General features: G+C 34.7%; 3 protein-coding genes across 5 annotated transcripts; 1 reads left to right on the forward strand and 2 right to left on the reverse strand.

The window, feature by feature from the left end:
- Window positions 1-1,497: 1,497 nt before the first annotated feature.
- On the reverse strand, window positions 1,498-4,260 carry LOC140877775 (uncharacterized). Its single transcript, XM_073281351.1, has 5 exons — window positions 3,735-4,260; window positions 3,511-3,656; window positions 2,680-3,311; window positions 2,295-2,576; window positions 1,498-2,206 (listed from the first exon to the last, which is right to left on the reverse strand). Exons 1-5 carry the CDS (start codon window positions 4,258-4,260, stop codon window positions 1,498-1,500), a joined length of 2,295 nt encoding a protein of 764 aa, XP_073137452.1.
- A 10,774-nt stretch (window positions 4,261-15,034) lies between these two features.
- Window positions 15,035-24,009, forward strand: LOC140882339 (phenylalanine--tRNA ligase beta subunit, cytoplasmic-like). 3 transcript variants are annotated; one of them, XM_073288285.1, is made up of 19 exons: window positions 15,035-15,201; window positions 15,310-15,365; window positions 15,623-15,723; window positions 15,911-16,040; window positions 16,140-16,255; window positions 16,891-16,957; window positions 17,305-17,346; window positions 17,625-17,666; window positions 17,853-17,929; window positions 18,127-18,253; window positions 18,336-18,503; window positions 19,779-19,907; window positions 20,002-20,103; window positions 20,187-20,321; window positions 22,222-22,296; window positions 22,752-22,859; window positions 23,105-23,200; window positions 23,308-23,391; window positions 23,619-24,009. In XM_073288285.1, the coding sequence occupies exons 1-19, from the start codon at window positions 15,144-15,146 to the stop codon at window positions 23,685-23,687; spliced, it is 1,782 nt and encodes a 593-aa protein (XP_073144386.1). In that variant the 5' UTR covers window positions 15,035-15,143; the 3' UTR covers window positions 23,688-24,009. The 3 variants fall into 3 exon arrangements, with proteins under 3 accessions (XP_073144386.1, XP_073144387.1, XP_073144388.1); XM_073288286.1 differs by lacking the exon at window positions 20,187-20,321; XM_073288287.1 differs by lacking the exons at window positions 16,140-16,255; window positions 16,891-16,957.
- Window positions 24,010-33,277: 9,268 nt separating this feature from the next.
- On the reverse strand, window positions 33,278-45,490 carry LOC140880423 (AMSH-like ubiquitin thioesterase 1). The gene is made up of 14 exons (XM_073284849.1): window positions 45,202-45,490; window positions 43,768-43,832; window positions 43,583-43,658; window positions 43,252-43,446; window positions 42,980-43,068; window positions 42,290-42,392; window positions 42,164-42,210; window positions 41,624-41,966; window positions 41,319-41,408; window positions 41,130-41,192; window positions 40,965-41,039; window positions 33,886-33,948; window positions 33,736-33,788; window positions 33,278-33,648 (listed from the first exon to the last, which is right to left on the reverse strand). The coding sequence occupies exons 1-14, from the start codon at window positions 45,319-45,321 to the stop codon at window positions 33,477-33,479; spliced, it is 1,554 nt and encodes a 517-aa protein (XP_073140950.1). The 5' UTR covers window positions 45,322-45,490; the 3' UTR covers window positions 33,278-33,476.
- Window positions 45,491-72,089: the final 26,599 nt, after the last annotated feature.

Genomic DNA, 72,089 nt, shown 5'->3' on the forward strand with positions numbered 1-72,089 from the left:
AGCATGCTGCTAAAGTAGATGCAAAACTATTTATTCTTGAACTCTATAATCATAATACCAAACATTTAATTCATGTTTGTTGCATTTCTCAAAGATGGTGGCTGAAATTCCAGAAAAAGAAGCAAAGATGGAGGCTGAAATTCTTAAAAAAAAAAAATTGAGATGGAGGTTGAGAATCCAGAAAAAGGGGACTTGAATTTTGAATCACCAGATGTGCCTGAAACTAAAGTTTTGACAATTGAGGAACTGACTTGTGTAGAGAAGAAGTCCACTGCTCAAAAAACTGATTAAATATAAACTGAAATTTATACCATTCACACCACTAGGATAATATGGACAAGACCATATAACTCCTCAAAAAAGCCCAAAACTTTCCTGCTAAAACAACCATAATACCGTCACAATTCAAGTTTTTAAATGCATGAGTAGAAAACAAATAATATTATATTTTTTCTCATTTACAACACTATACATTCATTCTCATTTATCTATAAACTAAAAAAATCCAGCAGCAGGCAGAATCCGAAAAAAAAAACAAGACAATCCATCTAGTTCTTTTTATAAAAAATAAATGCTTACTTGAAAGGTAGGTGACAGTGTCTTCTTTACAAATAATTCCCACTGACTTTGGTCCATATGTTCAGGCTTCAAAAGATTTAGATCTCTTGAAGCCCCTCGACCAGCATCAACCTCTCGTACAAGTATTTGAAGTTTAGACTTTCTATCACGCAACAATTTGGCTAACTTTCGAAATATTAATTTTTTTCCCAATCCTCAACTTTAAAATGCATCTGTACATAAAAAAAAAATTATATATCAAGATTTGCTCATAGAATTAAAAGTGGAAAATTCAGTTATTCAAGATATTACCTGAAGACAACTCCACATCTTGTCCTTCACTTCTTCTTCTATGTCATCCCATCTATCTAATGTGTAAGGCACAAATTCTTTTATCATGCAACCTAGAAAAGAAGCGTACTTAACTGAATTATCTCCAACCGGTTGTTCAAACTCATTACGCTCCAGCTCTTTGCATTTTTGTTGGCCACTAATCACTTTCAACTTTGATGGACCCCGTCCTTTTTTCTTTAATGTTTCCTCAATTGGTTCTTTTCCATTCAAATCTTGTGATAAATTAGGTGACGTGTGAGAGTTCCTTCTTGATAAACTATCAGCTATATTTTCCTGTAAAATAGCAAAAGAAGATGTTGAAATGTACAAGTTTACTTCATTAAAATAAACCAAGATTTAAAATAAAATAAAATGTCACCTGAATTTCATCTACAGATGCTTTGTTGCGTTTTTTTCCCATTTTTCTAATCTTTTGGCTGCTATGTAATGACCAGATCAAACAAGTAATATGACAAGATGCATCACTGAAAATAAAACATGCAGAAAAATATATTGCAAAAAGCATAACTTGAGAAGAACATTTATCAATCCAAATAATTATCAATCCAAATAAATAACTAAAATTTCAAAAAATAAAAATTCCAATCATGTCTCAGTCACATCAATTCCCTCGCACTCATTCCTTGAATATGGTTCTTTCTCTGTAATGTTAATCTCAAGTTGGGACACATCAAGAGGTATTGATGGCGTATATGCAACCTCTTCCAACTCATTCACGTTAGTACCTCGAGGCGGCGCTTTTAGCAACACATACCAATTTGATTCATCATTGTCCCTAGAATAGAATACTTGCTTTGCTTGTGATGCTAAAATGAAAGGATCGCTTTCAAAAGTTTTTATTCCTTGGTGTAAGTTGACCAATGTAAAACAATCCTCCATTTTTATACCAGTTCCAGGATTGGCCCAATCACACCTAAAAAAAGGCACTTGAAAAGAATAGTAGTCCAGTAAAATAATCTCTCTTATAACCCCATAGTAGGATAGTCTTCCTACTGTGTGAGAATAATCATTACCACTAGATTGACAAATAGTATCGGCTTCAATTGAGACACCACTGTCTTGTGTCGACCTTTCAATATCAATCGTATGGAAACGATGCCCATTTATAATATAACCAGTATAAGATGTAACATGCTTTCTTGGACCATGTGCTAGCCATTGAATTCGGCCTGAAGAGTTGCCACGTGCATGTTTTGAAAACCACTGAGAAAATGTTTCCATATGTTGCTTTTGTAACAATGTTTCATTGTTTAAGAAACGATGATCTTCTTTTTTAAGCTCCTCAATGTGCATCCTATTTAAATATTTAAAAAAGAGATGTTAGAGTATGCAAATTATGTAATAGACCAAGTGTAATAGAGTATGAAATTAACTATACTCACTGCAAGTAAGATTCAACTTCTGCGGTATTAAACAACACATATCTATGTGCAGCTTGCAACACATGGTCTTCTAAAATCTTTTCTTTTCCTTGGGAAATTGGGCGACCTTCCACTAATCCATTTTCCAAATCCTTATTTCGATTAGAACGGACACCAATACTAGCTGCTTTTTTTATATAAGCACTACAAAATCGCATTCGTTCATCTGCAAGGTAACCCTCAGCTATGCAACCCTCTGGCCTTGCTCTGTTCTTCACATACCCTTTAAGTGTTTTCATAAATCTAAATCACAAAAAAAAAATTACCATGAAAGAAGTGCTGATATAAAAATCTAATTCGTTTTATACTATAAAGTTTGTCAAAAATATAAATTAATATTTATTACCTTTCAAATGGATACATCCAACGGAAGTGGACTGGCCCACACAAGCGAGCCTCTCTTGCTAAATGAATTGTCAAATGAACCGAGATGGTAAAGAAAGCTGGGGGAAAATACCTTTCCAACATGCATAGAGTTTCAGCAATACTCTCCTCGAGTTGTTCTAAACGGTTCCTGTTTAATACTCTTTGACACAATTCATTGTAAAATGCACTCAGCCTAAATAGAGCATTACGTGGACCTTTCGGTAGAAGATTTATCAATGCTACTGATAGCAATTGTTGCATTAGAACATGACAATCATGAGATTTCAGCCCAATAAGCTTATGGTCTGCTATAGAAACACAATTACCAATATTTGAGCTATACCCATCAGGTAACTTTATTTTCTTCAGCCTAGAGCAAAATACATCCATTTCTTTTTTTGACAATGTGTACGGTGCAGCAGGCAAGTGATATGTATTTTCTCCTTTTTCTTGAGGATGTAATTCCTTTTTAATTTGTAAGTCCATCAAGTCTTTGCGAGCATTAATACCATCTTTTGATTTTTTCTTCACGTTTAACAATGTTCCTATGATATTCTCGCAAACATTCTTTTCGACATGCATGACATCTAAGTTATGACGTAGCATCAGCCCCTACAAGTAACCATAAACACATTTCATCCTCTTAGTTCATGATAAATAACAATTTGTGGACAATAAACGTAGAATCAACTGGATGTCGCATCATATGATCTTGACTTTTGTGGTCGGCGTGCCAAATCAGGTCTTCAGCCATTTCTTCAGATTTAAATATCCTTTTCAATCTTGGTATCACTGGAAAATATCGTAGCACCTTTTCAGGAACTCCTTTATGAATTTTGGCAGTGAATTTGTCCACCTTCCATCTAGAAGAACCACACTTTGGACATGAGTTCAAATCCATAAACTCATTTCTGAATAAACAACAATCGTTTGGACAAGCATGAATTTTCTCATATCCTAGATCAAATGGTTTTAACAGCTTTTTCATTGAGTAAATAGAGTCTGGAAGAGTGTGTTTTTCTGGAAGCATCTAACCTAAGATCTTAAGGAGCTCATTGAAACTATGGTCAGTGTGGCCATTAGTAGACTTGTAGTTGTATAATGAGACTGTTGCTGACAACTTTGTGTAAGTCGTACAACCAGGGAATAAAGGACTTTCTGCATCTTCTAATAAATCAGCAAACTCATTATCTCTTGCCTCAGTCATTGTGTGTCCAATCTCTTCATTTGGCACAAAAGAGTCCCTGTATAAGTTATATGCATCTCTATTTTTATTTTCTTCTACCTGAACTCCTCTTGAACTACCTTCACCTTGAAGTTGTGGGTTATATATTTCACCATGAAAGACCCATGTTGTGTAAGAAGGATCGATCCCCTTAATGATCAGATGATCATACACTTCATCAAATTTCAAATACTTCTTATTTTTACATTTCTTGCAAGGACATAAGATTACTTCACGTGTTTTGGCATAAAGTCTATCTTGTGCAATAAATTTTTGAACTCCTTCTTCATATTCGGGTACAAGCCTTGAAGGCAGATGCATCCATTCCTTATCCATTTCGTAAATGACTCAAACTCACTAAATATGGACGACAAGAAAAATAATAAATAATCAAATAAAATTTTAAAACAATCGAACAATTGAAATTTACATTCTCAGTTGTAAATTTTTTAATCAATACACCCAAAAATTGTTATTTACAAAAAATATTTGAAAGATTTCAAGATATTATATGGTTACGAAATTTGGCTATTGAGTGGTCCGATTCATAATTTTACTTATTAAAAAAGTGTAGGACAGTAAAAAAATAAAATGCAACAAGTTTTTAGAAAAATAGTTTCATTACTCTAAAAGTTTCAACAAAAATTTTAGCAATTTAATTATTTAAATCGCTCCATAATTTTTCACTTAAAAATATTTAAATAATATAAAATCACTTCACAGAAAGCAAGAACAATTAATCAACAACCACAAAACAATACAATTTCACAAATGAATCCTCAAAAACAATAAAATCTAAAAATTAAATGAAAAAGTAATTCACTTACCTAGAAAGTTCTTGATTCTTCTTTCCCAGAGCTTTGTAGAAAATTTAGTGTCATTAATAACGTCAAATTAAAGAAGATGAATAACTTGATCAAAGTTTTATTTGATAAAAATTCACATATTCAGACTTACTACTTCAATTAAAATAATAAAAATACTACCAAAAAATGGAAAAAAACTAATAATTGTAAAGACGGGGAAATAACTGTATTTTTCCTAATGTAAACTGATTTATAAAAAAAATACAAAAAATACTGAACATACAATTGAGCATCGAATTTCAATTCAATGTTTAAGGCAGAAAAATAATCAGGAAAGTACACATTATTACAAACTAGAGACTGACTAAATCATTCATTTACTTACAAAAAAAGCTAGCATGTATTCACATATGTGACACATATATTCACTTAGAACTATCAATACCACTTCTTTATCACCAAGAAATGTTTCGAAGAGAAGGTCCTCACCTGATCTGTTCTAAAATCTCTAGGAATCCTCAAGCCCCTGCATCCAATAAATTATCAAAAAAAGTTATCATAATATTAATCAGGATATTAGTGTCAATTATCAATAATGAATAAATACACACACGGTGATATATTGCATCAATGGGGGCAAATAGATAGAATAAATATAATAATTCACATTAGGTTTTCATGACAATATATATACACTGATTTCTCCATATGAAAGGCCAATAATATACAAAAAAACATAATAATAAATGGAAAAAAATAATATATTACGGGAAAAGGTTGAAAGAATAATATATAGTATTTGACAAATGACTTTAAATGGTTGTAAAGATTTAAAGAATCGTACCACCACAAATAATTTTTAAATAAATAAACAAGCAATAAAAACAACCGACCCAAACAGGCTGTGAATTGCCTTTATTTGTTCTCTTGGGTTCATTTTCACTTTCTCACGCTTCAGCCATATATATTGATGAAACTATCAATAATTACTATTTATTATTAAACAAACAAATTTTAGTGGATGGTCTATCACCATTATATTTAATTTAATGCAGGCTTATTAAAAAAATACATTTAATTTCTAAGTGACAGATTAATTAATACTCGTGGCAATGCATGTTTATAAGATACAAAAAATTAAAGTGGAAGAAACTAAGCTTTTTGTCCATCTAGAAATTTTAGTGAAACGGGACCGATGATTTTTTTCGTTCTCTTTTTCTTTTCTTTTTTTTAAAAAAACATTTCATATGATCGGATGTTTGACCAGTTACATGATCTAAATTTGAGCTACATTTTTTATAGTCCTCAAAAGTCTTGAAAAATTCTGTTATTGTCAAAACTAAAAAAAAAAAAAAAACTCTAGATGCTTACTGTCCAGATCTAATTCAATTATCAATAGTAGATAGGCATTATCTTTATCTATTGTGGTGAGAAATCAAATGATAAATCAGTGGCATTGTTTATAAAAGTTGACTCCCATAATCTTGAGGAAAAAATGATATTTAAGTCAATATTTCAAGGCAAAAGTCTGGAGAAGATTGAGACTAAATCAATAATCACGTACAATCACATATCCTCAAACTGAAACCAAAAAAGTCCTCAAAATCATACACTTAACAGTAGATTAAATCTTTGTTTTTTGGCTGCTAAAATTTGATATTTTTTCCACTTTGTGATTTTTATGGTTGTGGAAGATATCGTAATCATACATGTTTTTAACAAAATTTGCTTCAAGACAATCCAGCGACCAAAAAAACGTTGAATAACCATCTGAGATTTTGAACTCAGAACCGAGAATAGCACATCCAAAGAAACCAAAAAAAAACCAAGAACAAGACTACAGATTCTGTAATAAAATATATCCAAAATTCCTAACAGACGTTTTAATCCTGGACAACTCTCTCTATCCTTATGCGACGGACAGAAATATACCTGGACACGACCTTCGATTTTTGAGAGCATAAGGATTCCACCGCGCTGCATAACCTGTACGAAACATCAAATACTTGCTATGAAATAAGATTTTGGAGAACAGACTACGCACAGAACCTCATCTCGAAAAAAAAAAATAGGTACGAACCTTTGGGAGTAAACGATCGAAGGAATATAGAGAGCACACCGATGTAATTAAATTGTTGAATGATATTTGGAGATTGAGGGCACGGTAGATAGAAAGGAGATTTGGGATTTGAGGGAGAGTGTTGAACGAGATTTGGGGATTTGTGGGAGATAGAAAGGGTGCGGCGCCAAAAATTGTAGGCGGAAAGATTTGGGGAATTTGGCGCTTAATAATTTTACTGCTCTTGATAGATTTGGGGAATTTGGCGCTTAATAATTTTACTCCTCAATATCAAGAGCTTACTTATGGAATGCTATTGATAATATTTTAATAGCGTACTGCTTTTTGAAAGCTGCTGAAAATATTATTTGCAGCCTGCAATTATTGGCAAGCTGCAATTATTATATATATTGAATTATTAACAGCACACATAAATGTGTGTGCTGTTATTAATAACATCAACAGTGTGCTTTTATTGGGTGCTGTTGATGACGTGCTACGAATAGCTATATTTGTTGTAGTGCTTATTTATAATTTGAGTTTAATTCCGGTTCACTACATTGATTGTGTTTGTAGATTGATTGTGTTTGTAAGTCATTATATATTATCAGATTCAATCTTATGAGAGTTCATTGAATCTTTTGTAGGAGAGTTGAAAACAGAGATTCTTAATATTTCAAAATTGTGTGTTTTAATTTATTTTATGATATTGTATGTATAGTTCTAATATTTTATATATTCAAGATTATAAAATTGTTTGTGATTAATTTTTCATTCCAGGGAAGAACATACGTTATATTCGTTGGACATGAGCCAGGTGTTTATGACACATGGGCAGAAGCAAGCGACCAAGTTCTTGGATAAAGGTATGCTGTCCACAACTCCTTCGACAGTAGAGAGGAAGCAGAAAAAGTTTATCATGCATATATGGTGAGAAAATCTGCATCGACTACATTCCGGAATACAAGAAACCAAAGTTCACATGCAATTCCGAGTTCAAGGACTGGAGGACCGTTCCGGACTACAGGGACCAAACTTCACATGCATCTTCAAGTTCAGGGACTCAAGCATCCTTCCGGACTACTGGAAACCAAAGTTCACATGCAATTCCGAGTTCAAGGACTGGAGCACCGTTCCGGACTACAGGGAACCAAAGTTCACATGCATCTTCAAGTTCAGGGACTCAAGCATCCTTTCGGACTACTGGAAACCAAAGTTCACACTCAACTTCTACTGTAAGGACTGAAGTGAATATGACTAAGTTGGAGGAAATACAACAGAACCTAGATGAAATCAAGAGGATTGTCGCTAAGGTAGAAGTGAATTTGAAAGCACTAAGAACTAGCAAAGATAATTAGAAATATTATTCTAAGTTGTTTCCTAGTTTGAATTTTATTATATAACTTGTTATGTTGGAAAAATTGATGCATTTCCGAAAATTTTATGGCATTGTATGACTAAATTGTTCCCCTGTTCTATCTATTAATTAATCTGAGAGATGGTCAATGTTATTTATATCTTGTTTGGTTTATGTGCGCTTGTGTCTTTAGCACATTTGTACTTGTTATCGATGACAGTTTTTTTTTTCAATTTAAGGAATTTGCAAATGGATTCACTATCTTGTACTTATACAACTGATTTGTGAATATATACTTGTATTGTCTGTTGTATAAATATTTTTTTGATTTAAGTCTTTTTGGTTTCTTTTTTCTTGGCCTCCTCTATTCTCCTATCCCGTATCACTTGTATGAAAAATTGGGTGGTTTGGCCATTTGGCCGCCTCCTACTTATCTTTTTTAATGTGATTTCTGTTACTTCGTGCAGAGGCAGTTTCAATGCAAGTGAATTCAATATTTTTCATTGAAGTATTATGATCCTTCGAGTTGTTTGTATTTATTTATTACTTACGTTATCTTTTGATCGAGCTTTACTTGCACTATGAAATTCAGAAAATAAATGTATCTTGCATGCTCGAAATAATCGCAAGTGCACGATGCAAATTATAATATAGTATGTGAATACGAATATCGTCCACATGGACTAATTGCACAATATTCATGAGTCGACAACCGGGGTCGGATCCCCTAAATCTCAACAAAAGAGGTTTAGCTACGCAAAGAATTCATAACTAAAATCCACAAATTGAATTCAAAACAAAAATACAAAAGAAAAAGTTTGGAAGAAGAGAAAAATTGATTCACGATCGTTCTCCGCTCTTGAAGTTTTTTAGCCGCCAACGTGTGTTTTTTTCGCCTCCCTTGACCTAAAAAAAATGATCCTTATATATCTCCAAGAGTCCTTACTTTGCAACTTTCCTTCCCAGTTCACGCCTAGGCGCAAGAAAAACTGTCTCGATTCTCAACTTTTTCCCAGTTCACGCCTAGACGCAAGAAACATCACGCCATAGCATGAAAAGTTCTGTTTTCACTTCTTCATAATCCTCGGTTTACGCCATGGCGCAGAAAATGTCAAGCCATAGCGTGAAAAGTTCTGCCTCCAGCTTCTGAAAATATACTATTTCACGCCTAGGCGTGAAGAAAGTCGAGCCATAGCGTGAAAACTTCTGCCTCCAGTTTTACCATAGCACTTTCCGAGCTCCGTTTTCCGTCTTTTTCCTACAAAACATCTTAAACGCATGAGTAGATACTATAAAGCTCCAGAACTCGAATTTTAGACAGAAACACGGAAAAATCACAAATAACATGCTCAATAGAACCCAAAATAATCTAACTTAACATTAGAGCCGTCAATTTGGGTTAGGACCGCCGGGTTGGCCCGACACGCCACACAATTTAAGTGGGTTGGGTTGAAATTTTTTCAACCCAACAAAAGGTGGGCCTAGATGGGCCAACCCGCCTAGGCCCACGACCCGCGCGGGTTGGCCCGTCCTGGCCCGCGAGCCTGGAAAATTAATAATTTATTTTTATTTTTATTGTTATATATGTATTTTTTAATAAAAGTTGTGATTTTTTTTGTATTAATTACTTTATATAAAATTTACACACATGAAATCAATAATTAAAATTTTTATTAATATGTTTCTATTAATATTTATTTATGAAATGATATTTATAATTAATTATAATATTTTTTATTTATTTTTATTTGTCGTGATCCAACCCGCGGGCCGGCCCGCCCAACCCGAAACCCACCTTGGGTTGGGTTGGGTTGAGGATTTTCAGCCCACCAGGATGGTGGGTCGGTCCGTCATCGACCCGCCAAGAGGTTGGTTTTTGGTGGGCCGGCCCGCCCCGCAATGGTTGGCCCGTTTGACAGCTCTACTTAGCATGCATTTTTGGGTTCTATCATCTTTAGCCCAGAAATAGCACAAAATGCCCAATTCCCATAGTAGTACTGCATATGACATTCATTTGCACATCAAGTCACCGAAAAAGAACAATAAAACAATAAATCTTGGTTTACCCACATCGCGATCATGAACTCCACTTAAAAAACATGAGAATAAATAATATCTTCGATCCAACACAACAAATAACAGGAAAATAAGTTTCGAAAAGTGCTAAGCAGCCCCTGTTATGTTGCATTAGCTTTAAATCAGCAACTCAATGACATCTAACAATTAAAGGGTCATAGGGGTGGCTAACCATTTCTGAGACCGTTTTAAAATGGGAATGAAATGCAATTGAGCAAAATAGTTCCAGAAATAGTTCCATCAAAATACAAGCAATGCATATTGAGCATTCATGTTCCAGAAATAGTTTTAACATAACAACAGTAGGGAATGGAAATAGTCAAACTAATTTTTTCTAGAAATAGTTTAAACATAAAAACAGTAGGAAACCCAAATCATCAAGTTCATGCCATGCTTTTCATTCATGCCATCCTTTTCGATTCAGATTGACAATATATTTCTCCACAGAAACTTGGCATATACGGTACAAATCCAAATATGTAAACATTACTAGTTACCTTGGACAGCTTCAGATCACTCGTTGTATTTTCATCCATCGTCAACTTAATACACTAACTTAAAATAATGTGAACGAGTAACTTAATTTCACATAAAATACTAAACCATTTAAAATACCATCTATCGATTCAAAATCTTCTTCATCTGAACTGTCATCTTCGTTATAATTGTTTGCACTTGACCTAGTAAACCAAAAATGAAAAAATATGATTAATGGAATTTATAGATTTACAAATACAAATAAATAAAATTAATCAAGTAATACTTGTCTAGCAAATTTAGGCAATTGCGCTTGTCATGCGACACACCACGACGTCCACATCCACGACACGGTCTACCCTTCGAGGTTGCCTTCTCCTTCGATGACTTCAATCTCTTCACACACCCCTTTGTTCTTATTACACAATGATCAATGATAACAATGGCCCCATCCATGGATCTCCTGTTTTCACTTGCATTGCTTGATGGTATGCAAATATTCAACTCCTTCATTTTGCAGTCAATATGATCAAATTGTTCATGCAAGAATTTTGATCCCTCTTCAGTCATAGATGCTGCATCTATTAAAGCAGAAGATCTAAAAGATAAATTCCAATGCCTTGACAGCAAACACCTCTCTGGATCGTCTATCACATTTTGCTCAGACAGAGAAAATAATGCTCTTACTTTTGCGCTTTGGGTCCACCATTTGAGAATATACTTATCAGGCAAGTGGAAAACTTGCTTGACACGAAAAAATGCTAGCATATGCCTACATGGAATGTCGTCAAACTGAAATTTCATAAAACTACAATATACATCATTTCTCTGCACGTCATGTGTAAGCACCCTTGGTTTCGATGAAGAAGAACCTTGAAAATTAATTACATGATAAACCCAAAACTCAATTCCAGTAGATACTTGTTCCACATAATAGTGATGACTCTCACCTACTTCCTTTTGAAACTCCAACCATTTCGTTTTTGTTTAAACTTTCATCATTTGAGTTTCCATTGGCCAATTTAACATTACTTTTGAGCGCTCATTCATATCAATATGATCTGCGACTAACTCATTGTGTCTTTGGTTCCGGAGTGCCTTATTAAAACGAACAATAAAATCCATCAATGCATTCTTGTTAGAGATGTACCGTTTGAAAAAAGCATGGGAACTTTTTGATCTTTGACTGTTTGAAATCCCTGCAGAGAATACATTTAGGAAATAAGCTGGCACCCACCTATATCGCAAATCATACATCAAATTCAGCCAATCATTTTGGACCAAAGCAGCAGACTAGACTCCATAACCCATTTCCATGACTCCTCAAATTCATCACTTGTTGTTGAATGTACAATGACACTCCTAATGCTTTGGTAATGGTCACGGAAAATCACAGGACTCAATTTGTCTGGAAATTTGTTTAAAATGTGTCACAGACAATATCGATGCACTGTTTGGGGAAAAACTTGGGCTATGGCTTTGGTCATGGCAGGATCCTCATCAGTGATTATCAATTTTGGTGCACCACTAGGCATTGATTCTAGGAACTTACCTAGCAACCAAACAAAAGATTCTGTTCTTTCGTCACTCAGAAATCCACAACCAAAGAGGATGGTCTGACTGTGATGATTAACAATTAAAAAAGGTGCAAAAATCAGCTCATATTTGTTGGTGTTATATGTTGTATCAAACACCACTACATCGCCAAAGACAATGTTTGCCCTCTTTGACACAGAATCTGCCCAAAAACACCTGTTAAATCTGTTGTCTGAGTCAGTCTCATAATCAAAGAAAAAAGTTGAACACTTGTCTTACTCAGATTGCAAGAAATCAACAAATGTTTCAACATCCATCCCCATGTGCTCCTCCCTTAAACTTCTCTGATAGTTTCTCAAATCTCTTTTTGTACAACCTACGTTCTCTGGCCCTCCATGTTCTATCTCAAATAATCGCATTTGTTGACAAGTTGGGATATTGGCTTCTGCAAATTGTTGACTTAAGTGATCTCTTTGATACAGAAACACTGCGATGTGAATGTAACAAATGGACTTTTGAAGGAGTAGCAAGTGGATGGTTATGGTTTTCTACGAAAGTACTGATCATCCATCCCGGACCAGTTTGTTCCTTCACAACTAAAATCTTTGCCTTACATCCAGATCGAATGTCTCGACGAGCTCTGTTTTGTCTTGGTTTATCACTATTTGCCTCTTTACTCCATCGAACTTCATCTGTCTGCCCTTCTTTAAAGCATACAATTTTTTTCCAAACAACTTCACTCGTCTTCTTACTTCTCTTGCTATTGCTAATTCTCGCACTAAATCCAGATTCTTGTGCGTATTGGTTATAGTACGAATATGAATCCTCCAATGATTCAAAGCTCATTCCAATATTTGGCTTTCGATCGTCTCCAACTTGAGGGATGTATGACTGATCATCCCCACTGCTTTCTTCCATCTCTGTAAAATATGACGATCATACATTTTAATATAATAATTTTTAATAAATTCAGAAAACAAATAATTAACAATATTACTAATAATTGATAGATACCTGACATCGTTCAATGTAAGATACCACAATTTCTGGAACGCAAACGACCCACTGCTTTTAATTATTCTGAATTTTCTTATATTTGAAAAATACAAAATATAACAAATGTGATTATCATCAAAGATAAAACAATATAATAATAATAACAGTTAATATGAACTTATCTACAAATTATGAAAACGGGTAAACAACAATTTATCGAACAAACTATAAAAAACAAACAAGAATCGACCTGGGTTGGCCTCCTCGATTTCTTCTTCTTCTCGTGACGAAGAATGACGTAGAAGTAGAAGGAGTTTCTCTATTGCTTCCAATTTTGACTATGAAAGACCCCAAAATGTACGTGAATCACCTTTGAATTACTATCAAAAAAATGGGATCGTGGAAGAGGCAGCAGAGAGTATATTATTTGGGCGTGATTGGGCGGCAACGAAGAGTATATTATTATCAAAACAATGGGATCGTGAAAATTGCAAACTTTGTAAACGTGATAAGAGAAAAATGGGCTTGCTTAAATAATTTCCTATCTGAGAGGAAGAAGAACCTTAGCGACGGCGGAGATGTGGTCGTTCCATGGCGGAGATGGGTGTCATCGGGGATTCCATTTGCAGACGTGAGATGAGGAGAAAATGGGATCGCCTATGTGAGAGGAAGAAGAACCTTAGCGATGGCGGAGATGTGGTTGTTCCACGGCGGAGATGGGCGGCATCGGGGATTCCATTTGCAGACGTGAGAAGAGGAGAAAATGGGATCGCGATGTATTTAGGGATCTGAGAAGAGGAAGCCTGTTAGGAGAAATGAAAAAAGGCAGCCCACGTGGCAATTTAAAAAAAAAATAATACACACTTGGGCGCCACATAGGCTGGCGCCCAAGTTTCCCAGGGGAACACAACTATATATATATATATATATATATATATATATATATATATATATAATATATATATATATATATATATATATATATACAATTTTGCTATCCTGCCCACTCACCGTGCCCATCTAATGTGCCCACCATGAGGTGTCACTCAACTATTGGACGCACAATTCATCACATCCAATAGTTTAGTGTCACCTCATGGTGGGCACATTAGGTGGGCACGGTGAGTGGGCAGGATAGCAAAATTGTATATATATATATATATATATATATATATATATATATATATATATAGAGTTTTGCTATGCTGCCCACCTTCGGTGCCCACCTCCATGCCCACCTATGAGGTGACATTCATCCATTGGATGAACCATTTGTATATGATTCATCTCATCCATTGGATGATTGACACCTCATAGGTGGGCATGGAGGTGGGCATCGAAGGTGGGCAGCATAGCAAAACTCTATATATATATATACAATTTTGCTATCCTGCCCACTCACCGTGCCCACCTAATGTGCCCACCATGAGGTGACACTCAACTATTGGATGTGATGAATTGTGCGTCCAATAGTTGAGTGACACCTCATGGTGGGCACATTAGGTGGGCACGGTGAGTGGGCAGAATAGCAAAATTGTATATATATATATATATATATATATATATATATATATTAACGTGGTTTATTTCTCATTTTTAAAAAAGAGGTGGTTAAAAAAAAAACATGGGGAAGAATGTGAGAAAGTGGGGTAATGATATGCTATTTTTAGTGAATAATAGTAGGGGTAATTTGGTCTAACCATTATAATATTGTATAGATAATATTGTATAGATAATCCAAATGACTTGGGCTGGGTTAGTAAGTAACTCAAACCCATTAATTTAGATCCATTGGGTCCATTATCAGGCCCATTACTTTTAAACCCGCAAGCAATAATCTGTTCCCCATCAACACCGCCGCCGCACAGCCGCCGCACGTTGTCCCCCATCAACAACACCGCCGCAATCCACCATGCCTACGGTTAGCGTAGGCAGAGATCGTCTCTTCCAAGCCCTTGGACGAACTTACAGTAAGTAACTACGTCGGTCTCTCTGTATATGCGTGTGAATTGACTGATATATGTGTGCGGACACTTGGTTTAGCTGATTATTGTGTATTTTCGCTTTGATGCTCGCAGCTGAGGAAGAGTTTGAGGATTTATGTTTCAAATTCGGGATTGAGCTCGATGACGTGGTACGTATAGTTCATGAAGCGTTGCTTCATTTTGTAAGATATTGATCGGCAGTTAGTGAAATGTAGGAAATTTGAGGTTGGCGTTGACTGCTGATGAACAGCATTGTCACGTAAAATTTGTACTTTTAAGATTGGTTCTTGTTAACGTTTTATATACTATTTATTTGCATACAGTACATGACAACATTTTGGTTGAAGTGTTTTTTTGCCGATGGGGTAGTGGCTTTTGTGATTTTGATTTGTATTTGTCTAAACAGACAACGGAGAAAGCAATTATACGGAAAGAGAAGCATTTGGCAGAAGAAGTCTCTTCTGAAGATGAAGAAGTGATTTACAAAATCGAAGTTCCGGCCAATAGGTACGATTGTCAATTAAATTTATCAGCGAGCTGCTGGATAAGCAATCATTAAAGTGATATATGATAGTTTTCAGAATTTGAATGAAATTTTTTGGCCATTGAAATGTTTTATGCGAAATCTAATTGTTTACTCTCTGGATGAAAAGGTTCATACTTGTGCCATTTTTTCTCCTGAATTGAATGGCAGATATGATTTGCTTTGTCTTGAAGGGTTGGCACAAGCCCTCCGCATATTCAATGGGCTTGATCCAATACCTACATATAATGTCGCAAACATCAGTTCAGAATCTATGCTCAAAATGCATGTGAAAACAGAGGTATGCAAATTGCCAAAACAAATATAGTATAATAGTATTACTAGTTAGTCTGCAGTTATTTTTTGCCATTGCTCCAGTTGTGATTTTCTTTTGTTGCAGACATCTCAGGTTCGACCATATGTTGTATGTGCTGTTTTAAGAGGTGTTATATTTGATGAAGCTAGATATAATAGTTTTATAGATCTTCAAGATAGACTTCATCAAAATATCTGCCGGTAATGTTGTCAGATCTCTGATTAACTTTCAATATATCTTTGACTGAATTTTTTATTGAGAAAATGATTCCTACATGGTGATACCTAACCTTTAATGAATAATATATGCTAGTGGTTATTATTTCGTGTAGTAGTTCTGTTTATATTCGGAGATTCTATCAACACCATTCTTTTTGTCAAAATGCATTGTTACGAGGATTAAGCTTATCTGCAGTTGAAAATATTCCTTTGTTTCATGTGTTTGACGTTCTTGTTTAGATTATCCCACCTAGACTTGAAAATGGAATTGCATTTGCTATAAATCATGCAATAATGTTTTTGATTGAGACCATTAGTAGTCACTATTCAATAGTCTTTGTGCTTGAGGAGCATTATTGAGGTTTAAGCTCCCTGTGACATGATTGAATTATCTATTTCATAATATGCTTAATGTTATCAATGTTTAATTCAAGGATGAGTGTTATTGAACTGATGAATTTTTACTTTGTTCATTTACCTCTATTTTAAAGTGAACGTCACTATTGCCATAGTAGAACCAACGATTGCTTGAACATAATTTTCAGTAATTTTTTTAGATATGGGTATTTTTGGTATTCACCTTTTATTTTCTCTGTTTTGTCCCTGTATCTGTTTAGGAAAAGAACTTTGGTTGCAATTGGTACGCACGATTTGGATACAATAAAAGGGCCCTTCACGTATGAAGTATGCCCCAATCCCGTTTTGCATCATTCACAGCCCTATGAATTGTCTGATTGGCGAAAATACTATTGCTCGATTGTCTGCTCTTTGTTTAAACTTAATTTATGTATGAAACTTCTTGAATGAGTTTAGTCTATGCCTGATCTATTTTCATTACAATTCCAAATCATAGACCTAAATTTCTGTTTTTGTTCCTATTATTATCATCTCCTCATTTGAATGCCCTGCAAATTTGCTGCCTAAACTAACACCAATTTATGTCTCTTACAAGCTCATACTCTATTTTCTTAGAGCTGAATTATTCTTTATGAGAAATAATTGTTGATGCATTGAGTCTGAATAATTTTCAGGCTTTGCCGCCTCCAGAAATAAACTTCATACCACTGAAACAGGTAATAAGTTTTGTTGAGCCTGTTTTGCTATAATTTAATGGAGCGGCTGATATAAAAAATTATCTACTTTACATCACACATCTTAATAACATATTACATTTCAAATACACAATGTGGTTAGAACTAACCAATAAAAATTCTAGAAAAGGTTGCATATACGCCAATGCGTCAAATGGTGCATAGGCTGTGAATTTATTTAAAAGTTAACTTCAGTAACAATTTCTTCTTTCTCACAATGATCACGTGATGCTAACTTTTTGTAACATGCAATGGCTTAGACGAAGAACTTCAGAGCTGATGAGCTAATGGAATTTTACAAGGTAACTCTCTTGGTTGTGTTTTGCACGGTCTTTTTGTTTTCTTTTTCACCTAGTTCCTGTCAAGAGTCTCCGGTGCTCATTGCTTGTCAGCGTAATGGTTATCAAATGAATTTGGTATTTTACTTTCTGCAATGACTGGCCACTCCAAAGGGGTTGTAACTAATTGTTTGCCTCATCTTTCGGCAGTCAGATATGAAACTGAAGAAATTCTTGCATATAATTGAGAATTCACCAGTATTTCCGGTTATATATGATCATAGCAGGTAATTTTGATGCTCAGATGATCTGAGTCATTGTATTCAAACAATAAAATCTGGAGTCAGCTTTATAATTTGAACTTTACCTCCTCGTCAGAAGAGACTTAGCTGTGCAATTACATCATGAACTTGTTTGCAAATTGGAATACCTGATAATTAATTTCATTTTATGTCCTAGTGAGACCTCTATTTCTTTTCTGCAGAACTGTTTTATCTTTGCCTCCAATTATTAATGGTGCGCAATCTGCCATTAGTTTGGAGACAAAGAATGTATTTATTGAATGTACGGCCACAGACCTGACTAAAGCAAATATTGTTCTGAACACAATGGTATTCATCTCAATGTACTTTGTGCACTAGGTTTCTGTATCCTTCTTTTCAGTGTTCGTGCTGTTAACATTTTGTTGTCCAGGTTACCATGTTTTCGGTCTATTGTGAAAGGAAGTTTGAGGTTGAGCCAGTTGAAGTAATTTACCCTGATGGAAAATCATACACATGCCCAGATCTGTCACTGTACCAGATGGTTGTACCTTTATCATACATCACTAGCGCTGTTGGAGTTTCATTGCCAGCTGAAAAGGTTTTGCTTCACGCTGACCATCAATACTCTATACTTGCTGTTTACTTATTGGCAGCCATCCAGCTTTTTCAAGTTAATTTTTTCTATTAATTTGTTCTTTAAAATTAATTTTGTGACCTTTAGTAAAGTGGGCGTTTGCTGCATAACTAGAAAATAAATGCGGGAAAACATACATGAGGTAGCAAAATAACAGTAGACATTGTAATCTTAGTGCGTTCTCTATGGTTGATTCACTAAACACGATGAATGCTTATGGAAGAAGTTCTTCAATAAATGCCCAAAGTATTTTGCAGCATGGACTCGACACAGTATACTCTGTTCTATAAATTGGCGCCTAGGTGGTGGCCCCTGACCCATCGCCTCGATTTTTAATCGGTGGCTCTGGGCAGTGCTGGAAAAATCGGCCGCCTAGGTGGTCTGGGCCGTGCCTAGGCGCCTCAAAACCCGCCTAGGCGGATTGATAAATTTTTTTTAAAAAAATAGTTGAACGAAGTTATGTATATTCTTGTTGAAATATATCCATTTAAAAATTTTATGCACATTAATAAGCATGATTGAAAAAATATTAATGAAAAAGTTGAACATATTTATGCATATTTTGACTCATTTTAGATATTATAAAATATTTATATATTTTTTAAAAAAACTGCCTAGGCACCGTCTAGGCGGCCGATTAGGCACCTAGGCTCTAGGCGGTGGGTGGCTGCCCGCCTAGGGGTGCAAACGAGCTGAGCTACTCGTGAGCAGCTCACGAGTAGCTCGGTCAAAACTCGACTCGAGCTCGGTTTGACCGAGCTCGACAAACCGAGCTCGAGTACCTCGAACACACATCGAGCTCGAGCTTTCAATGTATGTGATCGAGCAGCTCGCGAGCTACTCGATCACATATATCATGTATATATATATATAATATAATATAAATATATAAATATAATATAATATAAATATATAAATATAATATATATAATATTATATTTATTTATTTATTTATTCATATATTATTTATTTATATATATTTATTTATTTATTTTTCGAGCTCGAGCTCGAGTACAAAAATAATTACTCGATCGAGCTCGAGCTCGAGTTCGAGTAGTCAAATACGAGTCGAGCTCGAGCTCGAGTAGTATGATACTCGGCTCGACTCGACTCGATTGCACCCCTATGCCCGCCTATTGACTAGCGTTTTTTACTTTTTAGAACCTTGCATGTATACTTTAGGAACCTCTGAATGGAATAAAATATTGCCTACTAATATATTCTCGAATTGAACGTCAGGTGGCAGGTTTGTTGAATAAAATGCAACTACATGCTGAGCACTCTGTATCGAAAGAGAAACAAACCATCTTCACTATATCTGTACCTCCGACCAGAAGTGATATTCTTCATCCTTGTGATGTGGCTGAGGTATTGGCTCTGATGTTATTTGTCTCTTACAGAAGTTCATTTTCCTTGCCTGGGTTCTTAATTATGTGTGATGTTACCCTCTTCCCTCTTTAAGGATGTTGCAATTGCTTATGGTTACAATGAAATTCCAAAGATGAAGCTGCCATCTTTGAAGCCACAGTCATTGAATCAGTTCAGTGATCTTATTCGAACAGAGGTAGGCCTGCTGCATTGCACGATCTTATTGTTTTTCATTTGGAGTTACTTGCTTTGATCCAAACTGGTGATATTCCCTTTTAGATTGCAATGGTTGGTTATACAGAGGTGTTAACATGGATATTATGCTCGTATAAAGAAAATTTTTCCATGCTTAACCGTAAAGACGACAAGGCAACAGCAGCAATAAATGGAAATCCCCGTTCCGCTGATTTTGAGGTTTGTTTCTTCTGCCATGCATATGGTCTTAGCTGATCATTTAAATTAGATGGATATTGTTTATTAACATCTACTCATTCACCACATGATTATTTGTCACTTAATATGTAATTACTTCTGCATTTCTTATTTATCCAATCTTAATATTATATGCTTTCTGTTAAAAAGTTTCAAAATATCAGTTATATTTTAATTTGAGCTGCATGCACACTGTATGCTTGATCAGTGTCAACTCTTTCTAATTATTAAGAGCATATTCTGCCCCATCCTGTTTTCTGTAGATGTCATAAACATTCCACTGACGTCGTTTGGTGTTTTAAATTTTCAATAGCAATTGTCCTTGATGGCCTTGTGTGTTTTTTTGTGAGAAAATCGTCATCTGACTCCTAGTTGTGAAAGGCAAGCATCTCTCGCATTAAGGCGAGACGTTGCGCCTGGGTGCAGGCTTTACTGAGTGGAGCCCAGGCGCACACCTAGGTTCTCTTGGGAAGCTTTTTTCTGTCGCCCTTAAACACGCATGAGGAAAGGTGTATATTTTCCCTTGTTTTTAAAATTTTAATTGAGGGTTTATTTCCTAAAATATTCGAAAATTACATATATAGATAAATAGCAGCCATTAACTAGGATCTAAACCCGGTCAAACAGGTTGCGGGGCGGGTTTAGACCCAGTCAACAGGTTTAGAGGCGGATCCGGGCGGGTATTGGGTTTCAATAAACCCGCCATGTATCTATAATAATAATAATAATAATAATAATAATATATTTTTTTATATATTATATTAATAACAAATATTAAATGGTGAGATGCCTGTATGCCCCAAATCCCCATTTACCAAGGACCCAAACCCATTTTACGCCGTCCCTCTCCCCAAGTCCTCGAGCACAAATTATTTACTGTTGCTTTTTCATCCCATTTCATGTTGTCTCTCCCTCAGTCCCTCAAACAAAAATTATACTGTTGATTTTTCATCTTCTTGAATTTTCGCTTTGAGGTAGTACTGACAGTCATATTTTCATTTTCTTGAATACTTGTCAATGTCCCCGCAGTAACTAAACTACCACTAAAAAGAACAAGCTTGTGAATCACTGAATCCCATTTTGTTTTTATTTACCATCACTAAATTTGAATGCCATTTTTTGTTGGTCAAGTTGCCTGTTATTTTCCCCCCACCCTTGGGCCTTGATGTAATTGTTACCGTAAAATATTTAATATTTCCTTCAAGATTTTATTTTCACCTTTTTGTCAGTTTGCGGGTCCAACCCGGATTGGACCCGACGGGTTTTGGAGTGGGGTGAGGCTAAAGACGAGGTGGGGCGGGTCTCGGGTCCGGTTTCTTCTTGGTGGGGCGGGTCCTGGGTTTGGCCAAACCCGTGCTGCTACCATCCCTACAATAGCATATCCTTTAATGCAACCTACTAAAAATAAAATCTCAACAATCTAGATCAGAAAAATAAAAGTAACTCAGAAATCTGTCAACAATGAAAGATTCCCTTGATTACTACCGTACTAAAAATCTATTTTTTGCCATAAAATTACTGTAAGTTATATATTTTTCTAAAACATTAATAATAACATTTTTGCCATATAAAAGTAGTGGACAGATATATTTATGTTTAGCTTAGTTATCATGTAATAGTATTTTGTCGTGTAAAAGTAGTAAATAAATATATTTTCTAAAAAATTAATTGTGTGCCTTGCTCGATAAGGCGTGCGCTTCAGGCTCCGGACACCTTGGCGCCTTAGTGCGCCTTGCGCCTTTTACAATTTGTTCTGTGTCTGATTTATTGTATTGGGGATGATATACCGCCAGGCCTCGTGTGAATTTGTCCATGATGGATCATCCTCCCAAGGATCAATTTGCATCTTAGTTGATTTACACATGTTTCCTAAATTTTGCAGGTTGTCCGTACCAGCCTTATGCCTGGCATATTGAAAACAGTTGGGCACAATAAAGACCATCCAAAACCAATAAAGGTCATTGAATCACATACCATATTCATTATCATGTCTATAATTCGCTGACAAATTTGCTTTATCACAACATAATTATGAGACTTCTTGCTTTTTTATAATGGGATAAGCACAGACATAAAAAGGCTGTTTGCATTTGTATCTTGCTAATACAATGCATATGGAGTTTGGAGAGCATTTTCAGCACAGAAGTTTTGGAATTTTAAGAACTAGGATAGATTTGATATGATGACTCCATAATATCTTGTTACTCTAGACGCTTGCATTAAGCTTGTTGAGACGGGATCTTTTTAAATCTGACTCATCTAAGCATTTTATTTTTGCTATTGTGCATGTTTGAGGTTATTATTGTTATCTTTCATGTGTTATGGAGTTTTGGGTCATATTGCTTTCTCTTTTCATTTTACAACATTGCATTTTCTGTTTTTAAACTATATCCACGTTTCCTTTCAATTTAGATTTTTGAAGTGGGTGACGTGGTGCTGCTTAATGAAACAAAAGATGTCGGTGCATCAAATCGCCGTTATCTTGCAGCTTTATATTGCGGATCTACATCCGGATTTGAGGTACCTACTCCACAACATTCTGTTTTATTTAATACCTGTCTTTGGAGCTGGGATGTTTTGGAAAGAACGTTATTTTGCTTTCATCTGAGCTCCATGGGTTTTTTGTGAATATTATGAAAATGGTCCAAGTTTTGTCAATCTTTGTCTTTGTTAATTGTTCAGATAACTATCTGTTTCCATCGATCAGTCTAGGTTTGAGGATCCACCAATGCTTGACTAAATTTTTCTGCGTTGGTTTTTCTCAGCTGATACATGGTCTTGTGGATAGAATCATGGAAGTTATTGGAACTCCTTTTGTAATCCCTGGGGACAAAACAGGATATTATATACAAAGTTCAGAGGTATGTTACTGCCTTCTGTTTCTATTTTGACAATGTTGATTGTTGAGCATTGTATGGATTCTTCAAGGAAACGAAAATCTGATAGTTTACTGTATCCATGCTGCCAGGAGCCTGAGTTTCTTCCAGGTAGACAAGCAACCGTCATTTACAAAGGAAAACAAATAGGCACTTTTGGCATCGTCCATCCACAGGTACATAAAATCCCTTTCATGTCACAGAGAAACTGCACACTATTTAAATACATGCAATCTTAATAAATGAGAATTCAAACAAACATGATATGACCTCCTTTTGACCAACATTTCCTGGCTTGACATAGCTGGTACAATACCAAATGTATCTTTGAAACCATGATCAAATATATAAGAAATTTTCAAATTAGGAGAATAATCCATGCATCTGTGTTTTATTCCATTAGGTGCTGGATAACTTTGATATTCCGGACCCCTGCTCTTTTGTGGAACTCGACATTGAGAGCTTCCTGTAGAGCATCATCGAACAAAACAAGATATATATAGAGAGAGAATGATTGCAGTTCAAGGCTTCCTTATTTATCTTTGACACGTTACTCGAAGACACCAATTTTGTCACTCTACTGCATAGTTGCACTGTTGTGCCTCACACGGATTTTTTCAATTTTAATGACGTCCATTCTTTTAATACAAGTCATTGATAAAGTGGATTTGTAATATTGTTGAAAATTAAACTCTCTTGTGCTTGGATCATTGTACTTGGATGAATTTGATTTCAAAATTCAAGTTCATCGAATTTGTGTAGTCTAAATTAAGAACAGAAATTTGAAAACCGTACTTTTGGCCTAACAATAGATCCAGAAGTTCCTTCTATCCTGGTTCAATAAGTAACAAACAAGAAAAAGATGTTCAATAAGTATATTTCAGTATGATCTGATGATACCAGCAGGCAACAGCAAGGCACAATCCAACACATAGTCTTTCAATGGTTTCTCCAAAATCTGCTCCAACTTTAATATAAAGAATCTCACTGTCCTGCATCAACCGAACTCCTTGCAAAATCTGTGCCAAGATTAGCGACTGAACCTTCGGTTCCGAGGTTGCTGAACCTTTCTCGGTGAAGTTCAATGTTGCAAGGATGCAACGTCATTGATCAAACCTACAGAGCCTGCAACGTCCACCCGATCAAAGGAGTCTAACCTGGGCAACTCAATGTTTAGGAGCAAAGTAGCTCAAAGTCTTGACATATCCGTTATTGTTTCATCAAAAACAAATCATATATATCATATATATGTGCAATTGTGGGTCATCTTATAATACTTTTCATAGGTGAACTTCTCCCCACGACAAATTTAAATTTTGTTTCAAATAAATATTGGACAATTGTATAAAAAATGAACATGGAAACACATAAAAACATGGTCAACAAAAACATAACTCATTCATTCTTAACGTAAGAAATTAAAAAAGTTGCATAGGAAACAATCTCATAATACGGCACATGCACAAACATTTGCATATTATATTCAACCATGTCCATATCTTTAAATGGATTAAATTACCGAGATTTAGCTTTAGGATGTCAGGGTGCTTAAACCAAAGGATAAATAAACCATCCACATTTTGCATCAAATTTGAACTATTTGTAGCGTAAATTAGTGAGAAAAGCAAACCAAAAAAGAAAAATTTCTCATGAGTCATGATTTGAGTAAAAACATACATTTCTTGTTTAACGGCACGCGAAGGTTCATATGTTGTAAAATATAAATACATGTATATATCATCTGCGCCATAAAAACAAAATTTCGAATCCGTCATAGTGAAAAATGTTTTGTATGTGTTATAAAGAAAATGAGAATATTGTGTTTATAAAGAAACGAAAGGTAAAAGAAGAAGAGAAATAGAGGGTTCAAGTGTGGTGACAGAAGTATAGAGAGCACAAAGGAGTGAAATGCAAAATTTGAATTATTACAGCTTGCATGCATTTTCATCATCTGTGCTCTCTATCTTCTGTCAACAAAAGCACACACCACTGCCTCTCATTTGATACTCTCCTTGCATGCCCTCCGCCACGAAAAACACGAAAAATATACGGAAGAAATGTGATCTTTAATTATCGACGAACAAAATTCTATAAAGTTGATATATATAGTCTATCGCAAAAGCTCATTTTATCATCTTTCACGATGGATTAGCGACGATCATTTCGATTTCATTCATGTATGTGATGTGAGTAAAAAAGATATTTGAGTAGAGGTGGATTTTAAAGAACAAGCTAGCAATAAGAAGAGGCCCTATGTGCATGTTTATTTATAGGGAACAAATGCAAGGAGCGAGGCTTCTCGGTCCATAGTTTTTGTTCCCACAATTTTTGTTCCATTTTCTTAAAATTGATTTCTAAATTTATTAAATTAAGGGTATTTTGTGTTTTTTCTTTCTTTCTTTCTTTTTTAATACACATGCATACTAATTGGTTGCTCTAATTAATTACTCATACTAATTCGACGACTTGGACGAGTGATTGATAGAAAGATGGCGCTATATACGTTTTCTTGTCTTTTTCTTTGTAATCTCTCTTCTGAATATAGTGAAATTTGTATTGATGACAAGTGGACATATATAGTACTCACAAGCGATAGTATATTATTATAAAAAAAAAAAATTGTTTTTTTTTAAAAAAGGATCAATTATTAAATTAAGCTTCAAAAATTTAAAATAAATAATAATTTATGGCCCACATAAAAGAGAATAATCAATCAGCGATCCGATGCTTGAATTGTACCACATGGGTTTGTAACCGCTTCTCACGAGTTCAATCAAGTGAAGGACACTACACAGCCTGTATTTTTAACTACTACCCAACAACCTTTTTTTACATGCATTTTAAGCATATTATATTATTATGCCCAAGTTCATTGCATATCTTCCATAAAGTTACAAGTCATGAATTTCAAGTGATAATTACGAACTTAATTTGGACACACTTTTTGACGAGGGTTATGCCTCATGTAAATTGAATTACGCATATGTTAAATGCACTTTTGGCAATTGCACCTTCGTTTTCTTTTTGTGGAAAGGATTTACTAATATTGATTGGTTCTAAATTTATTAACACAAAAATTAAACTCGAATCATTTTTGTGATAGGGATCTCCAATCCGATCCGACTCACGATAAAATATTACTTTCTATTTCCAAATATTATTTTTCACTATAAATATTAATCGGATGGACTCATCTCACAAAATAAATTTCTTAATAAAAATATCAAAATAAATATAAAAGTTCAAAACGAGATGGTATTTGTTTTGAAAACTAAAACTTATATACAACTCTTTTATGGAAAATTACATTTTTAGTCTATTATATTTGTCCTTCTATAATTTTTAGACGTTATATATAGTCAATTTGCAATCTTAGAGATTGTTTGAAAGAGTTTTCAGGAAGCACTTCCTAGATTTTAACTTGGTGAAAGTGTTTTTGGGTGTTTATGAATACATGTTTTTGCTTCTAACTTCTATATTTTTTTAACCAAAAGTTAGAATCAAGGTTTTGATGTTTATTTTAGCTTCTGTTTTTTTAATTAATGTTTATGAACTATAATTTGATATTTGTATATTTAAAAAATTTATCATATTCCATGACTCTCCTCGATTATTTTTATAATATTTTTTTTTCGATTTACGCCATTTTATAAATACTAGAAAAAGACAAGTGCGACGCACATAGGAGCACAGTTTCATTGTCGATAAGAGTTGGTAAAGAAATAAGTTGAAAAAAGATTAATTTGCTGAAATAAGTTGAAAAAAGATTAATTTGCTGCAACTTAATGATTTCATGTTATTTTAGTCAATTGTAAATTCAACATAATATAATGTGTATAATATATATTATAAAATGCGTGAAAATAATTTTTGTTAAAAAAATTTTATGTGTTGAAAATCTAAATTAATTTTTAAATATTGAAAACATAATAATGATCAATCTTATAATTTTGTATAAATTAGCTAGACATTGAAAAAATATAATATAAAATGATATCATAATAGTTTATTAAAATAAATTTAAGAGAAGAAAAAAGTATAATACATAGTGTCGAATCACTTATTTTACTATTATTGATTTATGAAAAAATAAACATATAATACAGAAAATAAGTTCTAAAATTTAAATTAAATTATTGTGTCATTCTTTTATATTTTGAACTTTTATATCTTTCACGATTTCTTATTTTGTCATCTGTATTTTCTTCTTTGTAAAAGAAGTAATATTCCCATCATCTTCATTAATAACAATTCTTGTGATAATGTTATCATCAACATTTGTATTTTCATATTTTTATTCTTTGATTTTTTTGTTGGACAACCTCTTTTTTATTGCTGAAAATCTTTCTTTTTAATAATACTAGCAATAATTTCACTATAACCAATTTACATTCTTGTGTTGTTATCATCTTTTATTACTTGTATGTCAATATCTTAATCGTTCATATATTTTCTAGAAGTATTCTTTTTGTCCATCTCTATCTCTTGTAAAAATATGCATTCGTTAATTGTAAGATCATCTTCATAAAGTAATTGTTATAATTTCTAGTTTTTACGAAGAAGCAAAAATAGTTAAAATTAGTGTCATGATCTAAATGCTATTGCTGCTAGGATAGACCAGTAGTGAGCTACTATTGTCTTGAAGCTGATTCGATAGGGGCAGTAGCTACTTGCTCTTAGTGAGTTTAGTAGTGTAAGCCACTGAACTCTCCTTTCTATTATATCTCCAAGAGTCAACCAACAAATATATTTGTGCGAAAAAATGTCAACTAGGAGATTGGATTGCATCAGTTGGTTCTACTGGTAAGCGAGAGTAGAAAGCAGTAAATAACACAGTAGATTGTTTCTGGATGTTCGGAGACTCAACTGCTCCTACGTCACCCTTTCTTATGGTTCTACCAGAAGATACTATTAGAAGACTTTGAGTATTACAACTCTTGCAACACCCCACCTCAGCTAGGACTTATCCTACTGTCTATAACTGAGACTCCTAGACTTCAACAAATCAGTTCTCGACTGATCTTATAAGAGTGTTTTGATTAGTTCACTCAACTTATTAGTTTACAGAAATTGTACAGCTCAACACGTAACACAAAGTGATCCTAAGAGATCTGATAAATCTAGACGTGTGTGCTAGTGTTCTTCGGCTTCTGTATATGATCTTCTATGTAAGCGTCGAACTTTTCTTGTATGTATGTAACAACTGAAAGTGTTCAGTTGCTCTTTGCTAATTTGTAAGTGGTGTGAGTTCTTGTAAGTCGGTCAATTCTTCTGTACGTTGTGGTCACTATTTATATGTACAAGATAACGGTCATCTTTGATTCAAATACATCCGTTGATAAATAATCGTTTTCTTGTCTTTTAGTTCATTGTGAGAAGGTATACTGTGACTGCGCAAATCTGAGTCTACTCAGTGTACTTAGAGACCTTTAGGTAATAGCTTTAACTGGTTCAAAGAGGGTTTCTGTTGTAATGCTTCTTCTGCTTTTGCTTTTCACTTTTAAGCTCTTCTGCTTCTGCTGTTCTTTTTTATTTGTTTTTCAACCGGTTTTCTTTCTTCTTTTCTGCTGCATTCTATTTATTGTCTGTTATTCCTTGTTAAGCTCTTCTGCTTCTGCTTTTGTTTCGCGGCTTCTACTACTGTTGTTGATGTGCACAGTTGTTTTGTTAAACACCGAAACTTAGATATTTAATTTTCTAACAATTAGTAAAGCTATATTATTCAATTGTTAAATTTTAATAAAAAAATAAGCCTTTGAAAATATTATTTGGATTTTTTATAAATAAATAAATATATATATATATATATATATATAATAAATATTCACGAAGTATTGTTTAGAATTATCTCTCTTTTATATCCGATAATGCACATATCAGTTTAGTAAAATGTAATTAATTAACTATCAAACCTTCTTCGTGGCACCAACCTCGTAACACACGATTTAATTATTTGACTTTGTTACTTTAATTCATTGTTTTAAAATAATCCTAATATATGTCAAATAAAGGATATTAACATCAAATAATTAACACAAATTAAGTTTTTGTGAGAAAATCCGCTTCACCCTATATACAAGTGAGTAAAACAAAAGAATTTCAATATTTCAATCTTTTACAAATTAAGTTTTTTGTGGAAAAATTAATTTCACTTCATCTACAAACAAATAAAACCAATTTATCTATCTATAAACAAATAAAAACCAAAGAATTTTAGAATTTCAATCTTCTTGAAAATTGGATCCTTATCTAATATGCACGTAGTTTGATAATTTGACATCATCATAATAAGTTATTTTACAAAAACATCATTTCCAAATATCTCAAGTATGTATAAATAAATGATAGTGTTGCAATATACAAAGTAAAATTTTGACCTTAGTTCCCACTTTTATAATTGGTATAGATTTTTGGAGATTTTTAAATTTTGTAAGTTTATTTATATATGAATTTTTAGGAGTTTTGAATAGAATTCATAGATTTCGAAAAAAAATAGAATTCATAAATTCCAATCAAACATTTATTTTTAAAAAAATACATGATTTTTTATATTTTTCATTTACATAAAATTTTTTTACGTATTTTATACATTGATACAAATTTTTTTTATTATTATTAATCTTATGTAAATTTTCAAGCACTCATACTATAACAAGATAAATTAAATTTGATATAAAATATTCAAGATACAATGATAAAGGGAAAACTGTAATTTTGGTCCGGTATGTTTGTCACTTTATATTTTTGGTCCTTTATATTTTCATATTTCAGTTTTAGACCTTCATGTTCCAATTTTTTTTGCAATTTCAGTCATTTTTTTTCGAAAATGTTTACGTGGCACTATACACGTCACTCCACATCAACACTGAATTGGTGCCACATCAGCGCCACATCGAAAAAAGGTATTAAATCGCCAAAAAAATAAAGATAGCGAACTAAAACTAAAATCTGAAAACATAGAGGATTGAAATCACAAAGTGACAAACATATATAACAAAAAAAATAATTTTCTCTAATGATAATTAAATAAATAAAGGTTAAGTATGAGTATCAAAATTCAGATAATTAAAGAAATAAGTGTTACATAGGGCAAGAATATTATTATCATTTTATTAAAAATTAAGCTTAATTAGAAGAAATTTTTCTCAAACACGCAAATTTTAGCTTGTATTAGATTTGAACTTTTATTCCAAACATTCTCTACTTTTGCTTTTCACTCATTTTTTTTATAATATCTGAAAAAAGTACTTCAGAATAAATAGAAGCTCTTGCAAGAATTCCCTTACTACGATATATTTAATTTTTTTTGGCAATTTGAGTTTTAATTCGAACGGAAAATCACAAATTCCCAGATTTGATGATTTGGAGTCTAGATTGCTTAAGACTTAAGTGGCAAAAAATCAAATTAGGAGATCTTTCTTAGGGATCAAATTCTATTTCCACCTATTTATTATATAAAATATTGACTTTCCACCATAAATGACAAGAAGTCAGACCACATAGAAAAGTGCATTAAATAACTCTGTAAAATTTCGATGAATTAATATCCTCTTGTAGGAGTACAATAATTGTTTCTGCTGGGTAGAACGATCCAACCATGACACTTGGGTTGTTGTGCGGTTTAAAAGATTTGAGTTTTACCATTACCACCAGTTTTTGGAAGCGGCAAACGCTCGGTCCTACAATTAGTATCAGTGTCAGGGTCTTATGTTCGAGCGATCGAGCCATGACGCTTGAGCTGCTGTGCGGTTTAAAACATTTGAATTGTACCATTATCATCAGTTATAGTTTTTGGTAAAGCGATAAGCGTTTAGTCTTACACCCTCCTATAATAGGTTTGAGCATTTTTGTCCTCGTCTTATATTTTTTTAGCACATTCTTCTCAAAATTAAATTTTTGTCTCATAAGTTTATCAAATGACAAAAAAATCCTCAATTTAACAATAATAATTCTTATTAATTCATTTTTTAAAAAATACAATAATATATATTTTTTAAATTGTTATCACTTAAAAAATACAATCTCACGATAAAATGAATTCTTTTTTATGATCATATTACATATTATTTAGCTAAAAAAAATATGAACTGATGAATATTGTGCAATATCCGGGCCACTAATAAATAGTTAATGTGCAATTATTAATTATCGATAATATATATTTAATATATTCTATCTAAAAAAGTATGCATAGTGGGGAAAAAAATTTCATTATAAAATATCATTTTATCGAAGCACAATTCTTAGAAAATGTAAAAACAATTATACCAAAAAAAAAATATAGATATTTGATTAAAAAAATATTTTTTCACTAAAAATATTAAAGGAGAATATATATTTAGTATATTCTACTTATAAAAGTAAATAGAATGATGGATTTTTTTATTGTGAATTTTCTATGTTATGCTTAAATTGTGTTGTATAAATTAATTGTATGAAAATTTGATGTTTTTTTAAAAAATTACGAGTGTCAAAAACTAAGGAAAAATGAGCTTTATTGAGAATTCATTAGCTAAAACATTTAAAAAGTTACATATTTATGTGTGTATCTTAACATAGAGGTCTTAGCTCAACAAAAATTTTACAAACATATTTGATTTTCTCTTGACCATAAATTTCAGGGATTCCGATATTGGAAGATAATTGCTTCAAAAATAAATTTTATTTATGGTAATTTTTTTAATTTATGGTATTTAATGATGTGAAAACCTAATAAATTGTTTTTTCAGAGTGAGAATCTAATATATTTTATAAAAATAAATAGGTGGAAAAAAATTTATCTATATAAGAAGATCCTCAATTTTTATTTATATTTTTTTGGGTCTACGTAAGCAGTTTTAGTTGTCAAATTATCGAATTCCGATGTGTTTAATACTTTAATTTGTCTTTTTTCAACCAAAATTGGACTTAAATTACCAAAAAAAATAAAATATAGGACTAAGATTACAAATTAACTATATAACGGATTAAAATTGTAGAATGGCAAACATAACAAACTGCAAAACACAATTTTCAGTAATTTTTATATAAACACTTAGAAAGTGGTATTTAAGAGAAGACCTATATTATTTTTTTAAAAAGAGAGAGAGAGAACCAATATTCGAAATATTATTTTTTTCATAATTTTCGAGGAGATCCATTATTTTAATATTTTGTTACCTGTCCCTAAAAGTCCCAATACAATTGGTGATTGGTAAGAATATTGTGGATGGATGGATCTAAGTGGTTGAGTTACTTTTGATTGTGATCTAATTTCGTACGTAACTGAAGTTGCAGAGAAGAACAATTCTGGAGATTACATTACACTAGTGCCCACAGTTTCCATTTACTTTCACCGTATCCTCTTCTATTTCAGATCTTTTTAGTGTGTGTACCCACCATGTAAATGTGTGTGTTGTACATATACACGTGTCTACATGAGAAAATATTTGATTAATTCATTTTCATATGAATTTAAAATCCATTACGATAATTCAAAAATAACTGGCTGAGGAATTTAAAATCTATTGTCAAATAAATTTACCAAAACAAATAACAAAATTGTTATCATGGATTAGAAATCAGTAGCTTCAAATCGTTATGAGGGAATTTATTTAATAAATGGATTTCAAATGATATCATATTTAATTTATTCAAAACAATCAATATTGAAAATTAGTTCAGAATAACTTGCTAAATAAGTCGAACCATCTAGGTACCGTTTGCTTCGTGTGATAGGATAAATAATATTTGAATAAATAAGAAAATATAATAAAAATAAATAAAAAATAATAATTAATAAAATAATTGATTTGATTGATTAAATTATAGTTGATTTGATTGATCAAATTTTATATAAGAATAATAAATTACTATTTTGCCCTTTTAAAAATAAATAAAATATAAATAATATTATTTATAAGGGTAATATAGTAATTTAAATTTAATAATTTGATTGACATAAGATAAATGATTAATAATTTGATTGATTTAAAATAAATAATTAATATATAGATAAATAATATGATGGAAAGAACGAGTGATTGGATAGGATAAGTTATATATGAACTATTTATACTCGAGCCAAACAGTGCCCTAAGGTACAAAATATAACAGATTATGACCAAAAAAAAATTACATCTTTATTAGTCAAATTCACACAATACAGCTTCATCTTCATCTCGGAAACCATGTCTGTCCGAAAACAATACAATGAGATGGCTTTCAATCGTATCATGAATGAATGAAATTCGCAAATTAATAAATCCAGTTGCGAACTGTATCAACGTAGATCCATAACATCAAATCTCAAATTGGAATCCATATAAACATCGGTACAGTGTCTGTATATAGAGCTACCATCCGAAGGGGGATCGTGGGAATGAAACCCCCGTCTTGGGCATTCCCTTATGACTGTCATTCCGCCTGATGTTAACCGGAAAATGCCATGGTTTCTGAATGCACAAGAAATTCCGGTTAATTTTGCGACTTTCCATTTGATGAAGAAAGGACATGTACGCGATGAAAATGTTAAAACTAACCTGGAATAGTCTTTTGGTGCCATGACAATGGCAATAGCTTCGGGCAACATTATCTGTAAAATATACAAAGATGTGTTTGAAAACAAGTGGAAAGCTGATAAACAGAAGCAGAGACCAACACATAAGGAGGTAAATGAAACATGATTTTACCTGGTAGGAGTAGTGCGTGTGAATATCAATTGACGACATGAAACAAGATTGTGTAGGATGTGTCTGCATAACATCAAGCAGTTAGTCAAATGCTATTACTTAATGTGGTTTGTGAAAGACACATGCTTGGTGCCACGAGCAATAAAAAGAATGGGCAACACACACAATGACAAGATATTTCAGTCCCTAGACCCTCAGGCTATGCTATGGAAAGCGTTCAATACAGACACCATACTTTTGTTGTAGACAATAAAACTCGTCTAATGAAAAGTATTACTCAAACATGGCAATCTCGTGGTCAAGAAAGTTGTCTTCCAACATAATATGCCACAAGTTCTCCTCACATATCACTTCCTCGAAAGCCGCCGATAAAGGAAGCAGGTTTCCTTTTCCCAAAATTATCAACGGCCTTCATCCAATTCACTATTATCCCGCGATGAAAACATACAGGCATTCCTTATCAAGGACAAAATTATCCACGGCCTTCATCCAATTCACTATTATCCCGCGATGAAAACATACAGACATTCCTTATCAAGATTATCCTTAAATTTCACATGTTTGTCAACTTCTGTCGAGTAGTTAGGATTTGATAGGGTTTATTCAGAACTAGGATCCTATATTATTGGAATGATAGGATATTTCCATATTTAGTGGATTTGTTTTTTATCTATATAAAGTGTACCAATCCATGACTTTAACATATAAGAGAAATAAAGAGAATACTTTCTCCTTGTCATGTCTGCTATATTTTTCTACATGGTATCAGAGTTCGGGTTCCACCGTTATGTGTTGGACGCCTCATAGTTGGTCACCCGTTAATATCTCCACGCTCCAGTCGTTTCATTCCGGGGCGTGAGAGGGGTGTGTTGGTGTTTTAGTCTGTGTCCCACATCGGTTGGCTAAATAACTTAAGAGTCCTTTATATAGACAAGGGCAATCCTCACCTCTTGAGCTAGCTTTTGAGGTGAGTTAGGTCCAAGTCAATTTCTTAACATGGTATCAAAGCCACTAGGGATCAACCATGAATTTTAAAGCAGCCATGGTCGGCACGGATTCCAGCAGTGACACTGGTGTAACCCAGTCACCTGTCACTCCATCAGATTCTTCCCCTCAAATAACGATTCACAAATTGAATGGGAAGAATCACTTGGAGTGGGCACAATAAGTCCGTCTTGTTATTGATGGGAAAGGCAAACTAGGGTTTTAAACGGCGAAGTAAAAGCCCCGGCCGCGACTGACCCAAAATATAAGCAGTGGCGTTCCGAGAATTCGTTGGTCACGACATGGTTAATCAACTCTATGGAGCCTGCAATCGGCAAACCATTCATGTTTTTACCCACAGCCCATGAGGTTTGGGAAGCGGTCCGAGAAACTTGCTCAAATTCTGAAAACTACTCCCAAATGTACGAGCTAAATACTCGTTTTTGGCAGATGCAACAAGGAAACAAAGATGTCACAACTTATTACAACGAGTTAATAGTTCTATGGCAGGAATTGGACCTCCTCGATGTAGATGAGTGGGAAAGTAGCAAGGACTGTACGCGATACAAGGCAAAATGTGACCGACAAAGGATGTTTGTCCTCCTTGCTGGATTAAATAAGGATCTGGATGAGGTTCGAGGCCGTGTACTTGGGAGAAAACCTCTGCCCAGCCTTCGGGAAGTGTTCTCCGAGGTCCGCCGTGAGGAAACTCGCCGCCATGTGATGCTAAAACATACTGAATCCACCATGGATTCTGAAGGTTCGGCCCTTGTAAGTCGAGAGATGGGTGCTGCAGGTAGGCCATTTTGTGAGAAGTGCAAAAAATCATGGCACACTATCGAAACATGCTGGAAAATACATGGGAAACCAGCCCATCTTAAGAAAAAATTTGGCAGCAACAGATCGAATACCGGTGGTCGTGCTCTTCAAGTCGGTAGTGAAGATTCTGGAGTGCCCTCTTCTTCCTCAGATTCCCTCCCTTTCACAAAGGATCAATTAGAGCAACTATTCCAACTGTTTGATTCTCGACGTGATACATCCAATTCTTCGTGTTCCTTGGCCCAAACAGGTATTTCTTCTTGTGCAAACATTGCAAATTCAGTCCCTAGCAGTGTCTGGATTCTGGATTCAGGAGCAACAGATCATATGACAAGATCCACGCAATTGTTCTCCTCCTATATCCCTTGTGCAGGAAACCAACGAGTTAAAATTGCTGATGGCTCCCTTGCCTCGGTTGCAGGGAAGAGAACTGTTGTTATTTCCCCTTCTTTGACTCTGACAAATGTGTTACACGTTCCCCCTCTATCCTATAATCTTTTGTCCATCAGCAAACTCACTTTTGATCTTAAGTGTCGTGTCATATTTTTGTCTTCTCATTGTGAATTTCAGGATTTGGCCTCGGGGACGATGATTGGCAATGCTAGACAGGATGGTGGCCTTTACTCCCTTGCTGCCCAGTCCTTCCTTGGCAGTCGTGATCCTGACAAGTGTCTCAACTTTGTTTCCTACTCGAGTGTCGATGATATTTTATTATGGCATAGTCGGTTAGGTCATCCGAACTTTCTGTATTTGAAAAATATGTTTCCGAAGTTGTTTATCAATAAAAATATTACTACTTTGCATTGTGAATTTTGTGAGTTAGCCAAACATAATCGGTCAACTTTTTCGTCTCACCCTTATAAAAAAACCACACCCTTTACAATGATTCACAGTGACGTTTGGGGCCCATTCAAAGTAAAAACAATTACTGATAAAAGGTGGTTTGTGTCTTTCATTGATGATCATTCACGTATGACTTGGGTTTTCCTCTTGAAAGATAAGTCTGATGCAGGGGTCACATTTAAAAAAAAAAATTCAAATGATTCTGACTCAATTTGACACTAGGATCAAAATCTTTCGAAGTGATAATGGGCGGGAATATTATATTTTAATAGTATACTAGGAAAATTTTTTCAAGAGCAAGGAATCATTCACCAAAGCTCTTGTCCCCATACCCCTCAACAAAATGGTGTGGCTGAACGGAAAAACAAACATCTCCTTGAAGTTGCTCGAGCAATTAGTTTCGAAACTAAAGTGCCTAAGTATCTTTGGGGAGAGGCAGTCTTGACAGCCACCTATTTAATAAATAGACTACCATCCAGAATCTTAAATTTTCAATCGCCCATGAGTATTTTTCAAAAGAGCTTCCCCAATACTCGTCTTTTGACTAAAATCCCTCTAAAACTACTTGGTAGTCTAGCATTTGTTCATAACTTTGATCCTAGTATTTCGAAGCTGGACCCAAGGGCACGGAAGTGTATCTTTGTCGGCTATCCAGCAAACCAACGGGGGTACAAGTGCTTTGACCCTGTTACAAAAAAAATTTTTATCTCCATGGATGTAACATTCATTGAAGGCAAATCCTTTTGCACCCCTAATCTTCAGGGGGAGTCCAGGGTTAGTGAAGATGGCCACTTAGCTGAGTCTGATTTTAATATAGAACTAGGAAACCATGAAATGTCAAATTTTAATCAATCCGACACAACAGTGGAAACAAGTGAGAAACAGTTCAAAGGGTTGGTTTACGCAAGGAAGAAGGGTGCCAAGAAAGGGGAAGACCGTGTCGCTGAACAATGCCATGAGTCAGCACGTGGTCCTGATCATGAAACTCAGAATGATGTCTCAACAACTCCTGAAACCAACATTGATCTTCCCATTGCCTTGAGAAAAGGTACTCGGTCATGCACAAAACACCCAATCTCAAACTTTGTGTCTTATAAAAAACTATCGTCCTCCTATTGTTCTTTTGTCTCTCAGTTAGATGCCATTAGTATTCCTAATGGTGTATAGGAAGCTCCAGAGATCCCGGAATGGAGAGAGGTGATTTATGAGGAGATGAGAGCTCTGAAAATGAACTCGACCAGGGAGAAAGCTGATCTACCGAGTGGGAAATCTGTTGTAGGGTGCTGCAAGTGGGTTTTTTCCCCAAAATACAAATCTCGTGGATCTTTGGAACGGTATAAAGCACGGTTGGTTGCCAAAGGCTTCACCCAAACATATGGAGTTGACTACACAGAGATTTTCTCTCCAGTGGCCAAACTCAATACAATTCGAGTTATTCTCTCTGCCGCTGCTAATCTAGATTGGCCATTAAATCAGTTAGATGTGAAGAACGCCTTTGTAAATGGTGATCTAGACGAGGAAGTGTACATGGAACCACCACCTGGATTTACTGATCAATTTAGACCAAAGGTGTGCAGGCTAAAGAAGTCACTCTATGGACTAAAACAGTCTCCCAGAGAGTTTGAAAGGTTTACAAAGTTTGTGAGAAGCCAAGACTACTATCAAGGACAATCTGATCATACTCTCTTCACAAAAAGGTCAAATAGTGGAATGATTTCAGTATTAATTGTCTATGTTGATGATATAATATTGACAGGTGATGATATAGAAGAAACGCACAAGTTGAAGAAAAACTTGGCCAGAGAGTTTGAAATGAAGGACTTGGGACAGTTGAAGTATTTCCTTGGAATGGAGGTTGCAAGATCCAAAAGAGGAATCACGGTGTCCCAGAGAAAATATATTTTGGATCTCTTGAAAGACACGGGGATGTGTGGATGCAAACCATCAGATACTCCTATAGAATCCAATGCGAAGCTAGGAGATATCAACAATGGTGCTGCCGTAGATAAAGGAAGATATCAAAGATTGGTTGGAAGATTGATTTACCTGTCTCACACACGTCCTGAAATTGCCTTCCCAGTAAGTGTGGTGAGCCAATTTATGCACTCACCGTGTGCAGAACACCTTGAAGCTGTATATAGAATTCTGAGATATCTAAAAGGAACTCCAGGGAAGGGGCTGCTCTTTGAAAAAAATGAGAAACGAGAAGTTGAATTGTATACAGATGCTGATTGGGCAGGATCAGTCACTGATCGAAGATCAACCTCTGGTTATTGTACATTTGTGTGGGGCAACTTGGTAACTTGGAAAAGCAAAAAACAAGGAGTAGTTGCAAGAAGTAGTGCGGAGGCAGAATTCAGGTCCATAGCACAAGGAGTGTGTGAAGTATTGTGGCTTAAACGCGTCATGGAGGATCTGAAAATAACTCTGAACTTTCCCATCAAGTTGTACTGTGACAACAAAGCAGCCATTAGCATTGTTCACAATCCAGTTCTTCATGAGAGGACTAAGCATATCGAAATTGACAAGCATTTCATAAAAGAGAAACTTGAAAATGGAGTAATCTGTATTCCATTTGTTCCAAGCGTATTACAAGTGGCAGATATCCTAACCAAGGGCATATCCAAACAAACCTTTGAAGAACAAGTGAGCAAGTTGGGAATGATTGATATTTTCGCACCGACTTGAGGGGGAGTGTCGAGTGGTTAGGATTTGATAGGGTTTATTCAGAACTAGGATCCTATATTATTGGAATGATAGGATATTTTCATATTTAGTGGATTTGTTTTTTATCTATATAAAGTGTACCAATCCATGACTTTAACGTATAAGAGAAATAAAGAGAATACTTTCTCCTTGTCATGTCTGCTATATTTTTCTACAACTTCATTCCAACCAAACGGCACCAAAGCTTCTTGGTTTATTTACCAAAACCATCCATAGTTTAAATTTCAGTGTCTCTGAATGGGATTTGAGAGTAAAATTTCTTTAGTTTTCTTGCATCAGATGGCACCCACTTAATATATTTGAGAGTTAAAAAACCAATCCCTTAAAAAGGAGCAATAAAAGGCAGAACCAATATCGGAAGGTGGAAGAAAAGGATACTAATGAATACAAACCTCGTGACAAACTTTAAGGGCCAAAAGGTGTTGAACGAACTGAGTAGACTATAAAGAGTAGTCAAGGAAGTGTGAAATTTTCGTCGGCAGCTCAATAATCAGAGCAGATCATTCCGGAACCCATCTCAAACTACTTATAATAAAAATTCCAATGTATGTAGAAGTCAAGAGGTCAGTAATAAGGGATATTTCGTTCAAAGAGCAAATATAAGGGGCTATCTGAGCTGCTGACTTTCCAAACGGGAGGAATCAGAGAAACACTGGAGATAAACAACATAGACAAGAGATAGTACATAGAATAGAATCTGACTTTCTTATAGATTAGGGGGCAAAATTCAAATTTAACAAGAACCTGCCAGATAAGGAAACCTTGATTTCCTATAGATTATAATCCGGAGCATCTCGAATTTTATTCCCATTTGAAATATGATTTCATTAAAAAAAAATCCGCATCTCTATTCCAAATTAATATAGGATTCCATGTCAATAACTGAACGGTCTTAATCAGCACTTCAGATAATAAATAAGCCTGATATTCACTTAAGAGATCGTAAACAGTAGTGTCCAAGTATCGTGCTCGATTACTGCAAGTGAAGAGTGAACACTTTCTGGCTCCCTCAAAATAATCATATGAAAATGAATATAAGTCTCTGCTATAAAATATTTTTTAAAATTACATATTTTATAATGGACATACAGTAAAGCTCTTTCATGGCAGAGAGTTTCTCTACGGATAAATTTTTTAAGTAAATTGAGTATAATTTAACTATTTTTGTGCTCATAAAAAACAAGTGTCATTCTTCGATGTGATATGTCTAAAGCATATGATTGAGAATGTTATAAGGCCCCAATTGTGAGTTTTTGATTGCTCCAGAACAGTGATGGCGGAGTTGATATGACTTGGTGGCAAGATAAAATAACCGCATGATGGCATGAGTGTCATTCATGATATAAAGGAGTTCATAATCACTGTTATAACCACCCAGCGAAGATCAAAGAGAGAAACATAAGAACAAGAAAACCTAATTCTACGAACTCATATAGCAATAGAAATGTCTATAAATGGACACGCATGGTGACACCATACTGAAAGGATAAATATAATCAGGAAATAGCATTGAAGCGTTTGTTAGACAATATCAAGAAGCCATCACTGAGTAGTCGGACCTTGAAAAACAATATATTGACATTTTTGCTTACAGCAAAAACAAAGACAGTAGAAACATTTTCTTTTTTTTAGGAAAAGATATTATATTCTATATAAGGATAATAATCCAAACAAGCACACCTCCCAAAGGCCAAAATTATACGTACATGAATCCATCCGAGTGGAAAAAGACTTTGTTTGTCCTGCACTTCAAATATTTCTTCCTCATTTGTGGCTTGGCACTGCTTGACCAAATGATTAAAATGAAATTCAGACGCTGTGAACTTTTTGTCAGGTGTTTGTTCATATGTAAGAGGCAAACTCTGGCTTACCGAGTCTGATGTTGATTCTTGCTTTGGAATAATTAGAGCTGTGATGTAGAATTTTCTGTTTCTCTGTGAAAAAAAACAGGTGTGTTCAAAAGAATGCATCCAGTAAATAATGCTATAAATCTGAAATTATGGCTTCAGTGATTGTTAAACATTAAAATAGAATATTTAAATGGTTTGGTATGTACTTACAAGCGAACCTGCAAGAATCCCGCATGTTTCTAAGTTTTTATCTGTGTTGGACTTGGCCAGCTTCATAAAACTGTCCATCATTTGGGTTGACTGATGAAAGAATAAGCAACAATGAGTATCTATACTTTTCTAAGTTTCTTTACTGTGGAAGCTTAATACAAACATTAGATATTTTTGCAGAGAAATCAAGTTCACGTCGAAAATGGAACATTCAAATTGAAGAACTATTCGATAGCACTTGATTTCAGATTTTTTTAAAAAAACACAGAACATTCAGATCGAAAAACAATACGCTGACACCTTACAATGTGCAACTGCAGAGGATCTTCAGAGCGAATAAAAGAGACGCTGGAAGAATTCTCCTGCCCACATTCGGTCATAGTCTCAGTATCTGGAGGTGAGGTGGGGATAAGATCCTGTACATCTACTAGAACAGGAGGTGGCGAAGGTTGTCTAATAATTTCTGTTTGCGGTGCGACTTCAAGAGGTTCAAAAGAGATTAATGAATCAAATTCTTGATTCTTTATTGGTTGACTGTCGTTTTTAGGCTGAACTACAGGTTCCAAAACAATTCTTTCTTGTTCTGAACTTCCACCATCAATTCCTGTCATAGTTCCATCTTTGATAGAAAGTTGAGTGCTATTGTCCCTACAAGGATCCCAAACATGTTAAATCACCATGTCCATCAACAAATCATAAACATGCAGCATATTACTAAAGCTATTAAAAGTTCTCAAAAACCAAGATATATATGTACATTACGAAGAGTGTTCCCTAAAACTTATGAAACAATAAAATCAAGAGGCAAAAAAATCTAAAATTTTGGTTCAGATACATTAGTTAACCTTGGAACCTCAATTGGAGTAAAGTCATCATTTCTAGGATATTGAACCTGCAAAAAATGAAAATTATATGTATCTAAAAAAAATTGCTTTCATGATGCATATTCATCAACGAATTGTCAGGGCCACCTTATGAATAGAAGGAGGTTGCCATTGTCCACGAAGCCCATTGGGGCCCAAAATAGAATGTCTAATTAGAGTTTCCTCCTTTGGGCGGGGAATACTGATTGATCTGCCCAAAAAAGCATGAAAACATTAGTTTTAAGTTTAGGTCAATTTTTAGGGGAAAAATAGAATGTCTAGAGAGAGTGCTAGTATCATGATATAAAACTGTATTCATATGTATGCCATAAACATTCACAAATCAGTTGATCCTTGAATGGATCCAATTGATTCAAACCAGTATGTACAATGTTGTAGATTGTAATGTTAGACTAATCTTTATTGCCTCCAGGAATCTGTCAGAAATGATCATTTTTAAATCCTTTCAAATACTTTTCGAAGAAAGTGAGACCAAAATCAACATTTTACACGGTAAAAGCAAAAACAAGTTTCACAAATTGCTTCAGTTTCCAATTAGTGATTTTCAAAAGGAACAGAAATTAAAGAATTCCATATTTAGGATCACATTCTACAATGGGAAATGTGGCTTTTAGTTGAGGGAATGACCAGGATTTCCAGCCACAATAAAATGTAATTATGCATACAATACGTAATTTTACAAACCAGTGCCTACTTCTGCAAGAAGAAATTAAGCTTTTAAAACTAAATGTTTTCTGCTGCTGAGAAGATCGACAGAGTTAACTTAAAACTGCTTACATTTTACTGAGATGATCTTCTACCGGTTTTGCAAGCAAATGAACCTTCGATCCTTGATATCCAAGTTCGACAGCAGCAGGCTCTAGACTCTATCAAACACAAAATAATTTGGTAAACACGTAGCTCATGGGAAACAATATAAAGCTGACACCTTCAATTCAGCATTTAATTTAACTTGAAAAAAAACTTTCAGACTCTAAGCTAATTTAAAATCGAATGGGCATCCAAATGACAGCAGACATTACAAATCAACAAGATGGGGACTGAAGTACCTTCTTTGTATTATTATAATCACTCCAGTTTTGCTGCTTCAAATAAGGTATTTGAACTGAAGATTCCCAAGTTTCATTTTGCCGAAAATATCGGCCATCATTTTTCTGACTAATTTGTTTTTCGTGCAACTCCTTAATCTTTATTTGAACAGCTGGCTTTAGTTTTTCAAGCTCAGTCAATGCAGCTATCAGTCTCTGTGGAATCATGGAATGCATATTAAAGAAAAATTCAGGAATCAATGCAGACTAGAAATTTAACCTGAAAAAACGCAACAGAGAAGCGGCAGCAATTTCAATTAATATAAAAAAAACAATGGATAGCAACTGTTACCCGTTTGAGATAAACTTTATTTCCATGTGCAGATGTTCTATAGTCTTTATGACAAGGTATCGTCTCAGAAACCAAACTAAACAAAAGACGAGAAACAACATTCATTCGAACCACCTTCTGTCTTTGGTGAAAACTGAAAAGGGTTGTGTAAAATACATGTTGAATCTCAATGTATCCTTTCTTACCTTGAGAATCGAAGAAGCATAACATACAAATCTACAACATTCTTTTCTTCACGAAAGATGTCGGCCTACAGAATGAAATAAGAATTTAACTGAGAAAAGTTGAAAACAACAAAAATATGGAAAAGAGAAGGACAGTGAAGAGGATTAGATATGAAAAATAATAATATTTAGAGAAAAAGTGACCAAATCATCCACAAGTAAGAGAAATGAATTTGCCGTGCTAAAAGTCAATACGATAGCGTTAAATTAACAAGTCAAATAATTAGAGTTCAAAATTAAATAAGAGAAAGACAGTAGAGTAAAATAGTAAAATCAAATAACAGTATCCAAAAACTGATTGAAATAAAATCGAGTCATAGAGAAATGAGAATAAAATACTTCACCACAGAAGAGAGAAACCTCTTCCAAAACCAAACTTTAGGTTTTCATGTATTTTCACTGTAATCTAGTCTCTAGATGAATCCAAGCATATTCCAGTACAATGGCCTCTCATATACAATAAGCAAATAACTGTTTCAAGGGAAACCAAAGAACACCGTGTCTGATGGTCCCGAAAAAGTATCCCAGCAACAAATAATGTACAAGAACCTCAATGCATGCATTATCAGTATCCGTATATCTTAAAATATTTGTCATGGAGTGCACTTCCAATCACCCAAGGAGCGGTGCAATAAATTCACCTTCTATATTTTAGCTAAATAAATATTTAAGACATACATCTTTATGCTCATAGACATCATCCGGGGAAAAATAGCTACCTGAAATTTGGTATGTTTGGAGATAAGCCTTATAAGCAGACCTCAATCTCTGCTCAATTTAGTCACAAAAGCAGCCCTCAGTTCAATGTCCCCTTGAAATTCGATCTTGGTGACAGTTACCGGCAAATTTCAGCTAAGGCACACCCATTCTTTCAATTATTTAAGCTAAAAACAACCTATCTCACTTCTCACCCAGTTCAATGGTGGTGTATTCGCAAAATAGTAGGAAGATTTATATGTGACTTTTCCTACTTGTTACCAACTAGGGTAGTGTCACGCAAAACAAGAATTACAACATTCTAACATGCATTCTAATCCATGAAATTGAGTGGATGCAATTCCTAATCACGAGAATCCCAATAAAATTTGAACACAAGCGTGTCTAGTTCTAATTCAACAGCTTCAAATCTTTTAGAGTTCTTACATCCATCACTATTCTTACACACAAACTTTGTCAGCATATTTAATCATGGTTTCACTTGGTTAAAAAACCCTAATTTATCATTAAAAACAAAAAATCACTCTTCCGCAAGAGACAATGAAAAACCAAAAACTAAACAAAATTTGATTCGAATTCTTCAACGAGAAATAAATAATTGTCAATATCAAGAAACAAGTGGCAACAAGCCTCTTCAATTCACAAATTGGTTCCGGATAAAATCAGTAATCAGTATACCTGCTTTAGAATGTTATCGGCTATGCGAAAGTAGAAGCGGATGGAAATTCGGTTATCTACGGCGATTTTCTTCGTAGTCGCCGATATGTTTATACTCCCGTCGTGAGAAGATCGAGCCATCAGATTCTACGAATGAACGCCTCCTTGCCTCTCTTTTGAAGTCTATCTCCTTCTTCGAGACTCGTCGGCCGACCAGCCTTTGGCGGCGACTTCTGGCTCTGGCGCAGCTGATCAATCAGAGAAGGTTCCTCATTCAGCATTCATTCATTCAAATTTCTCATTTTTGTTTCATTAATATTAATATGTATTTATTATCTTTTTTAAAAAGTATTACTAATTTTCAAATCATAATTATTTTTTTCCAGGATTTTGACAATCATTTGTTATATATCAACTAGTTTTCCGAAAGAGAAAAAAAAATTAGTTTTCAAAATATTAAAAAAATATTGAAAACAAAAAGTCAAACCAGTCGGTAGTATTACAATGTGCATTTGGGTTTTATACTTTTATTATTTTCACCTATTAGATTTTGAAACATGTAAATTAAATACAAGGAGGTTTTTCTTTAGACGATTTCAAGGATTTATATTTGTGAAAAAGATCACCGACTCATATCTATAATTTTTATGGGTGAGGTCAAACAGGGTTAAAGACAATGTATACTTTGACAAATATTATGAGCTTATGAAAAACATTGATGTATAGCAATTAGCAAAGGGGAAAAAAATGTTTTTTTAGTTTGTTATGATTGCCTTCTTGTGATTTTAGTTCGATATATATTCAAATTGTAGTCTTATTTTTTTTTTTTTTGAATGTTTGGTAATTTTGATTTGATTTTGATCGAAAAAAACCTTGCTTGGCGGAAATTGATAATTTGGCATCAGGGCTTGTTTATGTAGCTTAAAAATTGGAGATATAGTGAAAAATTTTTCTTGCACCGATTTATTTGTTAAAATCGAATATGTGTTTATAAGAGATGAATAAACGCTTTAAAAATATATTTAAAACTGCAATAGTTCGTTTTTGAAATGTTCAACGATGAACCGAACATCGATATATTATATAAAGTTTGTTTTTCAAACCAAGCAGAAGTCACTCAAAATAACCCATTTAAAACTTATTACTCATTTTAGAAATCATTTAAAAATATTACAAATTGAAATAATAAAAACAGTTTGGTCAAAATATTTTATCAAACATTTTGGTATTTTATATAACAGATAAAATACTTCATTAATCCATCCAAAAACAGTAGCAATAAGTTAACGAGACAAAGTAAATATACACAAATTTGTTAATAGAAGTTCGAATGTCGAATCCTTCTATATCTCTCTTCTTCTGTTTCCGAAAGGACTATTAGAAAACTTTGATTAGTACAACTCTTTGTGCAAACTACAAACCCACTTTGACTTAAGATTTATCTATCGTCTAATCGAACCTCCTAATAAACTTTACAAATGCTTTTTCTGCACCAAACCATTACAAAGTTGCATATGTTGGAAAATGAATTTTGAGGTCCATTAACCTTCGAAAAATCGATGATTAATCTCTGATAAAATTAAAATTAACTTGAAAATTGATATCTACATTTTGAGTATATACTTTTAGAATATTAATTTACTCAAAATTGGATTTCGAGTATATATTTTTAGAATATTAATTTACTCAAAACCAATTTTGGATGAACGAGAGATTAATTATGAAGTTGAACAATAAAGCTCATTTAAGTGTATATTAAATAAAATGGTGGGAACTTGTCCCACATTGCAAAAATAAGAAATAAATATCTTTCTTATATTGAGTTATGTAGTATGGTTTATTGTTGTTTTCAAGTCAAGTGTGCTCAAGCCACCTAAGGGTGAAGGAGGTGCAACTCAACAACTAGACACAAGCTTGCACGTGCACACTCACAATCAAATGGCGCACGTACGCATCGTCGGGAGAAGCAATGAGGAGCATTTATTTTGTGCAGCTTGGAAATGAGCTCCACGACGTGGAAAACGATTGTCGTATTCCATAAGCAAGCACTGTGTGTGCGAAAAATTCGTCTTAAAAGAAAGAGATAGAGTTTAACCCTAGCTCTATTTATGTCTTATTTCAGCGCTTGTAGCGGCATCTCCCAAGACATCAAGCATACATTGTCAAATTTACACTTTATCCAGATCAAACATATTCTTTCGTATCTATATGCTAAGGCATTGTTTGGTTTGATGTATTACTAATCTATGTCTAATTTATCCCAATCAATTTCGCTTTATTTTTGTCATGTTATTTATCTATTTATTAATTAATAATTTTACATCAATTAAATCAAATAAATTATAATCTATCCATAAAATCAAATAATATATTAACTATTTTTTTCTTATTTATTTTTAATTTACATTATATTAATTATCTATGGATTACTTATCCTATCACTCAAACCAAACGGTGCCTAAGACTATTACTCAACTATTCTATCAAGTTCATCTTTTTTTTTTTTTTTTTTGTGAATGATTTTTCTTCAAATTATGTTTTCTTATATTCTCGATAAGGGAAAGAGTTCTGCAAACTCATTTTGACGTGAAAGATTTATCTTTCAAATCTCATGTCTTGTATTGTTTCTTAAAAACCTTTCTTGTTGGGTTGAACTCCCATTAAATATCTTTATATATAATTTGCCCAAGTGCTCCAAACCCTTTAAACCTGATTTTTTTTCTTTGAGTTTATCTTCAAAGTGTTGTATTTATGGTCTCTAATAACAATATAAGCGTTAGATACAAGAATATGACTATTTGGAAAGATTTTGTACGTTTTTACGACAATGAAACGGTCATATTCGCGTTGTTGGATACTTTCCTTAACTTCTACTAAATTTGAGATATATTGGTTGCAGCAGCCCGCTTGCTGATTTGAGCTCTGCTGCATTCTAGGGTCTAGTGGTTGCATCACTTCGGATTTCAGCAATGTTGATTTCAACAGTCATGTTTTCTTGACTATAGCTCTCGATAATTGATTTATGGGCAAAGTGATGAACATGAAAGTTGTATTCATTTTCTTATCTTGAGCTCATACAAAAATAGACGTGCTCAAAACATTCGTCTGCATTAGATATTCGGTTTAGCTGAATTCGAGTGCGGAACCAACAACTTCAATGCGAATTTTCATATTTTTAAGCTATGATTCAGATTTTGACTCTTGAATTTGATTGATAACATTTTGAGTTGATTGTTGAACCAATTTGGTTGCTAGTCATTTAGATCACTGAGCTATGAGATATCATCAAAAATCTTCAACTTGCGAGAAACTAAGTTGTGTTGAAATTTTGTTTGAGTAATCAATCACTCACTTCCAATTTGGCATCTACCAACTATACACTTAATTAAATACATTACAAACACAATGAAAAAATGTTATCATCAAATAAGATCAATTGTGTTAACCCAACATTATTTACTATTATAAATTATTTTCTTCCAAACTATCAAATAAATAATAATAAAATGTCAATGAACATAAAATAAAAATCAAGCAATCGTTCAAGGGATCAAGGGCGGATCCACGTATTGGGCTACCCAATTTTTTTTATTAATTTTTTATGGGTTATATTTGGGCTCAATTTCTTTTAGCCCGGGGTGGCCCATTAAAAAAATCAAAGAGCTCAAATTTTATAGTGAAAAAGTAGACTTGCGTCTTGTATCCATCCTTGTATGCACCATGAGAAAAGAAACCAAGTCAAAAAAAAGTTTTGGAGTTTCCATCATCTTTGCCACGAAGTTTTCTGGTGAGTCCGGAGTGCTCTATTTTTTTTCCCAAATTTTTCTTTCATCAACATGCGATTGATTTTTAAATTTATTAGCAGATTTGCGTTCGTGAATCGTGGCCCGCGGGTTTTGTTTTCTTTCTGGTATGATAATTTCTATCTCTTTGAAGGGTGTTGATTCGTGAATCGTAATTTGGATGATGATTGATGATTCGTGAATCGTGATTTGAGTTCTTAAATTTGAAATTTTGTTCATTTTCATACCTTTGTTTTCTAATCTGGTGCCGGTATGATGATTCACGATTAGTGAATAGTGATTTGGAGAATTGAATTCAAGATAATGTATGCATGTGTATCTATATTAGTGAATTGGAAATTCGGGATATATATTTATTCATGCTTTTCGTTAGACTCAATATGTGTATTCTTGTTCAACTTTGATTTGTTCAAGTATTTTTTTGTTCATATTTCTTGGGATCAAATTGGTTGCTTTTATGGTAAAAAAAAAAAAAAAAATTTGTTTAATTTTTTTGCACATAAATAGCAGTCACAAACCAAAAATGTTTTTTTCAAAATTTAAACTTTGGTACCAGATTAGATGCTCTTATGTTCGTTACTTTTGTTTTTCGAGTTATTGTTTTAAGTTTGTTTATTTATCTTTTCATATGCTTTTTTTTTTGGCATATGTACTACAATAATACATGCATTTGTTATGACTATTAAGTTTACAATTTCATAAAAAAGTCTAATTTTTTGTCTGTTGTTCAATTTTTTATTAGGTAATTAATGTCAAATCGAGAGAGAAAACGAGGAAACAATATTTTATCTTTTTTAAGCCAAGAATTGACAATCCTTCAGCATCCGAGAGGACCGACACTAATACATACATTCCTAATTAGGAGCCAGAACCTCCATCTAAATCTTAAAGAGTTGAGTTTGATGAAACTTCTCTTCAATGGGAACCTGGCCGGATTGCGTATTTTGATGTGCTGGAATCCTGTTAATCATCGTGATGAAATTAGACGATGTTATATCAAAATGGGGTCATATCAACCTAAATTATCGGAGTACCCACAGTCTGAATCAGGAAAGCAACATCGGAGATTTCAACATACATGGTTTAAAAAGTTTCCATGGCTAGAGTACTCTCCTTCAAAAGATGCAATGTTTTGTTTTACGTTATATCTTTTTGAATTAAGTGAAGCATAACAATCTACCTTCACTGTTGAAGGATTTAAAATTTGGAAACGTGTTAATGATAGAGTTAAGTGTGTTTTTTTTGTCTCACATGAGAAGTTCTAACTCAGTGCACAATAAATATGCAAAATATGTTATTGGTTTGATGAACGTAACTCAAGATATAGATATATTTATGAATCGAGAATCTTCTAAATAGATTCAAAAGAACTGATTAAGGCTTACATCAACAATTGAGAGTGTTCGTTGGCTTACTTTGAAAGCATGTGGATTGAGAGGTCATGATGAATCTTTAGATTCCTCAAATCTTGGAAATTTCATTGATATGTTAAATTTATGGGAAAATGGAATGCTAGTATTGGTGAAGTCATCTTAGAGAAAGCTCCGGGAAATGCAAAGTATACCTCACCAGAAGTTCAAAAAGAAATCTTGCATATTATTGGGAACATAGTCAGAAATAAAATTCGTGATGAAATTAGAGATTCTAAATTTTGTATTTTGGTGGATGAAGCGAAAGATGTATCTAACAAAGAACAAATGGCTATAATTTTGAGATTTGTTGATGCCCGTGGTTTTTTGCGGGAGCATTTTTCCAAATTGTATATGTTCATGACACCGCAGCTGCAACACTCAAGAAAGAAATATGTGATGTAGTCGCTAGATATAATCTAAAAATTCATAATATGTGAGGTCAAGGGTATTAGCTAGTAACATGTCTGGTGTGCTTAATGGATTGCAAGCTTTATTTCTTAGAGATTTCCTTTATTGTTTCGCCCATCGTCTCCATAGCGTTAGTTGCATCTGCTGAAATGAAATTTCTATATGGCATTTCTTTCGAATCTGACGAGTATTGTCAATATTGTTACATCTTCTTCTAAACACAATGTTGAGTTACAATCAACTCAAATTAATGAAACTTCACATTCTATTGTTGCTGGTGAACGTGAGACTGTGCGAGAAGGCAGAAGGTAATCAGATGGGTACTTTGAATCGAGCAAGAAACTACCCATTAGAGCTCTCATTTTGATTCTATTTGCAGCTTAATAGATATGTATGAAGCAACTATTTTGGTACTTGAATGCATTATCACTGATGGTTCCTCTACTTCAGTGCGTGGGGAAGCTGGTGGTTCCTTAACAGTGATGAAGTTTTTTGATTTCATTTTTATTTTTCATTTGATGGATAAAATTATGGTGATCACGGATTTGCTTTATCGTGCCTTGCAACAAAAATCTCTTGATATCTTAGTGCAATGGATCTAATCTCGACGACTAAACCACTTTTTTCTGGCATTGAGAAATGATGGTTTTGATATTCTTATTTCTTATGTCAAATCATTTTGCACAAGATTGGATGTTGAAATACCAGATATGAATGCTCATTATTAGAACTGTCAGAACGGGTTGATGGGGCGGGCCAGCCTGCAATCCATTGTAGCCCGTCATATAGGCGGGTTGGGGCAGGCCAGCCCACCAGACAGGCGGGTTGAGAAATTCCCAACCCGGCCTAACCCACCTTGGGCCACGGGTTAGGTGGGTCAACCCACCATTTTTTTTATTTTTAAAAAAAATGTCAATAGAGCATTGTATAAAAAATTAAGAGATACATTAATTAAATAGTTCATGACACTACTTAAATACCTAATAACACTACAAACTATAATAAGAAAAAACAATACATAAAATTAATTAGTGAAACACAATCTGATAAAACTCAACAAGAACTACAAAGTTCATGATCATTAAAATTCAGTATTCATCCATCAACACATAATTTATGTCATCATTATTTAGTTTCAAAAAATGTCATATTCATTTACTCCATGATAATAAATAATATAAAATTTAAAAATTCATCAATTAAACATAAATTATAATAAATTATTTAGAGCTTAAAATCATTTACAAAACATTTCAAACAATATAATTTATTCAAAACTTATCAATCACACATAAAATATTAAATATATTAATTATAATATATTTTTAAAAATGTAAAAAAATTAAAATTGGCGGACTGCCCCACGTTGGCCCGCGGCCGAAACGGTTCAGCCCGTTTTGGCCCGCTCCTAACGGACCGCCAAAAGCATAACTCAACCCGCCATTTTTTTAATGGCGGAAGGTTGGTTCGACGGGCCCAACCCGAATTGACAGGTCTACTCATTATAAGTGTTCTAGTCGTTCATGCTAGCAAAAGGATACCACCACATTGGAGCACCATTTTAATTATGATATATTTAATGCTGCAATAGATTTTCAGTTGAAAAAGTTAAACTCTAGATTCAATGATGAGACACCAGAACTTCTTATGCTTAGCCCAGCTTGGGATCCAAATGATAATTTTAAATGGTTCGACAATGACAAGATTCTTACTCCCACTGAGAAGTATTATCCCAAGGACTTCACTGAACAGGAAATGCATCATTTGAAGTGTCAGCTACAACATTATGAGCTTGATGTAGTTTTTCATGAAAATTTTCAGAAAATTTTCACTATCTCAGAATTGTGCCGAGGGTTATTGGAAACAAAAATTTGCAACACTATAATCTGTTTGACAAATAGATTCATTTAGTTTTAATCTTGCATGTTTCCACGGCAACTACAGAACGTGCATTTTTGGCTATGAAGCATGTTAAAACAATTCTTCGTAATAGAATGAGAGAGAATTTTCTGACATATTCTATGATTATTTATATTGAAAGAGAGTTTGCTTTAAACATACCCTCAAATTATATAATTGATGAATATCATACGTTAAAGAATCGTAGATCACAACTTCAATAGCATGGATGTATATCTATTCGGATCATTTTATATCTTGAAGTTATGAATTTTTTAATTTATTCATCGACATTGCATGATTGATTTAAGATATATTCATTTTATTTAAGCTTCATTAGTTTCTTGCAAGACGATGGATATACAAAATATTACATTGTCAAAATTTTTGTCAAAGGTTTTCGAATATTACGAGCTCCATAGAAAAATTATTAAAGATATTTTTTACGAGGAGCTTTTTGAGATTACAATGAGCAGGTATCTTACTCATAATTTTAATAGGTATGTATTATTTTGTTTCTAATAAAAAATTCTAGCTCGGTGGATTTGAAATCCGGACTCCGTCTTTTCAAGGGATTCAAAAGCAGCCTTATTTTGGCATTCTATTTATTATTTTAAGGTGTCTGGTGATTTTTAAAATATAAGGTTAAAATAAATAGATGACAAATAAATTTTGTGTGATGTAAGATAATTTTATTTCTATTTCGAAAATCATCAATTTTTATGTCACATGACAAGTTGTGACACCTAGTCATCAAATTCATATGAATTGTAGTGACCCGTCCCGGAATCACTTACTAACAGAGACTTTAAGAATGTAATTAAAAATTAAACAATCAATAATCAGAGAAAACTACGAAAACTTAAGACAAACACTAACCCGACAGAATACAACTGGTAAATAACTGCAAGCTAATTAATGTACAACCAAATCAAAACCCAAAAACAAGATGGTCAATCCTAACTATCTCTGTTGGCACCAATTGACTCCAAATCGAAACCCAAAAACAAAAGGGTCAATCCTAACTATCTCTGTTGGCACCGATTGACTCCACAACTCCATGGTCACCAACCAAAACAGGTCCCCTAACCTTGGAAACCTGCAACTGTCCCGTCGAATGGGGTGTCCAATAAAAATACACGGACGTGAGCTAACAATGCTCAGTACAGATGTATAAATATACACATGCTATAAATGCATAATGCAAGTAACACGTACCGGGAACATATCATCGATAGAACAATGCTCATTCAAAGGCGCCATTAAATGTAGTATGCTAGACCGTCGCATCATAAGGCACTACGATACCATAAACCTTGGAGATAACGGACCCAAATCCATGACATCCATCCATAAAATATAATGGGGATGAGCGACTCCTCTACAAGTAATATAAAAGGAAACAAGCTCAACATGATGATGCATGCAGCATAATATCCGTGCCATAATCAATACATATATTAGTAATGCCACATAAAACATGCAAACATAGGACATGCATACTCAACCAATATATCTCGAATAGTACGTCCGTATCTCAGAATAAGCAACTCAAGCAACCTAGCCACTCGGGTACTCGAGTCCAAGCCTATAACCGTATAATCACTATATCACTTATCGCTTACTAAAATCCTTAACTAGACTAATAGCTACTCACATAAGCTAATCAGAGTCTAGTAATATACATGCATCCGTCGTTAGCCCTTTGATGGCAATGACATCAAAACCTAGGTACAACTCCGCTACGATCCCGGTAGCGCCTCGCTATCGTCTGGCCTCCGAAATGACACCTAAAATGGCCTAAAATCCCATTAGAAACACCTAGAAACGAGAGATAGAAAAGGAAATGAGCAAGTGAAATGTGGTCTTGGCACCCCTATGAAAGAGTGGGTGCCCGGTTAGCCAACTTGTGGCTAAGGGCTTTTATGACTCTATGTATAAACAATCTTTGTTTAATATAATTTACATTCATTAATGGCATTTTCTTTGTCTTTCTTCATATTGTTATATTGTGATATACTATTGTTGCTTTGATAAAGACCTTGAATATACTATAGTGTAAGTAAGATGAGATAGTGAATAAAGAGAGATCACTATTATGAAACACATCTTATAGTCACTATATATTCTAAACAGTTCCTAGTCAATTGAGCCGTCCGCTAATAAGGATAAGGATCGCTCGAGATTGAGACTAGCATTTGTGATGCCAAGTACCATGTTTCATTGGTAATGGACATGGAGATGTTCAAAGCATGCAAATGGATATTCATATGATGAATGATCGAACTACCCTATTCGGACTTTCCAAGTGGTTATTACTTATCGAGTGGATAAAGTTCGCGGTTTTGGTTGTACATCATTAGTCCTTACTACTTGAAACATCATTGAGACTCTATATGCTGGGGTCATCAGGTGTCGGGATTGGGTACAATTACGACACATATAGGAGTCGATGCTTTGTTGTCAAGGATTCACCACATACTTGCGAGTGTGGATATCCTATGCGATCTGAGGAGATATTAGTGTGACGAATATCTGGCCAGAGTACATGATGTGTTTTAGGTTACTCGGTTTTCCTAGTAACACATGCGATGTCACTATTTGATCTCCAAGATGTAATGCATAGTTATCGAATCTCGAACGACTCTCGATGCACCAATGGTTGTTGATTCGATCGGGATATTTGGATGAAGGGACCGTACTGTACGCTAACCAAAATCTACTGGTTCTTGCAGGCGCTATCAGTGATACCTAGGGAATCATGGGGCGATGTTGCTAGACGCTCTTACCATGATTCGTTGGGCAAGTCGGAAATTGTTGTTCCGAGTCACAAGGAGTTGTGAGCCCACGGCTAGCTGTATCCCTGAACCATTGAGGGTCACACAAGTAATGGATTACTAAACCCCGTTGAGATAGTTAAATTTAAAGAGTTAAATTTAATGAAAGAGAAGTTGGACTTCTTAACTAAAAGGGAGTGGAATTTCCTAAAATGACATAGGGATGGGCATTTTTGGAAATCACTGAATTCGGATTCAGAAAAATTATCTTGACTTTAAAAGATGCAGAAATGGTTTCTGTGCACATTGGTAAAATCAGTTTATCAATCGGAGTCACGATGAATTTTATATTAATTTTTATAATAACAGGCTTGACATGTTGGGCTTAAGTTATGGATTGTGGGCCCTAAGGAGTTAGAGTCCTAATACAATTATAACTTAATCTAGTCTAGAAATTATCTATAAATACATGTGTAGTGTTCGAAAATCATTAGTTTTAAGTCTTGCAATTTTCGAATTACACATATTTTTCAAGAGGAATTTTCGAAAATCCTCTGCTCCCTTTTGAGATAATTCAGTCTGTAATTTTTGTGAAAAATTACATTCTGAATTGACAGATCAAATCTGTTTATTCTCTTCGATAAACATCTGATTGATTTCTAGTGCAATCAATCAAAGGGTTTTAGTTTTCTATTCGTGGACTTAATTCCGGAGGTTGATCGTGATAGTCATCGGTTCCCGGGATTTACAAGAAAAACAGATTAAATTCTGTTGGAGTCCATAATCAAGCCTTTTCTTGAATAGGTAAAATATTTAACTGTGCTAATTATTTTACTTGCAACAATTTTAATCGTTAGGATTTGATACCCACGATATGGAATCGTTCCATATCAAAAAATAAAATTTTTAAACTTCCTCTGCTCCGGGTATCACATCCGTGTGATCAGAGAACGCGTGTTCCAACACCCTATTTATAGACCACGTTTGGAACTATCGAACTCGCGATCGGAACTTCCGAACGCCTTCTGAGATTTCGATCGTGCTTACGATCTTTCTTCTTTGAATGTGTGTCCTTTGAATGGGCAACTCAGCTGCCGACAGAGTTTGGGACTACTAAACTGTGGGATCGGAGCTTCCGAACTCCACCCTGTCCAATCAGAATTCAAAAAACCCATATCTGGCTATCAGGAAACGTTCGGATCTTCTGAACTCAGGATCGGAGCTTCCGAATTGGTCGGAGCTACCGATCTCTGTCTCTAGCTTCCGAAGGGATCGAAACCACTGATCTTTACCTTGCAAAAGTTTAGATCTTCCAAACTGGTCAAACACTAGGAACCCTCCTGACTATTTTCGAACATCTTGAATCCGATTTTATATTAATTAATCTCATCCGAGAATTGCTTAATCATGTTTTAATCATTTTAAACATGTTTATGCAGTTAATTTATTATTTTTTGAAATCGGGTTACTACATTCTCCCCACCTTTAGAGATTTCGTCCTCGAAATCAGGTCTTAGTCAACCCTGAAAATGTACCCTCAACAAGATTCCCAAACTGTTTATTTCTCATTGATCTAAACCACGAGAAAAATTAACTTTAAGCAACCAAAGTACCTTTTCGGACATATACGATCTGGTATCTTACTGGACTACAACTTTCCTCGATGGTAAACGTAGGACTTAGTCTAATCTCATTCCCAAAATATCCTTGGAATTGTACCGTAACTGGCACTGGAATATTCTTTGCCAAGCATCTTCTGGCTAAAGATTTACGATGTCCTCAGTTAACTACTTAGCTAAGGCTAGAGAACACATTTATCCTACAAATCCCATATTCATCTGATGTGAGAACTCGTCCGCACAGGTAGAATCTGCTTTACTCTTGTTTCTTAACAACTTAATACAGTTTCTCTAACGTTATACTATTGAATACCAAAGCCAGTGCCACACTCTAGAAATCTCCATGGTTCAAGTTATAAACACCGCTAGCCGAGCCAACAAAACTCAATCATCGAACTTCCTAGTCACATGACCGAATTCAATGAACATCTAATTACCAAATACCTGAGCAAGAACACAAAATTTGTCTCATTCCTGAATTCCAAAAATTCACGTGGAAATTCCGTCAAATCACTATGCAGTATCTTAAAATCCTCAGGAATCTCGCAAAATATTCGGGCAACCACTAAATGATCTTCTGAAATCTTAGTCGATCTCGACGCATTGACAGTTGATATCAATATTTCATATCACACTAAGTCGAGATTCTTCTGATATCTAACTTATACCTCGATAATCGATGGTGGTGGTGCCTACTGAACTGTACCAAAATAATTTCGTTAGTTCTTTCATCACTATGGCTAGTAATACCGTCAAATAACACCAAAAACAGATAGTACGATTAGTCCTGCTAACTACTCACCTACCACCAATTCATACTGAAGGAACAGTATTGGTTTGCAAATCTGAGTTACTACAACTCTACTAGCAGTAGAATGCCTTTGCAGAATTGAAATCATTCAATGTAACGAGTTTGTAGTCAAAATCTGGAAACACTCACAGTCACCACGATAATTCTTGAGGTATTCGACATTCAACTATCACCTGTCGATATCAATCAAAAGGATAAGATACAATTCATTGTATCACCTTCCTGATCTGCCACTGATCCTGATATCTCCAGTGTAAGCAAAACCTTTCCTATTAGCTAACCGTACCAAAACTCTTATCTCAGAGTCAAACCTCTAAAAACAAATCTGAATTCATTCCTTTGACGTTACCGTCATTTCTTCGGTTACCTCTGAATAAACTATCTCCCAAAAACAAAGAAGAGTACCCCTAATACTACAGGCTAAATCATTATACCCAAAAAGATACCATCATTGCAAAAATGACAAGTCTCAGTCAAATTACCCGCACAATGACAACGTCATTGTCCACAATCTCACCTGTCTCTTCAGACATAAACATTCAGGTTCGTACCTGAAAATACAATCTATAAAACTATTGAATGATCATGTCAGTTAGTACAACCCCTGGTACTAATAATCCGAATCGAATGGTTGTACCTGTCATACGATTCAAGACAGTAGTCCCAGTATTCAAAGCAAGAATACAGTTATTTCTTACTGGCAAAAGTAAGTCTCATCTGGTCCTGACTCACTCATCTAGATGAATGCCAACGAAAACATCTTATATTGTGAAGTTCTCAAAACTCTGTCGCAGTCTAGTTAACTCCCGAATCGAATATGTCAAAGCAATCACATCAATGATCTAGCGCATCAAAACACTCCCGGAAATTCAGCGACAGAAATCTCGCCAGACCCAAAAACTAGGTCTTAGCCGCTGTCGACTCCCACATCTGATCACTTAATGTTATCCTGCTAGAATCCATTGAAACAATTACACTTGTTCTCACAATGTCGCAGCTCCGAATCTCACGAAGAAACTGCAAGAATTTAATCTCATCACCGAGCAATTCATTTCTTGAGTGAACCAATAGATCTCACGTAGCTAATCTTGAAAATACTCGGCTCACTCATCAGTGTACTAATCTGAATTATTGTTAAGACAACTGACATCATTGCAATTCACAAGGTCTCACTCCGAACAGAATGCAGCTCTAATTATCAAATCTGATCGTACTAAAGTTCCCACGACCAAACATCTAATCTCTTATCATTTACAAGGATATTCATTTTCTATCAATAATAAAAATCACTGAAATCTTTATGAGTGTAAACACTCTAATGATGTGCGATATAAATCTCCCAAGGATAATCTCCCCTCGTCAAGTTCTAAAGCACAACTAGCTCCCAGAACTCTTATCATCATCACTAGTGTTTACAATTCCACTATGACATAACTGAAAGTCATTTTACAACAAATGTATCATCTACTGATAACAATTGACTGCGGCTCATATCTATTCTCAAAATATCAATCAAGTTTGGCCAACCGTCCTCGTTCCCTGATTCCTACTGGAATATAATACTATTGATCACCATATTCTGGATTTAGAGTTCCTTTGATCAATTAATGAGATTACTATTTCCCAAGAATGCTGAAATCACAGAAATTTTATAACAAAGATTCATCCTTCCTACCTCTGATAGAGTCAGACGATAACGACAAGTAACCACTAGTACGAATCCTGTACCCGATTGAATTTAATCACCAGAACTATCCCAGTCCAATCTACGATGGCACTGCATTGCCTACTTAGTTCTGAAATCATTTTTGTTAAGGAATCATCCTCTGTCTATGTCAATACTATCAAGAGAAAACCTTAATCCGTATATCAGACTAAATCAGATGATAACTATACTAAAATCCCTTGGTATTATCCCAGTACTAAAATTAAATCAAATGAATTCTGCTATCACTAAAAATACTCCTGGTAGTTATAACCCTTGCTACGATTGCGTAAAACATCAAGACTGAGGTAGCCTTCCCTGAAAGCCCATCTGGAATAAAATCCTTTCAGAAAACACCGACATAGGGTAGCTCTTCCTCACCCATCTCAATAAAACCAGCACAGTCCACAACACCTGGTATAGATCACTACCGCGCCCCTGATGAAACACATCATCCCTGACATCAACTTCAAAGTCATATGCTTACCCAACCATTCTAGTGAAACACCTAGAACTAATCACATGAAAAGTACTTACAATCAGATTACTTAATAATCTATGAGTCATAATAGTTGAATACTAATCAACTAAAAATAATTGCTAGAATCCATCAAATCATCCAATACTGAAACATTAAACCATTGAACCCGGTTTAATACAATCCTTATTACAAATGATTAGTTACAACCACTAAGAAATTCCCAAAAGTTTAGAATCAATAATACAATGATTCACTTTGCTTACAGCAGAAATATTTACAATCTGAATAAATGCGAAAATCTTACATTCCGTCTAAATACCTCGTACAACTCACTGTCGTATGTATCTTGGCATCTACTGATCTTGAACGTGAGATTTCTCGTTTGCCTCTACCAAGCGTCCGTGCAGACTACTGGCAGAACATATTCCTCCCAAGATCTACAAGACCTTACTAATATACCAGATCCTTCAAATGTTGTGGGGTCCATTTATCTGGTAGAAGAGGCAGAACCTTCATGAAAATCTCTCCAACTACTTGTGGAGAATCTTCAAAGGTTACTCCTCCGATCTGGAGATGAGTGGAAACGATGTTCCATGCACTCCAACCAATCCTCTACAATCTCCAGTGTCACATTTCTTATCAATGGTTTAGGCACCAACCGAAAAGATCTGCGCATACCAAACTTATGACGACTGCTTTGGTGATGATGATCTTGGAGATGCCTCTGGTCTCTGCCCCAACTTTCGTCACTATCATACCATCATCGTCTTCGATTCCATCTATTACTATAATGTCCCAATGAAAATCAAAGATCTAATGCATGCTCTAATACCATAAATGTAGTGACCCGTCCTGGAATCACCTACTAAAAAAAACTTTAAGCATTCAATTAAAACTTAACAATAAATAATCAGAGAAAACTGCGGAAACTTAAGACAAATACTAACTCGGCATAATACAACCGGTAAATAACTGAAACCCAATTAATGTACAACCAAATCGAAACCTAAAAATAATAGGGTCAATCCTAACTATTTCTGTTGGCACCAATTGACTCCACAACTCCCTGGTCACCAACTGAAACTGATCCCCTAACCTGGGAAACCTGCAACTGCCCCGTCGAATAGGGTGTCCAATGAAAATACACAGACATTAGCTAACAACGCTCAGTACAGATGTATGAGTATACACATACTATGAATAAATAATGCAAATGAAAGGTACCGAAAACCTATCATCAATAGAACACTGCTCAGTCAAAGGAGCCATGGTATGTAGTGCGTTGGGCCGTCACATCAGGAGGCACTCCCATACCATAAATCATGGACATAACCGGACACAAATCCATGGCATCCATCCAAAAAATATAATGGGATTGAGAGACTCCTCTACAGGTAATATCAAAGGAAACGGGCTCAATGTGATGATGCATGCAGAATAATATCCGTGACATAATCAATGCACATATCATTAATGCCACATAAAACATGCAAACATAGGACATGCATACTAAACCATGGTATATCGGATAGTACGTCTGTACTTCACAATAAGAAACTTAAGCAACCTAGCCACTCGAGTACTCGAGTCCAAGCCAATAAGTATATAATCACTATATCACTTATTGCTTACTAAAAGCCTTAACTAGACAAATAGCTACTCACAGAAGCTAATCATAGTCTAGTAATATACTAGCATCCGTCGTTATCCCTTTGATGGCGATGACCTCAAAACCTAAGCACAACTCTGCTACGATCCCGGTAGCGCCTCGCTATCGTCTGGCCTCCGAAATGATTCTTAAAATGACCTAAAAGCCCATTAGAAACACCTAGAAACGAGAAAGAGAGAAAAAAATATATGAGCAAGTGAAATGAGGTCTCGACACCACTATTTATTCGGAACTTCCGAACGCACTTCGGAGCTTCCGATCGTGATTCCGATCTTTCTCTTCCAAACATGTGTCGTTTGATAGGACTACTCAGCTACCGACAGAGTTCGAAACGAAACTATAGGATCAGAGTTTTCGAACTCCACCCTGTCCAATCACAATTCAGAAAGCCCATATCTGGCTGTCGGGAAACTTTCGGATCTTCCGAATTCAGGATCGGAGCTTTTGAACTGTCCGGAGCTACCGATCTACCACTCTAGCTTCCGAAGGGATCGGAACCACCGATCTTTACCTTGCACAAGTTCAGATCTTCCGAACTGCTCAAACACTAGGAACCCTCCGGAACATTTCCGAACATCCTGAATCCGATTTTATACTAATTAATCTCATTCGAGAATTCTTTAATCATGTTTTAATCATTTTAAACATGCTTTTAAATTTAATTTCTTATTTTTGAAAATCAGGTTACTATATGAACAAAGGTTTTTTTGGCAAAAATCATATCAAAATTACTTTAAAAAATGATAAACATGCTGGTTTAAGACTGTAATATGACTATATAGCGGACTAATTAAATCACAAAAGGACAAACAAAATGGAATAAAAACAATTTTCCTGTAGTATGAGCGACAAAAAATCGATTTTTGTGTGTACATAGGTTACTATGTGATTAATATAAGACATTTGATGTACAAAGTGAGCATGAGGTGGAACCATGAATGGGCATTTTATCAATCATAAAAAGTTGTAAATTTTTTTAAAAAATTGCTCCTTTTATGGCTCCTTATCAATCATGAGTTTAAAATAAAATTAATTTTAATTGTGTTTTTAACATACTGTTTGGTTAGTATAATAAGATGATTGAATGAACTACAATTGAAGTGAAAAACAAAAAAATTAAAAATTATGGACAATTAAAATAGTATGATGACAAATATTTTGCATTATAAAAATGTTTTTATAAAAGTAATTTTTACAAAAAAAATTTATATAATGTTTTAACGTTAAATAAATATGCATTATGAGAAATATTCTATAAAAATATTTTTATTGTTAAAACTAATATATTTTGATTTACATAATTGTCTTCACTTCTAAACACATAAAAAAAATGCATCTCAATTGTTCTTTCAAAACTAAACTTGAAGAATACTTTAAAAAAAATAATTTTCAAAAAGATTTTAGAAAATCTTGCTCAAACACATACTTTACTTTTTTTAAAGATACAAAACAATAAAAGTGTTTTAAAATAATTGTCCAAATGAAATCTTAGTTCTTGTGTTTTGTTTAAATTCATCTTATATCATCTTAGAAAATGAGGGATTTGAATAAAAAATTATATTTACTATACACAAGGTAAGGTCCAAAATCCACAAAACCCACTCACGGAGATTTATTTAATTAGTATTGAAAAAATTATTGTTTAAATGTTTAGATTATGAGATTTTATGCAAAAAAAATTAGTTTCATGTTTTTTATGTATGTGTTTAATTTCGATGACCCAGGAAAACGAGACTGGGTTATGATCAAGGTTTACGTAATTTTAATTCAAAAGGTGTTTATTGTACATATTTTTATTTTAAATATGTGCTTAGTATTTAATTTCAAAGTCTAGAAAAGTAAAAATTTAAAAATTTAGTATTTTAAGTTAAGGGGCTAGCTTTCGGCTCATAGTTTTACTGCCAAACTTTACGTCAAAATATTTTATCCCTTTCCCTTTCCCTTTCTCACTCAAGCGGTCGCCACTCTACCCTCTCCCCTAACCCTTTTTTGAAAAATCTGCACACCTTGAATGAAAGTATTTTCATTCGTTCGTTTAAGGCCAGATCGTATCCCCAAGTCCGAATTTCTCCCTACCGACGAATAAAGGTAAGTATATACAATTTTTGAATCATCATCAAGCAATAGTATGTATTTTGATATGTATTCTAATGTATATGTTCCCATTTTTTCAAGGAATTTGTATGATTTTGAAGGAACGTTGTGTGATGGAATGTATCTCATGAAGCGTAAGCCGTTCTCAACGATTTGTGAGTATGATTTGTGTGAAAGGGTTTCAAAAAGGAGTCAAGTTCAGAATTTTGTGTTGAGTTGTGTTTTGATACGTTTTTGTGTTCAATCACTTAGAGGATGAGTCGTTTCATGAGTTCTTTGTCGTGTTTTGAAATGTATTCATGGTTAGATATCGGTTGTCAAGAGTGTGTGTGTATGAAGGTTTTAGAAGCAAAAAGGTTGAAGAAAACCCCTGGCCGCGTCTTCCTGAAAATGCAAGTATACCGCATCGAGCTAGGACTTTCGTCATCATGTCTGTAAGATTTATGCTTTAAAAGTTAAATTTGTTCGTTTATTTATGTTTTGATTATTTATTGATTACATGAAAAATCGTGAGTTGGTGATGTGGATGATATTGGACATTTAGGAATATGGTTGCTCGTAGGAACCCCGACGCCAACGATCAGAACAACCAATTTTTGGTTGGCTAACCGCACTGTTGCAAGAGCAGAGCCGTGATCAAGGGGAACAGATCCAACGACTGCTACAGGCTTAGGCGAGCAATGGAGCACCTGGCCGCTCTGTTGGTACTACAAATCCGATATTTTAGCAGTTCAAGGATCTGGGGCCTAGTGAATTCAAGGGTACTTCTAATATTATTGTGTTTGAAGAGTGGGTCAGGTCGTTGGAGACTATCTTCATGTTCATGCAGTTGACCAATGCAAACAGGTGAGGTGTGTATTCATGTTCCGAGACAATGTCCGTATCTGGTGGCAAAGGGTATGTTCGATGGTGAATATCGAGACACTTACGTGGAATGGTTTCAAGGAGGAATTCTATGGGAAGTACTTCACCATTAACACCAGGAAAAAGCTGGCAAGAGAATTTGGAGCTTCGTCAAGGCAGCATGTTAGTGGCCGAGTATGTGAAGAAGTTCGAGAACGGACGTTACTTTGTGCCCTTGATCGCAGAAAGGCCAGATGAAGAGCTGAAGCTTTCCATAGAGGGTTTGAATGTGATTGTTCTGCATGATGTCAGACTGAGCCGAGCCACCATGTACCGTAAAGAAGTGGATCAGGAGTTGTTGTCCAAGAGAGATATGAACGATATAGTGAAGGAGACATGGAATAATAGGACAGGTTACCAAGGCCGATATTAAAAAGGGCCAAACAAGAAGAGTCTGTTCCTAGCGCAGTTTCAGTGGAAGCCACAACAGACTCAGACACATTCGCGACCTCAAGGCCCGCGACCAGCAGTGGGTGCTGTACCCCAAACCGATAATCGAGAATCATTTCCCAAGTGTAGGAATTTCCATCCTGGCTAGTGTATATTGGGCTCCAATGCGTGCTTTCTGTGCAAGAAGATGTGACATTATACTAAGGATTGTCCCCAATCCAAGGAGCCAACCTAGGGACAAGTGTTTGCTATGACACAAGAGCAAGTGGATCTGGACACTGCCATTATCACATGTATGATTTTTATTGCTAATTTACCCGCTCATGCATTAATTGATTCTGGAGCGATCCATTTCTTTATGTATGTGGATTTTGTTGCAAAGTTAGGAATCACACTTGATAGATTGTTTATGGGGTATAGTTTTTCTTACCTTCTGGTGGAGAACTGCGAAGTAGCATGATGCGATCATGAATAGCTCGCAAGTAGATCAAGTGGCAAGGAAAGTTCGAGATCCATTGGAGTTGCCACGTGGACCAATAACGAAGAACCGAGCTAACAAATTCAAGAAGACACTTCAAATATTGATGTTAAATTATCAAGATGGGTTTGGAACACTTGAAGACCAGTTTGGAAGTTGTCTATGCGTTATTAGAGTATTAAAGATGAGAGAAGTGAAGAAAATAATTTTGGGACAGAAGACGTCACGCCCAAGTGCCATATTCTGCCGCTCGAGCGAGCCTCATAAAAAAACTTTCGGGCAGAGACTTTCTCGCTCGAGCGCGGGTTCTTACCACTCGAGCAAGCCCGGAAGAAATTGCGGGGCATAGTACATCTTGCTCGAGTGCAAGTTTCTACCACTCGAACGAGCTGGATTTTTCGAGAAAAACACACACTTTTGCATGTTTGTGTGTGTTCGTGATTTAAGTCTTACTTTTGATATTTTTGTCTATTTTAAGTGTTTTAGACCTACTAGAAAACTTTATAGATGATATCTTTGATATCTTTAGGCAATATTTTGCTATATATTTTATTTTTTGATTGTAAACTATAAATACTTTGTTTATTTTCATTAATAATAATTCAAATTCAGTTTATACACAATATTGAAATTCTCTCAAGAATTTTCTTCAAAGCTTTTTTTTGGTTATTCAAATCAAACTTTTCACAGTTTAATTACTTGAAAATGTTTTTCGATTGATTTCTTACTGAAGATTGTCAAATACGAGTTATCTGAAAGTTTTCTTTGGTTTCGATTGTTCGTGATTTCTGTTGTTAATCGTTTTTTCGATTAAATGTGGAAATCCAAATTTTATCTGTAAGGTCCAAAAGTCCACTAGCTTAATTATAATAAATTAATTAATTATATGAGTTATTGCATGTTATTTTAAATATATATAATTGTTATGTTTAAATTATGCGAATTATGTTGATGCCTGAGAATCCTTATGTGATGTGATGTGATTTTTTTTAATGTTTATGTTAGTATTTAATTTTGGATCGTAGAGACGAGCCTAGCCTTAGAACAAGTTAAGAAAAATATTTTAAAATAAAGTTTGATTGGATGCAGTGTATTTTATTTATTAAGAGAGAGTAAAATTTTTAAAGGGCTTTTATTTGTAACTAATGGGCCGTGTTAGGAACCCATTAGTCACAAACGGTTTAAGCGTTCAAAATTTCTTCTCTTTTCTATCATTTGAACGCTCTCTTTTCTCTCAAATCTCTCTCATCAAACGTTGCATCAAGGCTAGGGTTCTTCAGAGTCTTGAGGTTAGATCGTCATACCGCTCAGGTTAATTCCAATCAATCGATTCAGGCAAGTTTTTATCGGTTTGAAACTCATTCAAGAATATAGCTATTTTAAATATTTAAACCCTATGTTTAATATTAATTAGCTATGCATATTTCTTGATGATTCATGAATATATATTATTAATTGTGAAACGTGAGGCGTTCCTAATGTTTTCGGTACAAGTTTGATGAGTTGTAAAGACTTAAATGTTTGAAATCCAAGTTTTGAGTTTGAGTATGTTGGGTATGGATTTCTGGTTCAAATCTTTAAATTAATGGAATGATGAATGAGTTTTGAGGTGTTATTTGAAGGTTTATCAGAGTTTTGAATTGTTTTTCCAAGGTTCAAGAAGATTGGCCGAATTAGGAACCCAAAAATCTGATTTTCGTGAAAGCTGTTCACATGCCAGAATTTTTAATTCGCGAATGTCCAGACCCTGGAAGGGGGTCCGGGTGCCCTCTGTCCCTAAAAATTGAAATTTTGTTGTGCACGGATGTTGGCACGGGGTCCGCCCCATCTGGACACGGGTCCGTGCAAGGGTCCGGACAAGGGTTCGGAATGCCTTTGTCCCAAAATTTTTAACCTTTGTTTTAAGGGTCCTAAATTCATGTTCATGTTATTTTAAGATGTCTTAAGTATATTTAGGAGGTTTTATGCAAACATATCAAGTTTTGATTGTCCGTGACGGACGAAACGACTCACGTGGACCAAATATACTTTGTAATGTAAGCTATGTTTTCAACCTTCATGAAAACTATTTTTCCATGAAAATTATGAAATGTAGGAAGTATTTTATGCATGAAAGGTTCTCACATTGGTTTATGCATGAACGATGTTGTTTTATGAAAATTATGTTGGAAGGAATAATGATGATGTGCATTAAGCATGATATGATACGACGAACGTTACGATGTATGGAAACGATTTTTGATGATTTATGCGTCTTGTGGTGATTACATGGGGTATGCACTTCGGGATGAGATTCGGAGCGGCTATCCAAACATGGCTCACGGGATGGTTATACGGAGTATGCACTTCGGGATGAGCTCCGAAGCGGCTATCCAAAGAATGAAAGTTACGGGAGTAATGCCATATGCTTGTTGATCAACAGAAATTTATGAATGGCTCATTATGACGGTTTCCACACTACTCATACTTCATCACCTCAAATATTTCTTATGTTATTGCTACATAAAAGTTATGCTTATTGCATGAATGTTTAAATAATATTTTCTCTTTTAATATTCTTTTTATGCATTTTCTTGCTGGGTCTTTAGACTCACTATACTTGAATGTTGCAGGTAACGATGATGTGAAGGCATTCATTGATGATTATGTGAGAGGACATGAAGAAGAGGCAGGGGTCGGTCCATCGGGCAATGCATGAGTGCGAATGCTTTTGAATGGAAGTTGTTTAAAACATTTTTAGTTGAGGAGAGGAAAATAAGTTTTGAATTTTGAGATTTATGGCCATGTTTGGCAAAAAACTTTTAGATGTCGTTTCTTTATTGTGCATTTTTAATACGCACATTCTTAATAAAGAAGATGATGCTTCCGCAAAGTTTTGATTTTTCCCTAAATTTTAAGTATGTATGTTGAGTAACGTTTCAATGTAAAATTTGGGACGTTACATTATCTTTTGTTTGTCTTCGATATTTTTCAGGCAGTTTTACTTGTTTTAAAGATTGGAAAAAACACTTTGAATCTTTTGTTTATTGATTGGATGGTGTGATTTAATTTATAATCGTGTTTGCTTATCATTCTCAAGATAATTCATATCATTTGGTATGAAAGCGAAAGTTTTTGAGACAAAGTAAGTATCGTTTCAATAACTTCTAATCTTCTCTGTTCGTTCTTCGTCCTTCTTCGCCCGTTCTTGTTTTCCTTCGTTTGTTATGTCAGTCTTGTTGCCCAAGCTTCTTTTCTTGTGCTACAAGTTATTTTCAAAAAAAAAATCGGTCAAAAAAATTTTGAGAGGGACGAAATTTGTCAAAAAAAAAGTGAAAAAAAAGTAATTTATGGCCAATTCCTTTGTATTTGTTCATCCTTTGAGTGCGAGTCAAAGTCAGTGTCCATAAAATTCCATAATTGTTTGTGCAATCTTTGTGAGTCAATTTTCAAGCGTCTAAGAGATTTTAAACTTGAAGGTTTGATCCTTTACTCTACAAAGCAAAGCCTTACCACAAATTTGAGTGAAAAAAGGAGTGTTTGAGTGATTTATTTGGAGTGAACTGTGAGAATTTGTTTGAGAAAATTTTATTACTAACATTTTCTTGTAGATATAATGAATGCTAATAAAGATGCTATTGAGAGTGTGAACCAAGAAATTTCCAATGTTCAAATGGATGTGTTGATGGGGAATTTGACTAAGATGATGAGGTCGGAGTTAGAACCTCTTTATGAACGGATGAGTAAGTTGGAGGAGAGTAGTGGTAGTGATAGTAGGAGTAAAAGTAGGAAGGTGGATGATTTTGAGGATGGTGAAGAGAGTTTTGATGAAAATTGGGATAGGGAGAGATGAGTACATGGGGGTAGGAATAGGCGATGAGCAGTGTGTGGGAAATACACCGAGGGGAATAGAGAAGATAAGAATATTAGTAGCATTAAGATGAAAATTCCAACGTTTCATGGGAAGTCTGATCCGGAGGCATATCTGAAATAGGAGAAGCGTGTGGAGTTTGTGTTTGATTGTCATCACTATTCTGATTTTAAGAAAGTGAGGTTGGCAGTGGTTGAGTTTGTTGACTATGCATTAATTTGGTGAGATCAATTATAGTGACCACTAGAAGGAGGTGTGGGGAGCAGCCTATTGAGACGTGGGATGAGATGAAGCGCGTCATGAAGAAGCGGTTTGTGCCTAACCATTATTATCGTGATATGTTTAGGCGTTTTCAGACTTTGAAGCAGGTGTCTAGGAGTGTGGAGGATTACTACAAGGACTTGGAGACCACGATGACCCGGACCAATGTTGAGGAAGATAATGAAGCTACAATGGCTTGATTTTTGTGTGGCTTGAATTGGAAAATCCAAGACCAAGTGGAGCTTCGTCACTGTTTTGATTTGGATGAGATGGTGCAGACGACCATGAAGGTGGAGCAATAGCTCAAGAGGAGAGGAGCTGGTCGAGTACCTACTGGTGGGGGGTCGTCGACTTCTTGGCGTCCGAACGTTGCAAAACGGGAGGATAACAAGCCGGTGTCCAAACCAAAATCTGACACCAAATTGAAGGTGCCAAAACAAGTAGTAAAAGGTACATCTGAAACTTCTAATGTTCGGTATAGAGATATTAAATGTTTTAAGTGTCAAGGTATTGACCATATTTCTAGCCAATGCCCAAATAAGAAATTGATGATTATTAATGTTTGTGGTGATGTGGAGTCTGAAAGTGATGAGGGAGAGGAAAATTATAATAATATGTCTGCGTCGGTAGATTCTGATGATGAGGATGGGTTTGGGGCTGTTGTTGGTGAATTATTGGTGACTAGGAGAGTGTTAAATGCACAACCTAAGGAGAAGGAAGAGAGCCAGAGAAAAAATCTTTTTCATACTCGTTGTTTTGTGAATGGGAAGGTGTGCAGTCTTATTATTGATGGGGGTAGTTGTACGAACGTGGCGAGTTGCGAGCTTGTGAAAAAATTGGGGTTTCCTATTTTAAAGCATCCTCAACCATATAGGTTGCAATGGTTTAATGACTGTGCAGAGGTGAGAGTTAACAAGCGAGTTGTGGTGCCATTTTCTATTGGCAAGTATGTTGATGATGTTTTGTGTGATGTAGTCCGTATGCAAGCGTGTCATATTTTATTGGGAAGACCGTGACAGTTTCATAAAAGAGTGGTGCATGATGGCTTTAAAAATAAATATTCTTTTGTAATAAAAAAAGAGTCTATTGTATTGTTGCCTAAGAATCCAAAGCAAGTGTTGGAGGATCAAATGAAAAATAAAAAGAGAGATGAAGCCGAAAAAAAGAGTGAACAAAAAAGTGAGATGACCTTAAAAAAAAGAATGATAAAAAGAGATGAAAAGAAAATTGAGTGAAAAGATGCCGAGAAAAAAATATGCATGGCCCAAAAGAGTGAGTTGAGAGATGTTTTGAATTCCCATGTTCCACTTATGTTGATGATTTATAAAGAGGTACTCCTTAACACAAGTGATATAGCCGAATATCTTCCGAGCTTTGTTATTTCTATTTTGCAGGAGTTCGAGGATTTATATCCGAAGGAACTACCTCAAGGATTACTACCTTTGAGGGGTATTGATCACCAAATCGACTTGGTACCCGAAAGTGCATTGCCGAATCATCCAGATTATTGGAGCAATCCGGAGGAAACCAAAGAGCTACAACGGCAGGTAAGTGAACTTGTAGATAAAGATTTTGTGCGTGAGTCGATGTCACCATGTGTTGTACCTGTGTTGTTAGTACCTAAGAAAGATGGATCTTGGCGTATGAATGTTGATTTTAGGGCTATAAATAACATTACCATCAAGTATAAACATCATATTCCTAGACTAGATGATATGTTAGATCAGTTGCATGGTGCTAGTGTGTTTAGCAAGATTGATCTTAAGAGTAGTTATCATAAAATTAGGATGAGAGAGGGAGATGAGTGAAAAACTGCGTTAAAAAAAAAATATGGTTTGTATGAATGGATGGTTATGCCTTTTGGTTTAACTAATGCACCTAATACTTTTATGCGTCTAATGAATGATCATGTGGGGCATTTGAGAGTTGTATTAATCACATTGTGTGCTGAACATTTAAATGCTAACCTGAAAAAATGTGTTTTGTACAAACAAACTCGTATTTCTTGGTTTTGTTGTGAGCGCACAAGGTGTGAGAGTTGATGAAGAAAAGGTAAGCGTCATTCGAGATTGGCCGACGCCTACGTCAATTGGTCAAGTTCGAGTTTTCATTGGCTTGCGAGTTTTTATAGGAGGTTCGTGAAGGATTTTAGTACATTGGCAGCACCCATGACTGCGGTTGTCAAGAAAAATGTTCAATTCCATTGGAGCGAGAAGCAAAAGAAGTCTTTTTGAAACGACCCTAACCACTACTAAATAATAATTAAATAAAATACGGGTTTTCAAAAATTTTCGGCATGACCTATTTGTTTAAGTAAAAACCCACCTGTCTCAGACAGCAAACAAAATA

Source organism: Henckelia pumila, chromosome 2, assembly GCF_033568475.1.
Source record: "Henckelia pumila isolate YLH828 chromosome 2, ASM3356847v2, whole genome shotgun sequence".
In the NCBI taxonomy this organism is placed as follows: Eukaryota; Viridiplantae; Streptophyta; class Magnoliopsida; order Lamiales; family Gesneriaceae; genus Henckelia; species Henckelia pumila.

Excerpts from the sequence above, each read along its gene's own strand:
- LOC140877775 (XM_073281351.1), bottom strand. The coding sequence starts at position 4,260 with ATGGATAAGGAATGGATGCATCTGCCTTCAAGGCTTGTACCCGAATAT. Across the intron at positions 3,312-3,510 it reads ATAAAGGAGTTCCTGAAAAG|GGGCTGATGCTACGTCATAA; the intron begins GTGCTACGATAT and ends GGTTACTTGTAG. Across the intron at positions 2,577-2,679 it reads TGGATGTATCCATTTGAAAG|ATTTATGAAAACACTTAAAG; the intron begins GTAATAAATATT and ends TTTGTGATTTAG.
- LOC140880423 (XM_073284849.1), bottom strand. The coding sequence starts at position 45,321 with ATGGCTCGATCTTCTCACGACGGGAGTATAAACATATCGGCGACTACG. Across the intron at positions 43,833-45,201 it reads CCGATAACATTCTAAAGCAG|GCCGACATCTTTCGTGAAGA; the intron begins GTATACTGATTA and ends TTCATTCTGTAG. Across the intron at positions 41,967-42,163 it reads ACTCCAATTGAGGTTCCAAG|GGACAATAGCACTCAACTTT; the intron begins GTTAACTAATGT and ends GGATCCTTGTAG.
- LOC140882339 (XM_073288285.1), top strand. The coding sequence starts at position 15,144 with ATGCCTACGGTTAGCGTAGGCAGAGATCGTCTCTTCCAAGCCCTTGGA. Across the intron at positions 17,347-17,624 it reads ACTTCATACCACTGAAACAG|ACGAAGAACTTCAGAGCTGA; the intron begins GTAATAAGTTTT and ends GCAATGGCTTAG. Across the intron at positions 17,930-18,126 it reads GTTATATATGATCATAGCAG|AACTGTTTTATCTTTGCCTC; the intron begins GTAATTTTGATG and ends TCTTTTCTGCAG.